At 39.7% G+C, this 67,864-nt stretch overlaps 1 protein-coding gene and 1 pseudogene across 2 annotated transcripts; one reads left to right on the top strand and one right to left on the bottom strand.

The window, feature by feature from the left end:
- The first annotated feature begins 29,984 nt into the window (after nt 1–29,984).
- On the top strand, nt 29,985–30,646 carry LOC308489953 (B-cell receptor-associated protein 29-like; annotated as a pseudogene). The gene is made up of 2 exons: nt 29,985–30,065; nt 30,110–30,646. The product of its transcript is annotated as a B-cell receptor-associated protein 29-like (transcript).
- A 2,822-nt stretch (nt 30,647–33,468) lies between these two features.
- On the bottom strand, nt 33,469–52,899 carry NLRP8 (NLR family pyrin domain containing 8; the record flags this gene model as incomplete). Its single annotated transcript, XM_081031564.1, is given in 8 exon segments — nt 33,469–33,643; nt 35,204–35,374; nt 37,278–37,451; nt 44,293–44,463; nt 47,208–47,651; nt 47,653–47,750; nt 47,754–48,790; nt 52,626–52,899. Coding segments are annotated over 8 exon segments (2,544 nt in total), but the record flags the coding sequence as incomplete, so codon positions are not given.
- Nucleotides 52,900–67,864: the final 14,965 nt, after the last annotated feature.

The raw sequence follows: 67,864 nt of genomic DNA, 5'->3' as shown, positions 1-67,864 counted from the left end.
GGCGTCCTGCAGACATGCAAGTGTTTGTTCAGTGAATAATTACTCCAATGCTGGTATGAGGTCTGTGAAAGACAGAGGAGCATGGGGGAACTGAGGACATGTATGCCATGGCCTAGATCTGTAGGACCAGCATGCATCTCCAGGCCCATCCAGTAGGTCCAGGCTACAATGGAGAAACACCTCCATGGGATGGACACAGAAAGGCAAGCATAGCCCTAGAAGTTAGATCCTACTGGGGGTCCCAAGCTCTACCCTGTAGTGTCTTTGTAATTTGGAACATGTTGCCTCACTCTCTGGGCCTCAGCTTTCCCACTTCTGAAATGACATTAACGTCCTCTTAAAAGTGTTGTGATAAATACTTAAGAAAGGACGTCTAAGTATTACCTTGTCTTGTACACCTGAAACTAATAAATTAAAAAAAAAAGAAAAAAAAATAGAACTACCTTTAAAAAAAAAAGAAAAAAGATGTGCATTATTTTAGCACAGGACTTGGCAAAAATGGTCAATGGCCACTATTGTCATTACAAACCATAATTCTTTTCAAAAATTAAAAAAAATTTCAATTACTTGATATTCAGTATTATATTAGTTTCAGGTGTACAATGTAGTGGTTACACATTTATATACTTTACAAAATGATCTCCCTGATAAGTCTAGTACCCACCTGGCACCATACATAGTTATCACAATACTATTGACTATATTCCCTGTGCTGTACTTTACATCCCATGAATATTTTGTAACTGCCAATTTGTACTTCTTATTCCCTCCCCCTTTTCCACCCAGACCCCAAATACCCTCCATCTGGCCACCATCAAAATGTTCTCTGTATCTTCGCGTTTGTTTCTGCTTTGTTTGTTCATTTATTTGGATTTTTAGATTCCACATATAAGTGAGATCATATGGTATTTGTCTTTTTATGTCTAATTTCACTCAGCATAATGTCCTCTAGATCTATCCATGTTGTCACAAATGGTAAGATTTCATTCTGCTTTATGGTCAAGCAATATTCCATTGTGTAAATGTACCACATCTTCTTTACCCAGTCTTCTATTGATGGACACTTAGGTTGCCTCCATACTTTGGCTACTGTAAATAATACTTCAATAAACATAGGGGTGTGTCTATCTTTTCAAACCATAATTCTTTCACATTACCTTGTTTTATTTTTATCCCAGTGTTTGTCATAAACTGTAATTCTTTAATTATCATCTGTCTAGCCACTAACTTACAATGCAAGTTCCATAAGAAAAGTAGCTTATCTAATCTCAACAACTCCAGCCTTTTCAACAGTGTCTGACATCCGATAGTTACTCAGTAACACGGGAAAAAAAAAAAACCCTCTAATTCTGGGTCCTTACATTTGTTGGTATTACCACGATCTTTTTTAAAAAAGACAGGAGTCTTATATGCTGTATAAGACAATTACTAGCTCTACATAAAATCTCTCCTAATAGTTTTAAACCTTATACTTCCTTACTCTGTATCATGTCTGTGCCAAGAGCTCCAAACGTCTCTCTCTGGTGCTGACCTCTTTCCTAAAATTCCAGGCTCTGATGTCTAACTCACCACCTGAAAGTGTCACAGGGACCTCACATTCAATGTATCAAAAACTTATTTCATCTTTGACCTCCAACCAAAAACCTACTCCTCACAAGTTTTCTATAAGTGATTAATTAGAAAAAGTCTTCTATTTGTGAACTTAATTTTGAACAGCTGTTTGACTGTTTTATACATAAATCTAATTTTATTCTCACAACAACCATCTGTGGTAGTCTGGTCACCTATAAAATGGGGATATTCATTCCTTCTTTATGAGATTGGTGTAGGATGGCATCGCCTAGTCATAAAATGCAAGAACAGCACCTGGTTCATAGTAAGTACTCTAGAAATGTCCTCAATATTGGTACTCAGTACAACTCATCCCAACTGAAAATGGACAATACTGGCAGCCATTAGGTTTTCAAGTATTTGTCCAATGAATGATTAAGTAATGCACTCCGTGCCATCATGTTATGTTGTACATAACATGGTGGGAAAAAAGGTGGGGAAAAAAGCCCAGCTTGAAGTGATTCCAGAGTTTGAAATTTAAATCATTCACTCCTGGTATAACCATCCATCAGTTGTCCAAGCAGAAGGTGGAAGCCATTCATGAAGCTTTTTCTTCTGAAAATCCAAACCCCAAATTCTATTAAATATCTCACAAGTCAAATTACTTCTTTCCATCACTACTTCTTTCTATATGAATGTTAATAGCAGCATTATTCACAATAGCCAAAACATGGCGCGCACCAAAATGCCTATTGTCTGATGAATGGATAAAGAAAAGGTGATCTCTCCATATGATGGAATACTATTCAGCAGTAAAAATGAACTAAGTGTCGATACGTGCTACAACAGGGATGAACTTGGAAAACATTGTACTAAATGAAAGAAGCCAATCATATATTGCATGAAGGGCCACATATTGCATGATTCCATTTATAGGAAATGTCCAGAACAGGCACATTCATAGAGACAGAAAATAGATCAGTAGTTTCCTAGGGCTGGTGGAAGGAAGTGGGGAGTGGCTGCTTGTGGGTATGGGGCTTCTTTTCCGGAGAGGAAATCCTCCTGGAATTAGATAGTGGTGACAATTGTACAATCTTCTGAATGTACTGAAAACCACTGAATTCTACACTTTAAAAGGATGAGCTTTTGGTATATAAATTACATCTCAATAAAAAAGGCTCAAGTGACATTTCCTCAGAGAAGCCCGCTGGCTGGTCAACAGGCATGACTGGTCAACTCTCATTTCACACAATTGTAACACCTGGGATCTTGTCTTCATTTTATATTTTGTTTGTTTTAATTAATGTATAACTGGACTGTCAACAGTATGAAGGCAAGAAATTGTGTGTGTGTGTGTGTGTGTGTGTGTGTGTGTGTATTTTACTACTACCATGTTTCCCCGAAAATAATACCTAGTGGGACAATCAGCTCTAATGTGTCTTTTGGAGCAAAAATTAATATAAGACCCGGTCTTCTTTTCCTATAACATATGACTGGGTCTTTATAATACAATACAATACAATACAATACAATACAATACAATACAATACAATACAATACAATACAATACAATACTAGGTCTTATATTAATTTTTGCTCCAAAAGACACATTAGAGTTGATTGTCCGGCTAGGTCTTAGTTTTGGGAAAACACGGTATAGTCCTGTCACAGTTCTTCAAATGGTAGGTATTCACTAAATAAAGGTTGAAAGGAATTATGAAAAATCAAAATAAAAGGAAATTTAAAAAAAGAAATCAGCACTAGTTAAGTAATTTTGAACAAAGTACTTGACTTTTTGTTGACATATTTAGCAGCTGTCAAACAAGCTTGTCCCGGGTACCCACATTCTGTAGAATGAACTTTGGAATTTATCTTCATAAATCTGACAGCTGATAATCACAGTGAACATACGGGACTTGTCCGTGGTGATCCCGGGATCTCTTAAGGGAAGCGACTGTGCACCAGAGACAAATGAGGACGAAGAAAGTGAAAGGGAACTCCCCCTCTACCTACCCTCCACACACCGCTCTTCTCCCAACTTCATTCCAAGATGGAAAAAAAATATCAGGTTGGTGCAAAAGTAATTGCGGTTTAACAGGTTAATTGCAAAAACCGTAATTACTTTTGCACCAACCTAATACATATATGAATAAATAAGATTTCCTTACCTTGATCTTTTGTTTCTGCTGCTGTGGCACCATCTTGTTCCACAGCTTGTGACCTTTCTGGGGAAAAAAAAAGAAAAGAATTATAAACTCCCATGCATTTAGGTGAATTATCCAAGTCAGCGAAGGCACAGACCCACTAAGTCCCTGAGATAAGCTTTGCAATACCAGAACTCATCTTCTGACCCATCTGGAATGTGGCAACCATGGGCTCAGCTAGAGAGGAAAAGCATACATAAAATGAGCACTAGGTTCAAAATCAGAAGGTACAGGTTCTGGTCTCATTTTGGCTTTTTATTCTGGCAGAACTTTGGGCAAGTCACTAAAATGAGGGGTTAAATCTAGTGGTTAAGAACTAAGAGCCTGGAGTCAGACACAGTTTAAAGGTAAATTCTGTCACTTACTACCTATGAGGTCATAAACAAGTTAATGGGCTTACGTGCTTCTCTTTGTTCATCTACAAAGCAAGGATAATAGTCCCTGTGTCGGGAAGTTGCTCTGAAGATTGCTGAGGTGATTTGGTAGAGGAATGGCATAGTCTCCAACATATAACAGCTAGCAGTTATTAAAAATAGCCACTATGTGTGCTTATTAGGAAACAGTTTCTAGGTTTTCAAGTATTTGTACATATTTGTCTTAGAATATGTGAGAATGACCTTGACATATTTAAGGAACAGTTACAAGGGTGGAGTTAGTCTTGCCAGTCACAGAAAAATCATATCACAAATGAATTGCATGTAACCAGACTGGAGATAGATTAGAGATTCAAATGGAATGATTGTGATATACAGGCTCTGGGAAGAAATGCATAGAAATGAATTGTATTTTAGAGATAGGTCTCATATGAGTTCCTGATTCATTAGGTAGAGGGTAAAGAAAGAAAAGATTCAATCAATAAATAAACAGACTAAAAAATAACCAGGATTTTGTTGTGAGTAGTCCCTTGGTCCCGTGACCAACACAGAAAACAGTAGAGGCAGATATATAGAAAAATAATCAATAACAGAAAACATGTTTTTCTGAAGCACACATGTTATCCTGTAAAACACATTCCCAATTTAAAAGGATTGAAATCATACAGTATATGCTCTCTTGGTTCAAAAGGGTAAAATTATAAATCAGTAGCAAAAAGAAATTTGAAAAACACAAATATGTGGAAATTAAACAAGGTAATTATAAATAATCAAAGGGTCAGAGAAGAAATCATGAAGGAAATTAGAAATTTTGTTAAGACAAGTGGAAATGAAACACAATATACCCAAACTTATGGCATAGAGCTAAAGCAGCCCTTACAGGGAAATCGAAGGCTGTCAATGTCGATACACATAGAGTTTTGGCCACTTAGCCTCTGGGTCTCAGTGCTGTTATTGGACAAGTGGGATTACGGTTACTACTACACAAGCAGTATGAGAATTTTGAGAATGCTGAGGAAGGCACTTGACATGGTGCTGACATAGGTCTCGGAGAGTGGTGATTCTTGTGTACAATAATAATTTAGAGGGATTTCCTAAAGTGGCCTATGATAAGACTCCAGCTTCTGTCACACTGTCTCTGTGTCATACCATTGCTAAACCACCACTTTGTAATCTAGTAAAATACAACTTCATCACTGGGGAGAGAATAACCCACAGGACTTACCCCGTTAAGCCTAGATTTACATTAAACTCAGAACAACTGATAACCTCTAGGATTCTGGGACTGGCTCATCAACTCCTGTGCCTTGATCATGCCAAGTGCTTTCCTGCCCACAGCCTGAACAAAGCTGCACCAAAGTGAGGTTGGTGCTAGAGTTCATGGACAGCACCGGCGGCTGAAGAGTCACAAGATACAGGCAGTAGTGAAGGTAATACTGAGGAGCACCCGCTGTGTACACGAGCCCACCCCTCTCCCTTGGGTTGTGGTCTCACTGGGTTACACCCTTTCTGCCGGTTCATCTCCCTTCTGCACTTGAACTGTAAGCTTCATGAACTGTGTCCGTGGGTGCATCACAAGTACACAGAGCAGTGCCTGGCGTGTCGTCGGTGCTCAAGTGTTTGGGGAATTGTATTGAGTCTGTTTTCAGGCTACGTGGTTCTCTCCACCAAAGTCTCCAAAACAGATTATTAGGAGGGGCTTGTTTTAGTAGGGTCATGAAGTTGCCCAAACTGAAGATGGGAACTCAATGAGTTCTAAGAAAGCCTTAAGACCACAGCACTCCCTTGGACTTAGACAAAGAAAGACAATGATTACCAGATCCTCAGAACCTATCCAGTCAGCTAATTATAGGCCATTGAACTCGAAGGAACACCATACTTTCAGAAGTCATGCTTCCAGTCCTAGACGTGCCACTAACTAATCACCATGTGGCTTTAGGCACGTACATTTCTCCACCACCCTCACACTGACCTGGCTCTTCTTCCATGCTTGTTCCTTGGTCAGTCTTCATCGGTGTAGAATCTTCTGGTACTTCAACCAGTGAACATTCTGCAACAGAGTAGATGAAGAGAATGGCCTCATAGCAATTACCCAGACCAGGGATGAGAGCATGCCCTGCCCAAATTACCAAGGAGAACCAAGAAGAAACCCAGGATCTCAGTTTATTCCATGACTATCCTGTAATGGAGACAGTGGAGTCAGAGAGAAACAACAAAGATTTATAGTAAAGAGTGCTCTGATTTTGAACTTGGAAACACACATTTCAATCCCTGTTTTGCTGTATGGTCTTGGGTATGTCATATAATGAGGAAGTATGTTATGGTTATTGTGAATTTATCTTCAAGAGTCATCCTAAATACCTCTCTTGAACTTCAGACTAGTTAACTAGTCATTAGATGCCTGTGGCTTATCCGAACAGAGGCATCTTCAACTCACAAGGTCTCCTACTGACTACTGTCCCGGGGCCATGTGCTGCAAACATCTCTCCTGGGCTAAGGCCACGGAAACCCATCCACCCAGCTTCTTGTGCCAGAAACTTGGGTATCATCCTTGATACCATATTCTCCCTCTGCATGTAGTCCTCAAAAACTGCTGTGGCTTGTTCTGAAACATATTCCAATTCCATTTCTACTTCTTTCATTAACTGCCACTGTCACCCCAGTCCATGCTGCCTTCATTTCTCCCGTGGGAGATGAGCATGGACTCCTAACTAGTCTCTCCACATCAACTCATGACTCTTTCTGGAACACTCAACCCTTCCACAACAATGCTGAAACACTAGTTTGATTATTTTTACCCCCACTCCTTTAAAACCATTCCATTGCTCATGCTTTGTTATTAAAATTATATTCAAGACACTACGTTATCTGACTTCTAGTCTATCTCTCCATGGTCATTTCCTGCCATAATCCCTCCAATTCCCCATGGTCTGTCCAGGCTATTTCTTGGTTAAATGCTGCTGTCCTTTGATCAGACTGTTCTTTGCTACTGTGCCAAATTAGCTTGGCTAACTCCTTTTCTTCATTTTTGTCTGAGCCTGAACCTTGTTTCTTCTAGGAAGTGATTCTAGTTTGTACTTCCCTCTAAACGGAAATAGGAACATCTCATGTTTTTCTATACTGTTTATTTAAAAAACTGCCCATTTATTCCTCTTCCTTACTTCACTGAAAGTTATAGCTCTCTGGTGCATGACACATGATAATTTAAAGATATATTAAATGAATGTTAAATAATGAGTCTCTTCTTTGCCATGCATTAGCTCACAAACTTGGTCAGGTTGTGTAACTTGGAGAAACTATTTGAGCTTCTGCCATCGGAAGGCTGTTTTGTTGGGTAGGTTTCAGACTCAATGGCAGGGCACATAACATAGAGCCTACTTGGAGTACTGACCCAGCAAAGATCACTATCATTTTAATTTTCTAACCCTCATTTCCTGTGAATAATATCAACATGATTTCCACACAGGCCTTTTTGAAGTTCAGAAGGTATAGCTTCTTTTAAAGTCCTTTGGATAACGTCACAGAAATGGTGGCGTGAGGTGAGGCCCTTGAAATCTCCCCTGGAATTTACAACAAATTGAACAGCAATAAGTCCACAAAGGACACCCTGCACAGCACACAGGCAAGCCTAAGAGACAGGCAATTGAAATCATCTAAAGGTGGGCAAATTGGGTGGGGGGGCGAGAGAAAGGGAGGACGAAGTGCGGAGACGTGGGCCACAGGATGCAGACTGGAGCTCGGAGCTTCCTGCATTCCAGAGCCACTGCAGTCATGGGAGAGGGAAGAATTCAGACTGCTAGAGCTCCCCTTATGGCCCACAGTCCCACCTGACGGATCAGCATATAACATGGCTGAACCCAAAGCTCACGGCAGAGACCTTGGAACAAAGACTGAGGGAAGAAGGGTAAGAACGGTGGTTCAAGCCCTCACTGCCAAGCAGAGGATGGAAGACAGAGGCACGTGCCTAGCCGACCACTCCCCCACTCCCAGAGATCACCCCATCCCCCTACTCCCAGTGCTAGAAGAAGAATGGTAGCAATGTGAGATCAAAAGAACAGAATATTTACAGCTCTGGGAACTGCAGCCCAGCAGCCACAGACTCATGGCCCAACTAACTTTGGCAAAAGGGGCAAGACAACTCTGCTGGTAGTTGCTGCCATTACTCACAGCCACCTCTCACAACTCACCCTTCCCCTGACCCCACCTATCTGGGCAAATCCCTGCAGGGGCAACCAGAGCCACTGAGACACACAGGCTCTGAATCTTGTTTCAGCAAGAGCATTGAGACTTCAGAAACTCTCCACATCCCCCCACAGAGGTGGTGCCTTGAGACCCAGGTGACCTACTCACAGAGAAGAAGCCTACCTTCCATGGAGCCCCTCCCATTGTGTGAGAAGCTGGAACAGTGTAAGAGAAAATGTAACACTACAGTGTGAGAGAGAATAAAAGGCTGCAGTGGGAGAGAAAATAAAACATTCCACCAACACCTACTGGAAAGCAAAAGAAAGACCTCTTCCTATCAACCTGTTGCAGAAACCACTCCTGTAGATGTCTAGGAAGAGAAATAATAAATCAGTAATTGCCATGAACAACCAAGGCAACAAGGCAGCTCAGAAAGAAAATGAAAAGTCTCCAGAAAATGAACTTAAAAATATAGAAATATGGGACTTAAATGACAGAGATTGAAGACTGCAGTTCTGAAAAAACTCAACAAGATACAAGAAAACAGACAAGCAGTTTAATGAACTCAGAAACACAATCAGAGAACAAAATGAACATTTTACCAAAGAGACTGAAATTTTTAAAAGAACCAACTAGAATTTCTGGAGATTAAGAACTCCATAAAAGAAATGAGGAATGAAATAACCAGCTTAGGTAGTAGAGCTGATCAGATGGAGGAAAGAAATGACATCGAAGATAGAAATCTGGAAATGACACAGATTGAAGAAGAGATAGAGTTGAGAGTTAAAAGAAATGAAAGAATTCTACCAGAACTTTCTGAATCCATCCGAAAGAAAAACATTAAGAATAACAGGCATACCATAAAGTGAAGAAAGGGAGAAGGGAACAGAGATATATTCAAACAGTTAACGAGAACTGCCCAAACGTGTGGAAAGAACTGGATGCTTGAATCCAAGAAGCAAATAGAACACCTAATTACCTCAATCCCAACAGGCCTTCTCCAAGGCACATTGTACTGAAGCTGTCAAAAATCAATGACAAAGACATTGTGTAGCACGGGACGGAGTATCAAGAGACTGGGTTTCTAATTCCGCCTCTGTCACTAACAAGCTGTGTGATTTTTGGTGTCATATAACTCTATGTCCTTGGCTTTGATTTTTATACCTGAAGATAGATAATATCTTTCTTCTCGGAATTTAAAAATATATATGAAAATGCACTGAAAGTTACCATACAGATAGGGTTTTTTTTATAACTTAACTGTGCAGTCACAGGTATTTTTGTAGTGTGACAATCTTAACCATTTTATCATTGTCATAGGAATCACCTATTGATATGATAAATAACTATCTTTTGAGCATGGTATAGTTTTATAAACAATCACCTAATGTATATGAAACTGCTTTTGAGTACTAATAAAATCTTCTTTCACTTAAAAAACATAATGATAAAGAAAGAATCCTTAAGGCAACCAGGGAAAAGAAGACAGTAACCTACAAAGGAAAACCCATTAGATTACCATCAGATTTTTCAGCAGAAACTCTACAAGCCAGGAGGGAGTGGAATCAAATATTTACACTATTGAAAGAAAAAAATTATGAGCCAAGAAAAATATATCCAACAAAGACACCCTTTAGATACGAAGGAGGAATACTGAAGCTGAGGGAATTTTCTAACACACGACCTGCACTACAAGAAATACAGAAGGAGGCCATTGGACCTGAAACAAAATAGCAAGAGTACAAAAATATGAGTAGTATTATGAACAGACAGATGGAAGCAGGAAATGGCAATCCCTACACCAAATAGGACACTGTACACTTAAACATAACATACAGGGTAAAGAATAGAGAAAAAAAAAAGAGGAGAAAGACAACTTGTTACTGCAATACAGAAATCAACTCACAGCATAAATACGGATAATTTGTGACAACAAAAATATAAAAGGGGAGTTTTTACCAAAAAAAAAATGGCAGCGTGAGGTGAGCCTCTGTAGCGCTCCCCTGGAATTTACAACGAATCGGACAACAATAACTCCACAAAGGACTCCTTGCACAGCAGACAGGCAAGACGAAGAGGCCGACTACTGAATTCACCTCCAGGTGGGTGAATTGCGCGAGCGCGGGAGGAGGGAGAGGAGAAGTGCGGAGACGGAGCCGCGCGGGCGCAGGACACAGACCTAGCTCAGTGCTCGGAGCCCGCTGCGCCCGGATCTTCCGCAGCTGCGGGAGAGGGAAGGACTCGGACTGCTAAGGCTCCGCTTACGGCCCACAGGGCTGAGGGGGCAGCATACAAAACCGCTGAACCCAAAGCTCGCTCACGGCAGACCTCGGAGCAAAGACTGAGGGAAGAGGGCTGAAATCGGTGGTTTAAGCCCTCACTGCCGAGCGGAGAACAGAAGCCCTAGGCACGGAGACTAGCCGCCCCCTCCCTACCCTCCCAGAGCTCGCCCCGCCCCCACCTGCCCGGTGCTAGAAGCCATAAAGTAGCAGTGTCGGATCAAAGGACAGAACATTTGATGCTCTGAGAACTGTGGACCGCAGACACAGATCCGCAGCTCAACTAGTTCCGGCAAAGGGGAGAAAGCTGTGGAAGCAGGACTGGCTGTGGTGGTGGTCGCCACCATTGCTCTGGGCCACCTCTCACAACTCACCCCGCCCCTGGCCCCACCTATCTGGGCGGATCCCTGCAGGAGTAAACAGAACTGCTGAAACAAACGGGCTCTGAATCTGGTGCAGAAAGAGCTTTGGAACTCCAAAAGCTCTTCGCATACCTATCAACCTGTTGCAGAAGACACTCCTGTAGATGTCTAGGAAGAGAAATAGTAAATCAGTGATTGCCATGAATAACCAAGGCAACAAGATAGCTCAGAAAGAAAGTGAAAAGTCTCCAGAAAAGGAACTTAGAGATATGGACCTTTGTGATTTAAATGACAGAGAATTCAAGATCGCAATTCTGAAAAAACTGAACGAGATGCAAGAAAACACAGAAAGGCAGTTTAATGAACTCAGAAACACAATCAAAGAACACCATGAGCATTTTACAAAAGAGATTGAAATCTTGAAAAAGAACCAAATAGAATTTCTGGAGATTAAGAACTCAATAGAAGAAATTAACAATAAAATATCCAGCTTAGGTAGTAGAGTTGACCAGATGGAGGAAAGAATCAGTGACATCGAAGATAGGAACCTGGAATTTACACAGAGGGAAGAAGAAAGAGACTTGAGACTTAAAAGAAATGAAACAACTCTACAAGAACTTTCTGACTCCATCAGAAAGAGCAATATAAGAATAATGGGCATACCAGAAGTAGAAGAAAGAGGGAAGGGAACAGAGAATATATTCAAACAAATCGTCGATGAGAACTTCCCAAACTTGTGGACAGAACTGGATCCTCGAATCCAAGAAGCAAATAGAACACCTAATTACCTCAATCCCAACAGGCCTTCACCAAGGCACAATGTATTGAAGCTGTCTAAAATCAATGACAAAGAAAGAATCCTCAAGGCAGCCAGGGAAAAGAAGACGGTAACTTACAAAGGAAAGCCCATTAGATTATCATCAGATTTTTCAGCAGAAACTCTACAAGCTAGGAGGGAATGGAACCAAATATTCAAACTATTGAAAGAGAGAAATCATGAGCCAAGAATAATATATCCAGCAAAGATCTCCTTTAGATATGAAGAAGGAATAAAGACCTTTCCAGACATCCAGAAGCTGAGGGAATTTTCTAATACACGACCTGCACTACAAGAAATACTAAAGGAGGCTATTAGACCACCATCAACAGGGACAACTTGTGGCAACCGAAACATAAAAAGGGGGAGCGTAAAGGCCTGAACTGGAATATGGGAATAGAGAAAGTAAGCGTACTGAAGAAACTGGAATACTCTAAATATCAAACTTTCTTTTACATAAACTCAAGGGTAACCACTCAAAAAACATCCAAATCTGAAATATATACTGTAATAAAAGAAGAAACAGAGGGAAACATCATAGAATACTACCACACAGAAATAACAGACAACAACAAAAAGGCAAAGAAACAATGGAGACACAGCCTTACCAGAAAACTAAAGACAGAATGACAGGAAATCCTCACATATCAATAATCACCCTAAATGTAAATGGACTGAACTCACCAATAAAGAGACACAGAGTAGCAGATTGGATCAAAAAACTAAACCCAACCATATGCTGCCTACAAGAGACACATCTCAGCTACAAGGACAAGCATAGACTCAAAGTGAAAGGGTGGAAATTGACACTTCAAGCAAATGGTACCCAGAAAAAATCAGGTGTAGCCATAATGATTTCCGATGAAACAGACTTCAGGGTGAAAAAGATAACAAGAGACAAAGATGGACATTTCATAATGGTAAAGGGGACTATACAACAAGAAGACATAACAGTCATCAATATTTATGCCCCCAATCAGGGAGCACCGAAATATACCAAGCAACTACTAACAGAACTAAAGGGAGAAATTGACCAAAACACAATTATACTAGGGGACTTAAATACATCATTGACAGCTATGGATAGATCATCTAAACAGAAGATAAATAACGAAATCGCAGCCCTAAATGACACATTAGATGAATTGGACATAATTGACATATATAGAGCACTTCATCCTAAAACATCAGACTATACATTCTTTTCTAGTGTACATGGAACATTCTCAAGGATAGACCATATATTGGGACACAAAATCAGCCTCAGCAAATTTAAGAAGATTGAAATCATACCAAGCATATTCTCTGATCACAAAGCTTTGAAATTGGATATCAACTGCAAAAAGAAAGCAGGAAAAAACACAAATACATGGAGATTAAACAACATACTTTTAAAGAACGACTGGGTCAAAGAAGAAATTAGAGGAGAGCTCAAAAGATACATAGAAACAAATGACAATGAAAATACATCCTACCAAAATTTTTGGGATGCCGCGAAAGCAGTTTTAAGAGGGAAATTTATATCATTACAGGCCTATCTCAAGAAACAAGAAAAATCCCAAATAAATAACCTCATGTTACACCTTAAAAAACTAGAAAAAGAAGAACAAGCGAAACCCAAGGTCAGCAGAAGAAAGGAAATAACAAAAATCAGAGCAGAACTAAATGAAATAGAGAACAAAAAGACAATAGAAAAAATTAATGTGACAAAGAGCTGGTTCTTTGAAAAGGTTAACAAAATTGACAAACCCTTGGCTAGACTCACTAAGATAAAAAGAGAGAAGACACTAATTAACAAAATCAGAAATGAAAAAGGGGAAGTTATCACGGACACCACAGAAATACAAAGGATTATCCAAGAATACTATGAAGGACTATATACCACCAAATTTAATAACTTAGAAGAAATGGACAAGTTCTTAGAAACATATAGCCTTCCAAGGCTGAATCATGAAAATCTTAACAGGCCGATCACCAGTAAGGAAATTGAATCAGTCATCAAAAACCTTCCTAAAATCAAAAGTCCTGGACCAGATGGCTTCACCAGTGAATTCTACCAAACCTTCAAAGAGGATCTAATACCAATCCTGCTCAAACTCTTCCAAAAAATTGAAGAAGAGTCAGTACTCCCTAACTCATTTTATGAGGCCAACATTACCCTGATACCAAAACCTGGTAAGGACAACACAAAAAAAGAAAACTACAGACCTATATCTCTGATGAATACAGATGCTAAAATCCTAAACAAAATTCTAGCAAATCGAATACAACAATGTATTAAAAAGATTATTCATCACGACCAAGTGGGGTTCATCCCCGGGGCACAAGGATGGTTCAACATTCGCAAATCCATCAATGTGATACATCACATAAACAAAATAAAGGACAAAAATCATATGATTCTATCAATTGATGCAGAAAAAGCATTTGATAAGATACAACATCCATTTATGATTAAAACACTTACTAAAATTGGTATAGAAGGAAAATACCTCAACATAATAAAGGCCATATACGACAAGCCCTCAGCTAATCTCATAATTAATGGTGAAAAGCTGAAGCCCTTTGCTCTACGTTCAGGAACACGACAAGGTTGTCCCCTATCACCTCTGCTTTTCAACATAGTGTTGGAAGTCCTCGCCAGAGCTATCAGGCAAGAGAAAGAAATAAAAGGCATCCAAATTGGGAATGAAGAAGTTAAATTGTCACTCTTTGCAGATGACATGATGCTATATATAGAAAACCCTAAAGACTCCACCAAAAAGCTATTAGAAACAATCAATGAATATAGTAAAGTTGCTGGCTACAAAATCAATGTACAAAAGTCCATTGCTTTCCTATATACCAACAATGAAATCTCAGAAAAAGAGATAGAAAAAACAATTCCTTTTGCAATTGCAGCAAAAAGAATAAAATACCTAGGAATAAACTTAACCAAGGATGTGAAGGATTTATATGCTGAAAACTATAAGACATTTTTGAAAGAAATTGAAGAAGACACAAAGAAATGGAAAGACATTCCGTGCTCATGGATTGGAAGAATCAACATAGTTAAAATGGCCATATTACCCAAAGCCATGCACAGATTTAATGCAATCCCCATTAAAATCCCAATGGCATTTTTTAAAGAAATAGAACAAAAAATCATCAGATTTGTTTGGAACCACAAAAGACCCCGAATAGCCAAAGCAATATTTAAAAAAAAGAACAATACTGGAGGTATCACACTCCCTGATTTTTGCTTGTACTACAGGGCTACAATAATCAAAACAGCTTGGTATTGGCGGAAAAACAGACACATAGACCAATGGAATAGAATTGAGAACCCAGAAATAAAACCACATAAATATGGACAGATAATTTTTGACAAAGAAGCTATAAACATACAATGGAGGAAAGACAGCCTCTTCAATAAATGGTGCTGGCAGAATTGGATAGCTACGTGCCAAAGAATGAAACTGGACTGCTATCTGTCACCATGTACCAAAATTAATTCAAAATGGATCAAAGACTTAAGCATAAGACCTGACACAATAAACTGCATTGAAGAAAACATAGGTACTAAACTTATGGACCTTGGGTTCAAAGAGCATTTTATAAATTTGACTCCAAAGGCAATGGAAGTAAAAACTAAAATAAACAAATGGGATTATATGAAACTGAAAAGCTTCTGCACAGCAAAAGAAACTATTGACAAAATAATGAGACAACCAACTGAATGGGAGAAGATTTTCGCAAACAGTTCCTCTGATAAGGGGCTAATATCCAAAATATACAAGGAACTCATGAAACTCAACAACAAAAAAACAAACAACCCAATTGAAAAATGGACAGAGGACCTGAAGAGACATTTCTCCAAAGAGGATATACAAATGGCAAATAGACATATGAAAAAATGCTCAACATCGCTAATCATCAGAGAAATGCAAATGAAAACCACAATGAGATATCACCTCACCCCAGTCAGAATGGCTTTCATCAACAAAACAAATAGTAACAAGTGTTGGAGAGGCTGTGGAGAAAAAGGAACCCTCATACACTGTTGGTGGGAATGCAGACTGGTGCAGCCGCTATGGAAGGCAGTGTGGAGGTTCCTCAAGAAATTACGAATAGAATTACCATATGACCCAGCAATCGCTCTCCTGGGTATCTACCCCAAAAATATAAAAGCATTTCTCTATAGAGACACGTGTACGCCAATGTTCATTGCAGCTTTGTTTACGGTGGCCAAGACATGGAAACAACCAAAATGTCCTTCGATAGATGAATGGATAAAGATGTTGTGGTATATATACACAATGGAATACTATTCGGCATTAAGGAAAGATGATATAGGAACATTTGTGACAACATGGATGGATCTCGAGAGAATAATGCTAAGTGAAACAAGTCAGACAGAAAAAGCAGAGAACCCTATGATTTCACTGATATGTGGTATATAAACCAAAAAGAACAAGACAAACAAATGAGAAACAAAAACTCATAGACACAGACAATAATTTAGTGGTTACCAGAGGGTAAGGGGGTGGGGGGTGGGTGATGAGGGTAAGGGGGATCAAATATATGGTGATGGAAGGAGAACTGACTCTGGGTGGTGAACACACAATGGGATTTATAGACGATGTAATACAGAATTGTACACCTGAAATCTATGTAAATTTACTAACAATTGTCACCCCAATAAAATTAATTAAAAAAAAATATATAAAAGGGGAGCGAGTAAAGGTCTGAACTGGCAAAGAGGAAAAGGAGAAAAGAAGCACGATGAAGAAAATGGAATACTCTCTTTTACATAAACTTAATGGTAACCACTCAAAAAAACAAAACAAAACAAAAAAAAACTCCAAGGCCGACCCGGTGGCTCAGGTGGTTAGAGCTCTAAACTTCTAATTCTGAAGGCTGCCTGTTCGATTCCCACATGGGCCAGTGCGCTCTCAACCACAAGGTTGCCAGTTCAATTCCTCTAGTCCCGCAAGGGATGGTGGGCTCCGGCCCCTGCAACTAGCAACTGGACCTGGAGCTGAGCTGCACCCTCCGCAACTAAGACTGAAAGGACAACAACTTGACTTGGGGAAAAAAAAGTCCTGGAAGTACACATGGTTCCCAAAAAAAGTTTTGTTCCCCTCCCCCAATAAAAAAATCTTTTAAAAAAATTTTTTAAAATCCAGAACTGAAATATATCACATATAAAAAGAAACAGAGGGAAAAATCATAGAATACCACCACACAGAAATAATAGACAACAACAAAAAGGCAAAGAAACAATGGAGACCCAGTCTTACCACAAAACTAAAGATAGAATGACAGGAAATCCTCACATATCAATAATCACCCTAAATGCAAATGGACTGAACTCACCAATAAAAAAGCACAGAGTAGCGTTTGGGTCAAAAAACTAAACCCAACCATATGCTGTCTCCAAGAAACACATCTCAGCTACCAGGACAAGCATAGACTCAAAGTGAAGGGGTGGAAATTGACACTCCAAGCAAATGGTACCCAGAGAAAGTCAGGTGTAGCCATACTGATATCTGATGAAACTGACTTCACGGTAAAAAAGGTAACAAGAGACAAAGATGGACATTTCATAATGGTAAAGGGGACTATACAACAAGAAGACATAACAGTCATCAATATTTATGCCCCCAATCAGGGAGCACCGAAATATACCAAGCAACTACTAACAGAACTAAAGGGAGAAATTGACCAAAACACAATTATACTAGGGGACTTAAATACATCATTGACAGCTATGGATAGATCATCCAAACAGAAAATAAATAACAAAAAGAGCAGCCCTAAATGACACGTTAGATGAAATGGACATAATTGACATATATAGAGCACTTCATTCTAAAATATCAGACTATACATTTTTTTCTAGTGTACATGGAACAGTCTCAAGGATAGACCATATGTTGGGACATAAAACTAGCCTCAGCAAATTTAAGAAGATTGAAATCATACCAAGCATATTCTCCAATCACAAAGCTTTGAAATTGGGTATCAACTGCAAAAAGAAAGCAAGGGAAACCATGACTATGTGGAGATTAAACAACATACTTTTAAAAGAACAATTGGTTTAAAGAAGAAACAAGAGATTAAAAGATAATGGAAGCAAATGAGAATGAAAGTACATCCTATCAAGATTATTGGGATGCAGCGAAAGCAGTTTTAAGAGGGAAATCTATATGATTACAGGCCTATCTCAAGAAAGAAGAAAAATCCCAGATAAACACCTCACATTACACCTTAAAGAACTAGAAAAAAAAGAGCAAATGAAACCCAAAGTCAGCAGAAGGAAGAAAATAATAAAAATCAGAGCAGAACTAAATAAAACAGAGAGCAAAAGACAATAGAAAAAATTAATGCAATAAAGAGCTGGTTCTTTGAAAAGGTTAACAAAATTGACAAGCCCTTAGCTAGACTCACTAAGATAAAAAAAGAAAAGGCACAAATAAACAAAATAAGAAATGAAAGAAGAAAAGTTCTCATGGATGCCACAGAAATACAAAGGATCGTCCAAGAATACTATGAAGGACTATATGCCACCAAATTCAATAACCTGGAAGAAACAGACAAGTTCTTAGAAACTTGTCTTCCTAGGCTGAATCACAAAGAACTGGAAAATCTAAATAGACTGATCAATAGTAAGAAAATTGAATCAGTCATCCAAAACCTTCCCAAAAGCAAAAGTCCGGGACCAGATGGCTTCACTAGTGAATTCTACCAAACCTTCAAAGAGGATCTAATACCAATCCTGCTCAAACTCTTCAAAAAAATTGAAGAAGAGACAGTACTCCCGAACTCATTTTATGAGGCCAACATTACCCTGATACCAACACCTGGTAAGGATAACACAAAAAGTGAAAATTACAGACTGATATGTAAGCAAAATCCTAAACAAAATTCTAGCAAATCAAATGCAACAATGCATTAAAAAGATTATTCATCAAGACCAAATGGGGTTCATTCCAGGGGGCACAAGGATGGTTCAACATATGCAAATTGATCAATGTGATACACCACATAAACAAAATAAAGGACATAAATCATATGATTATATCAAAAGCATTCGACAACATACAACATTCATTTATAATTAAAACACTCAATAAAATGGTTATAGAAGGAAAATATCTAAACATAATAAAGGCCATATATGACAAACCCTCAGCTAATATCATAATTAACAGTGAAAAACTGAAGCCCTTCACTCTATGTTCAGGAAAAGACAGGGATGTCCTCAGTGGTGATACACTGCTTTTCAACACAGTATTGGAAGTCTTAGCCAGAGCAAACAAGCAAGAGAAAGAAATGAAACACATCCCAGATGGGAATCAAGAAGTCAAATTGTCACTTTTTGCAGATGACATGATGCTATATATAGAAAACCCTAAAGAGTCCACTAAAAAGCTTCTAGAAACAATAAACGAATACAGTAAAGTTTCTGGCTACAAAATCAATTTACAAAAATCCACTGCATTCCTATATACTAACAATGAAATCTCAGAAAAAGGAATAAAAAAAATTCCTTTTGCAATTGCAACAAAAAGAATAAAATACCTAGGAATAAATTTAACTAAGGATGTGAAAGACCTATACATTGAAAACTATAAGACATTTTTAAAAGAAATTGAAGAAGACACAAAGAAATGGAAAGACATTGCGTGCTCATGGATTGGAAGAATCAACATTGTTAAAATGGCCTAAAGCAATATACAGATTTAATGCAATCCTCATCAAAATCCCAATGGCATTTTTTAAAGAAATAGAACCAAAAAAAAATCATCAGATTTTTATGGCATGAGAAAAGACCCTGAATAGCCAAAGCAATCCTACAAAAAAAGAACAATGCTGGAGGTATCACACTCCCTGACTTTAGCTTGTACTACAGGGCTACAATAACCAAAACAGCATGGTATTGGCAGAAAAACAGACACTCAGACCAATAGAATAGAATTGAGAACCCAGAAATAAATCCACATAAATATGGATAGATAATTTTCGACAAAGGAGTCAAAAACATACAATAGAGGAAAGACAGCCTCTTCAATAAATGGCGCTGGGAGAATTGGAAAGCTATCAGGAAAAAAATTGAAACTAGATTGTTATCTGTCACCGTGTACCAAAATTAACTCAAAATGGATTAAAGATCTAAATGTAAGACCTGGAACAATAAACTGCATAAAAGAAAACATAGGTACTAAACATATGGATCTTGGGTTTAAAGAGGATTTTATGAATTTGACCTCAAAGACAAGGGAAGTAAAAGCTAAATGAATGGGACTCCATCAAACTAAAATGCTTCTGCACAGCAAAAGAAACCATCAACAAAATAAAGAGGCAACCAACTGAATGGGAGAAGATTTTTGCAAACAGTGTCTCAAATAGGGGCTAATACCCAAAATATACAAGGAACTCATACAACTCAACAACAAGAAAAAAAACAAACAATCCAATTAAAAAATGGACAGAGGACCTGAATAGACATTTCTCCAAAGAGAACATACATATGGCCAATAGATACATGAAAAAATGCTCAACATCACTAATCATCAGAGAAATGCAAATGAAAACCACAATGAGATATCACCCCAGTCAGAATGTCTATCATCAACAAGACAACTAATAACAAGTGTTGGAGAGGCTGTGGAGAATAAAGGACCCTCATACACTGTTGTTGGGAATGCAGTCTGGTGCAGCCGTTATGGAAGGCAGTGTGGAGGTTCCTCAAAAACTTAAGGATAAAATTACCATGCGACCCAGTAATCCTCTCCTGGGTATATACCCAAAAAATCTGAAAACATTTATCTGTATAGGTATATATACTCCACTGTTCATTGCAGCTTTATTTACAGTGGCCAATACATGGAAACAACTAAAGTGTCCTTTGTTAGATGATTGGATAAAGAAGATGTGGTATATATACACAATGCAATACTATTCTGCCATAAGAAAAGATGAAATAGTGCCACTTGCGACAACCTGGATGGATCTTAAGATTATGGCAAGCGAAATAAGTCAGAAAGAGTTGAGAACCGTATGACTTCACTAATATGTGGGAAAGCAACAAAGGAACAAAATAATCAAAGAAACAAAAACTGATAGACACAGACAATAGTTTAGTGGTTACCAGAGAGTAAGGTGGGAAGAGGCTGGTAGATGACGATAAACGGGATCAAATATATGGTGATGGAAGGAGAACTGACTCTGGGTGGTGAACACACAATGTGATATATAGATGATGTGTTACAGAATTGTACACCTGAAACCTATGTAACTTTACTAACCATTGTCACCCCAATAAACTTTACTTAAAAAAAAAAAAGTCCTTTGTAGCTGCAGATGCCAGGTCACATCTAGGCATGTGCTACCTATGGTCTTTGAGGCCAGTCTGACTGCTCACACGTGGGACTCTTCTAAGTTTTCTGTCCACAGATGAAGGAGTAAAGGAGAGCTATTATTTTTTATTTCTTACTACCTTCCTCTTAAACCCCCTAAGATAATCCACCCTTTGATCTAAGTACATCCCTATAATACAGCACCAACAGTCTGAGTAAGGTCAGTCCCTGGAAGAGTTCCTTGAATTTGGTCCCTCAGCCTGGGGCAAGATGCCTGTTATACAACAACTGTATGTTCTCAAAAGACGGATTCAGCTTCATTAACCACTTTCTATACATTATCCAATCAAACCCTTGCAATGGCTTGAATGAACATCACAGCTACTGTCGCAAGATATGGAATACAAGGGTCAGAGGAGGAGGGGGCTTGCTGAAAGTCACACATATAACAGATGGCAGCTCCAGAACTCAGGTTTAGTGTTCACAACTCTGAATCCTTTCTATTAACATCCACTAAATTCTGACTGGCTAGAGGGTCTTCTACCCATCTCTCCTCCTTTGTTGTTTCATAGGCTAGAGACTACAGTAGTTTCCAGTCAGGGAGGGTGACCAATGAGTTACTTCTCAGGATTTAGACTCAAGTTGTAGAGGTGGACCCAATGAGAGGACAATGGTACCCTCCCTGTTCCCATGTGACCTGGAGGTCCCCCTCGCTTGTCTCCTACCCCTAGGTAGGCCCATGTCTTACTCACTTTCCATGTGATCCCTTGCCTTCTGAGAGAGTGCTGGCAGGTCCATCTCGTCAAAGATGCTTATGGATATCTTCCAGACAAGAGGTCCCCTACAATGCTCATGCAAGAGGTAGGCTAAATGTTCCACACTGGCATTATCCACTTCAATCCACGGAAAAGAGCACGCTGCCAGTTCTGAAGCTTTTTCCTTTATTAAGTCCTTGAATGTCTGAAACCCTTCTTCTCCCAGCTGCTTGAAACACCACTGTAGTCCGTACTTGGAAAGGGAGGGTAAGTCGGCTTCTCCCATCTTAACTCAAGGCTAAGGGCTCAAGTGTTGATGGAAAAGTAGACTCTTTGATAGTAGGGAGCAAATGGGACCTGTTGGAAGAGTGACAAGATTGAGAATCTTGCATTAAATGATCACGTTCATACAACCAACCTCAATCAACTCAGTAGATGGATCAACATTTTTCTATGCCTTTGGTGAAACATATCAAGAGAAGCCCAACTCCCAGGTAACAATTCTTTATACACTAAAAATTCCTTGACATTTCATCTGTCTATCTTGTTACTGGACTATAAGTTGTGGGCTATTTTCCTACCCATATCCCTGGTTCCTGGAACAGTACGGGGCATGGAGTAGGAGTCAAAGCCCTTGTCAGTGAGTGCCCTTGGCTAAGACGCTGTACTCAACATAGCTCAGAGGTAGCGCTCCATCGACAGTTGTCACAGACTGACCAACTTCCTGGAGAAGCGAGTAGTTTCCTCCCTTGCGTTCTTCCACCTTCTCTTTCTAGCCCAGAGAGTGTTCTACTACAATGAATCGCTGTGATAGTATTGTGGCAGACGGCATCTGTGCCCTCATGGTGCCAAGTCTGAAGGTTTAGATTCCACAAAGGTGGATTATAAGAAAATCAAACTCATGGAAACAGAGTAGTTTGGTAGCTGCCAGGGGTGGCAGTTATAAGATGGATAAGTGCTGGGGACCTAATGCACAGTGAGGTGACAATAACTAACATTACTATACTGTGTACCTGACATTTGCTGAGAGGAGCTTAAATGTTCTCACCACACACACAAAATGGCAACTATGTGAGGTGATGGAGGTGTGAGTTTCACATCACAAGGTATATGTGTATCAAAACATCACACTGTACACCTTAAATATATACAATTTTTATTTGTCAATACAATTAAAACTGGGGAAAATCATCCCACACAGGTAATTTGATTTTAAGAGGGTGTCTACTTCTGTGATTACAAGGGCTCTGAAATCAGAGTTAACAGCCCTAAACTCAACTCCTGCTCCGCTAACTTTTATGATACATCACCTTGGGCAAGTGACTGAACCTCTGAGGTTGGGCGCTTTCTCCTCTGACAGGTGGGAGTCACAGTACCTGTACTTGCAAGGGCTTTGTGAGTAGCATGGAGTAGGAGTCAAAGGTTTCAGGGAAGGAACACAAATGAATGAAATCCTGAATAACATCTGCTCTAATGGTTACACAGTGGGAACAAGGTCACATTTAGATTTAGGATTTAATTGTTTGATTTATGGGTGTGTAGGTGAAGCTTAGATAACCTTATATTTTGGTAACTCTGGAATGTCTGCAGATTAGGAAATAAGGCATTTGAAGTCAATCTAATCCAGTCTTTGGAGTTCCTAATTAATTTTGTCAAAAGAGGCAAGATTTCTGTGAACCTACTGACCTTCTGAGGGGAAAAATGTCTTTTTATGTTACTGTTTGCTATTCACATGATTAAAACTTTTATAAGAGTGGTTAATACTTTTTCCCCTCTCCATGTGGAACAGAAACCTCAACTGGTCCTTAAGCGCAGAATATGAGCCTATGGTTTTTACTAAAAGCAGTTTGTTTCTCTTTGTAAGTCTTTTCGTAGGCACAGATGACCTCAAGTTTGAAGCATTAGCAGCATCTCTTTACACTGTAGCCAGTTTTTACCAGTATTTTGTCACAAGAAAGAAGAGCTTTGTCTAAGGAAACAGACTATAACCCTCGTACAAAAGCCGCATTAAATAAATAGACTGGCGCCAGTGCTGAGAATTAGGACTCAGAAGAGAAATAGCTAAAAAGCAAAACCAAAAAAAAAACCCAAAACACACACACAGGAGGACAGCTTCTATTTAGGGCAGAAAGTCGTGGCCATACACAGTCCCGCGAAAAAAGTAGGTTTAAAACAGAACAAAGTAAGTAGAGTCTTCCACATTTCACAGAAAAATAAAGAAAATCATATGATCTCAAGGAATGTATAAACAGTACGAGAGAAACACTTTGCAAACTCAAACTAGACATCCTTCAACAAATTCAAACTTTCTACTAATGAAAGCAAATATACTTAGCGGTGAAACATTGATTTTTTTTTTTTTTAAGCACAGACCAGAGGTCGGCAAACATTCTGAAAAGGGCCAGCTATTTTCAGTTTTGTGGGTTATTCAGTCTCTATTGTAACTAATGATGACCATTGACAATATATAACCAATGGGGAAGATGTGTTCCAATAAAACGTTTACCAAAACAGAAGGAATTAAGAGTACAAATTGGTGGTTACAGAATAATCACAAATGTAAAGTACAGCACAGGGAATATAGTCAATAATGTTCTAATAACTATGTATGGTACCAGGTGGGGACTAGACTTATCAGGGTGATCACTTCACAAGTTATATAAATGTCTAACCACTATGTTGTACACCTGAAACTAATATAAAATATTGAATGTCAACTGTAACTGAAACAAACAAACAAAAACATTTACAAAAACAGCCAGTGTGCTGAGTTTGGCCCTGAGGCCAGAGTTGGCTGACCCCACATGGAGAGATGAGGATGTCAGCTATTAGCATTCCTACTCAGTTTTGTATTCTCTACACTATTATGTAATGAATTCTGTAGCAAAGTAATTGAATAAAGAAATGAGAGGTATAAAAGTGGCAGAGTAAGGTAAAACATTAAAACTTGCAGGTGGGTCTCTGCCTGATAAAACCAAGGAAATCACTTGAAAAACTATTATAAATCACAAGTCATCATTAAAATGGGTTAGTAACAAATTTGACATTGAAAATACCACCTTAACAAAATAAAACAAAATCCCACCCTAATTCTAATAACCAGTCAGAAAACCTAAGAGATCAGATTAACTGCCGCAAATACAGAGATAAAAATGTGTCTAATTTAGGAAAGTGAAGTGTCCATTTTGAAAGCTTTAAAATGCCTGTGAGAGATTAAAAAAAAAAAACTTGATGGGAAAAGATGGAGTGTATATTTTCAAAATATCAATTCTCCTTAAAGTAATCAGTATGATATCATCCCAGAAGTCCTGCTGATATTTTTATTGGGACTAGACGCTCATTAAAGATCTTATAAAATGCCAAAAACAGACAAGAAAATTCTGGATAAAAGTTTATTTACTTTGTTAATGTTTAAGTTAGACCATAACTTCTATGAGAGAATGTCACTGTTCTACGGTCTAAGATAGGAGAGATGTTACATTTTAAAAACATTTATGTTTGTGAATTCCTATTTCACATGTAACCCCACATAATTTACAGCTGGAACAGAATGCCTTAATCTATAGTAGAAATGAGACAAATAAGACAACAAAAATTCATTCAACTCAAAACCCTCCCCAAAAAACTTTGAAGCTCTAAAAATGAATTGGTATAAATACATTTGAATCACTGGACAAAGGATACATTACAGAAGGAGCTCTTCCAGTCGATGAAAGTTACCAATAGTTCAATTTATTAAAATGAGCAAAGGACTGGAACAGCTCAGAAAACCTGAACATGGCTTTTAAACGTACTTGAAATCAACATAGTCATGGAAGGTAATAATAATCAATAAGAACTACAAGGACATACCATGTTGGACATATCAAGCTGGCCATGTCCATGATGTTTGATCACCTACTGCTTTGTTGTGGGTGAGAAAAAAATGTGCCATCTCTTTGGAGGGTAATTTGGCAAGACGTATGCATTTTAAATGTAAATATTAGACAGTCTTGTTTGCAACAGCAAGACTGAAGTTCATTTGGGTTTGATCAATAACAGGTGCGTTAATTCAAGCACTGATATACTCTGCATCCTTAAAAACGCCTGACTGACAATTGGCAGAGAATGGTCAGCCTGTAAGATATTAACACCCCCACCCCATACACACACACTATTTTGGTGGGATAGCAGGAAACGGATTGACTGGTGGGGGGGAGGGTGAACTAAACATACCAAGGAAAGGACACATTTCACTTTCTACCTTCTCATATTGTTGGCTTTTTCAAAACTAATAAAAGGTGTCTCCCATGTAAATATCATTTTAGTAGTGGAAGCTAATAGAAATAAATGCATTTTACTAAAATAATTGAAAAAAAAAAATAATAAAATAAAATAATTGAGATATTACCATTACTGGTCTATGAATAAGAGGGAGAGAATGAGGACGACCGGGGTCACTGATGATGGAGGAGGTTTTTGTGCTGAATTACTCAAAACAGAACCTAACACGAGAATAATCGTTTGTGCACATTCCCATATATTATCTAAGAAAAATATTGACCCTATTTGTGGTTAAAAGGAAAAAAGTACTTATTTCTAAGAACAAGTTTAAAAGATTGCATCCTAACCACGGAGCAATGAAAACTTCCTAGGTTAATAGTAAATTAAGATTTCCTCATTCTTCACCTCTAACATAAAACAACCTGGATACATGGAGACTGGAAACAGAGCACAAACCCCCCCCACCCACCCCCAAAATCTCTCAACTATTTGGCTAAGCGATTGAATTAATAAGGGAAGTTTACTTAAAAGAAAATGAATTTCAGATGGCTACCCCTGAACACATTTGTCTATACATGGTTTGAATAAAACCTTTGAATTAAACATATTGCACCGAGATTCACAAGCCAGATTAGGAGAAAGAGAACCTTGACTGTAAAAAGCTACAAAACGCTGAGTGGTAGGGGAAAAAAATCAGTACGGTGCAGGGTGAGTTATTTTTAGGACATGATTGAGACAGTCTATATGCCAAACCCCCCACTAAGAATGAGCAAAGGAAGAGCAGCAAAGAAGGAAAAGGAGTGGGTATTCTTTTCTAAATCCTGTCTTAGGTGACTGACAGCATCTCATTTATACTTTCCATAAATAATCTCAGTGTAGGAAGATTACTGTCCTCGCTTTACAGAGTTGAAAGCTGAGGTTGTAACAAGTTGAAAGGTTCGCTCTCTTTTAGGGAAAAGCATTTTAACGCACATCTGACATAAGGCTCCACTTTTCCCAATACACCCCAGAGTGCACACTGAGGAATGGAACCGAAGGATGGACAAGTGAACGGCGTTAGAGCCCAGGTGCAAAGGGTGATTTGGGGTAGGCACACGGACACTTGTTCTGTAAAACTGGGGCGGGACTGGGGAGACAGGAAGGACACTATTCCAGTCCAGGCAGGATTATAGGTTGGAGGCTGTGAATTAAGACTGGTGGTTAAGACTACTTTCTGAGGATAAAGACTTGTCAGAATTTCATTTTGTCCCATCCTTTCGCTACACTCTCTGCCGCTCCTGTGACACCACAGATGTCTTCAATGAGCCCACAGAAGCAGTCAAGATTATAGGGTCTGGTTTTATCTTGGTACCCAGGTAAAGCTGGTTACTCACCAGTGACTCAGTTTCCTCACTTGACAAAGAACACCTCAGGATGGATATCGGTAAACCATAGTTAATGTAGTTACAATGAACACAGTAAGACACCCATATTTGCACAAAATGTGGACCAGACATCAACTGATCCTGACCTGGAGCTACAACACCTCACTTATGTCCTCTGTTTTGGACCTAGAGACTGGAAAGGGTAAGGCACGTACCTAAATACCCCAAACATAAATGAGACCCTTCATCCTTTCAAAGGGTATATTTGGGCCCTGGGCTTTCACTAGTCTAAGTGGAGATGGTGGGAACACAGACCAGGGCTCAGTGAATAAGTTCTAATCAGTCGTGGAAGAAGAAAGGGGGGAGAAAGGAGCTGGGAACAAGATGGGAGAGTACACTCACAGACTAGACTCCTCACCTCCAGGGTCGGATCCCAACTGGTAACCACGTGATGCCGTGCTTTGGGGAATCCTGGGCGGTGACGTTGTCACTAACCATTGGCGGCCACGGCTCAGAGTGGCCGGGCCCAGGGTCAATGTGCTGCAGCTGCTTTCTGCCCCTGTGCCCCATCCCCTTCCCATCTGTCCTGATACTGCAGGTGAAGACAGTGCATGCCCCTTGGCACACCTGTGCCTCTGCATGAGCACAGTCTTCACCTGGTCTTCCCAGAGCAATAATTGTGCATGTGTGTGTCCTTCTTTTCCATGACCTGGAAGTTTCATCTGGCAGCTACGGACCACTTTCTAATGATGCTGTTTGTTCAATCGACTTTCTCCATAAGACTCTATTATGTGGGTTTCCCATGACCTCACAGTAGGCATTTCTGTTTGTTAACAAATGCATGTTCTCCAACATTCTAAAGTGTCCACCTTGGGTAACAAATACCAGTTCCCATGTGCCTTGAGTCTCTACCTACATTAATGATTATCTCCCATTTCTTTCTCCCTCACAGGTTTATTGATACACAATTGGCAATACCATGTGGGTTTAAGGTGGACAATGAGTTGATTCGCTACACTTATATATTGCGAAGTGGTTACGATAGTAACGACATCTCCTATTCAGTTCCCAAACTTCACCACAGGTTTGACTCCGCTGGGGAACTTTTAAAATCCCCATGACTGTGCCCCATACCATTCCAATTAAGTCAGGACGTCTGGGGCTGGAAGCCAGGTTTCTGTATGTACTTTTAAAGATTTGCATATAACAATGTGCACAGAGATCAGGAACCACCGTCCTTCTTCCAGCCCTGTTCTTCTCAAGGAATGTTCCCTTATTGCTTTAGGAAAGGGGGTATCCTTAGGCTCTTTGGGGGAGTACATCCCTCGGTGAGATCTCCGGCTTTGCACTGCCCACCTCTGAGCCTATTGATAACAGGCAAGGCCATTGGGGCAGCCCCACCTCATTCCAGGTGTCATCTTAGTGCTGCTTGATCAGCTCTAGCTGTTAAATTCTGGGCTCTGGAGAACAAATGAAAGCTAATCTGTAACAGAGTTTGACTTTGGATGGGTCTTTCTTTCTGTCTGCTCCTTAAGAATGGGGTGTGGTTCAATACAGCAATACACTGTAGGTGGCACTTGAAATGCTGTCAAGTTAAAAAAAAAAAAAAAGAATGGGGTGTGGTTGAGGATCTCAGCTGCTCTGACTTTTGCAACAAAAACCCCTTTAGAGAATTGAGAAATCAGCAGGGGGTAATACCTGATCATTACTTTATGTAGAGAAAGGTGACTGTTTCAAAATAAAAAAAAAGCCCTACGATTGTTTTCTAGATCTTTGAGTTCCAAATGCTACCCTAACTCTTTTCGTTCTGTACTGAATAGGTCAGACCTGACATAATTCAGGGTCTGCCCCATGATGTAAAGTCCCTCCCCAAGGTGTCGGAAGGGAGGGCACCCATGTACTCTTTCCGGCACCTCCTCAGAGTCCTGCGGACACAAAGAATAAATGACACCACTCTCTACATCCGATCTGGAGCTAGGTCAGCCCACTACACGTCCAAGAAAAATTTGCTTTGATTTACTCTATGAATGGATTAAACTCATTTTTACAAAGTTATGAATCATGCTTTTTTTTTTTCAGAGTTCCTTAAACATGAGGTGATTTCTCTTTCCCATCACTTGCTAGTATCAGGGCTCAGGACAGGCAGGCCCAAGAGATCTCACAATGCATATTGATTATTTTGAATTAACGTTATTTAAGCAGCAGCCCATGCAAGAAGGAAATCCTGACCTCTCTGTCCTCCTAAAAGCGGGAGATAAGTGCCCTCCCCACTCCTGCAGGAGATAAGGGCTGCCAGACAACTTATCACAAGAGTTAAAAGAATTGAGTCGAGAGCATGTATATATAAGCCTGGTGACAGCTTTACTAATTTACCACCCAAGCCCAAACTTTGTTTCAAGTCCTCACTAACCAACACCCAAACCTTGTGTAGGTGCCTTCCGGATGAGCACTAACTTTCTTTGTTAAAAGATATTAAATTTCTAGGAAAGATGGCGCCTGCCTACCGGCTGCGTAGTAGAAAGGCCCTGCGCAGGGAAAATGGGGACTATCCCTCCAGTCTTCGCCCTAAAGTTAAACAACTCGGTCACTCCCCATATATCTCCGACACCCCCAGACTCACCATCCCTCTGCTGGAGCCCAAGATGCTGTGAGAGAAGTAATGACATATTCTACTACTCCTGCCACTGAAAAGAGCTCACCCAGCAGGCCTGCTGCCCATGAACATACACAGATGAAACTTTTTAGGTCTCAAAGAAATCTTTATTTTTCTGGATTTTCATTATTTTTTTGGCTAATATTGACACGTCTGGTTACCCTTATTACTCAGCTGGCAAAGAACTGACAAACAAAGGAGTACTTAAAACTCAAGCAGAAATACTAACGAGGCTGCCAAAAATTCCTGAAAGAGAATGAAAAATTAACACAATTCCTGAAAAGCTATAACAAGGAAGAGGAACACATTTTGGAAGCAGAAAATAAAAAACTTGGTAGAAGACCAGGAAAAACTGCAAACTGAATTAAAGAAGACTTCAGGTGCTCTGTCTAAGGCACAAAATGACATGATGGCTTGAAGATGCAATCACAGAGACTTTCAAAAGATCACTCAGAACTTCAGGATCGTTCATAGAAAGGCAATGAGAAAGGCCTGTGAACTGTATGAAAGAAATTGTGATATAGCATATCAAGATGGTAAATTTTTTATCATGTTAGCCTCTAGAAAATTTAAAATTCAGTTCAGAAAAATGTACTACGAGCAGCCAATTTTTTCTCAGTGCCAACCATAAGCTATTATCATAATGGCATTATCACAATATTTGACAATGTTTCACATATATTACAAAGTCTGTAATCCAGCTCTTAAGTAAAATACAAGTATTTAAACACCTTATTCAGATACTGATAGTAACACTTGTGTATGATGGCTGTTTACCAATAGAAGGAAACATTTGTTAGCTAGTTACTTCCAAAATTAGAGATTTAAGTTTCATGAAACCTTAAAAGCTTTGATGAGTTTCCACTAATAATAATCTATTTAATTAGAAGATGATAATGATTATGTATTTGAATATAGTGTCCAGTATCAGCAAATTTATTTGTAGGGAGATTAAAAAAGGATAAATGATCGGAATTTGCCACTGTATTTATAGGAAAGAGTCAGAAAGAGCAAAAAATAAAAACAATCACCTTAGTTTAATTTAAACCTAATGATATATGGTTTATTCCCATAAGACAACTGTATTGATAATTATATTTTTGTTACTGTACTTCTGCACCTGTTAGACTGCTTTCACTGACATTTGTGTTAATAACACATAATTAGTAAGCATTCCACCTTTTCAAATTTCACCTAGTAATGGAGTTTACATTTATTCACATAACTGTCAGCACTGAGCTGAAATTATTTTGCAACAATGTGGAGTACTTAACTTATAACATTAATGTACAACATATCCAAAAAGCAAGTGTTTCCCATTGCTGTGACAATTACTAATTATACAAATATGATCTCAAATATAAAAGATATTAAATTTCTCATGAATTTATTGTTTCTTTGTCTAAAAAGTACAAATAGGTATCTGGTTTGATCACTTCTTCGACATTCATTTCATGATATGAGCACCAGATTGTAATTTTCCCATGAGCACATATTATATTGGTTTTTCTACTGTTAATGTAGTCTGGTGTCAATTTTATTATTATATTATTAGTCCAGCTGTTAGAACTAAAAAAGGGTGATGGGGGAAGGAATTCTCCCTCTCCCTGACACTGTTATTATCTTTCTTGGCAATGTCCTCTGGATACTTTATCCGGACAAGCTAAGGAATAGATTTCTTCCTTCTTAACAGTCGATGTACCAGTCTACAGGTAAATAAATAATACTTGGAAAACAAAAATGCATTCATGTACATTTTTAATTACATTCTCCCAATACTCTAGTAGGTGAGACAGACAATTCCCAGAGACAACATGACACATCTAAAGGCATCTAGAAGCCAGGAGTGGAAGTGGGCTGAGCTCTCCATGGTGCCCCCAGTTCAGTGACTAGTCTCCATCTAACAATGACCCTCACTACCTCCAAGGAAGCTGTTTGAGGGTCATGCTTGAAACCATTTTCCAGAACTCACTGAGCCAGCCATCCCAGACTCAGAATGACCCACAGAACAGGCAACTGTTTCCCAAGTTTTCATTAGGAAAAAACTCTCCAAGGGGTCACCAGATCAATTCATCCATACTACCCTCAGCATTCTAGTCCTTTATTATACTCAGGATTTCATTTTTCACTTGTGGGCCCTCCAGCCTTGTCATCATATCCACTCTACAACTCTGTTTCTTCTCCCTGTGAAGGAGAAGAATCAGGTTGGTTTCTCATACTCTGGTTTTCGTTTGGAGTCCTAGAAAAGTATGCAAAGCCTCTAGCACAGATATGTAGCCCCCAGGACAACCCTCTGGTCCCACGGAGCAGATTGAGTCCGATGGTGATGCTCTCAAGAGCTCAGGGGTGGAGTCAAAGTGCCTTGGTTCCACCACATACTAGGCAGGTGTGGTAGGCCCCCAGTGATTTTCCCCATCACACACACTCTTGTGTTGTCCCCTCTTCCACTGACCAATAGAATAAGGCAGAAGTGATGGGATTTTGGCATGTCACCTTCAAGATGAAGTAATAAAAGACTGTCGCTCTGTTTAGGCTCTCGTTTTCTCTCTCTCTCTCTCTCTCTCTCTCTCTCTCTCATTTTGGAGGAAGCCAGCTACAACGTCATGAGCAGCTCTATAGAGAGCAAACAGAGACCTCCTGCCAACAGCCACATGGGTAAGCTTGAAAATTGATCCTTCAGTCCCCATTAAGGTCCTGTCAAAAGCTTAACTTAGACCTCATGAGACACTGTGAGCTAAAACCACCCAATTACACCCGTATTTTGGACCTTCAGAAATTATATAAGAAAATAAATGTATGTTGTCTTAAGTTACTAAGTGTCAAGTCAATTTGTTACAGAGCAACAGGTAATGAATACACCAGGTGTAGTTATAACCTTCACCCAGAACCCACCACTGACTAAAAATGTCATGGTGTCAGGTACTGTGCTAAGTGCCTTATAGGTGCACTTTCTTTCAATATTTATAACATCTCCATGGAGGGAGATGCCATCCAACTTTACAGGTGGGGAAACTGAGACTCAGAAGGTAAACTACCTGTTACCAGTCATAGAACTGGTAAGTGGTGATAACAAACTCAGTTCAAGGAGAGAAGATTGGCAAAAAGAATTTAAAATCAGACACGTGAATCCGGTCATTTTTCCCATTACACTCAATCAGGAGTTGAGGTTTGAACAGCCACAGAAAGGGAAGTATAAATCCCCGGGAAATGAGAGAAGAATGTCAGCAACACCTGCAATAGTATTTTCATTCAGAATCTCACTCTTCAGGAGGAGCTTTTCTTGAGCTGTTGTTTCTGCAGAGGGAACCTAGTAGACAGACTTACAGAACGACCTTTGCTCTCAATTTCCGCTTCTGAAAGGTCTCACGCAAGAGCACCATGCCACTGGGCCCAATATCATTCTTGCTCAAGTCGAGATACCTCAGGTATTGGTGGTTGAGGAGCATGGAAGCTATGGCCTGGCAGCAGATGGAGGTGAACAGGCACCTGTCCAGCCTGTGGGACGGAAACAGAACAGTCGCCTCATCCCATATCCCAACAAAGGTTGACAGCCTAGAAACCACACTTAGATGGGAACAAGTCCTTTCATTCCAAATATGTGAGTACCTACCAGGCATAGGTTTCTTTGTGTGTTTTGGATGATTATTCAGAGTCGGCTATGCAGTTCCTAACTCTGAGATGGAGCCATATCTTGTTAAAAATGGATTGTGACCACTCATTGCCTTTGCTCATTCAGAACATATCTGTTTGGCACCACCTGTGTGCTGAGCACTGCACTGGGTGTTGTTGACGCAACAGTGAAGAAAAACAGTGCAAAGGTCACAACATCCCTGGCTTCCTGGAACTCAGAGTTGATTGGGGGGTGGGGGAGAAGGAGGAAGGAAATCAAGTAAGTATACTCTGTTGACTTTAAACAAATAGCCAGATGTTTCTCCAGCAAAACTGATATATTTGGGAACAATAAAGAATTGCCATTCGGTAGATAAAGAAGAGATGGTGCATATATACAACAGAACATTCCTCAGCCATAAAAAAGAAGGAAATCCTGCCACTGGTGACGACATGGATGGATCTAGAAGGTATTGTGCTGAGTGGAGTGTCAGACAGAGAAAGACAAATATAATGTGATCTCACTTACATGTGGAATCTACAAAACAAATGAACAAACAAAACAGAAACAAATTCATAGATACAGAGAGCCAATTGGTGGTTGCCAGATTGGAGGGGGTTTAGGGGACTGGGTGTAAAAGGTGAAGGGATTAAGAAGTACAAATTGGCAGTTACAAAACAGTAAAGAGGATGTAAAATACAGCATAGGGAATATAGTCAGCTATACTGTAATAATTATGTGTGGTGTCAGGTGGGTACTAGACTTATCAGGGCGATCACTTCATAAAGTATATAAATGTCTAGTCACTATGTTGTACACCTGAAGCTAATATAATATTGGATATCAACTGTAATTGAAAAAAATTTTTAATTACACAAAAATACCTGCCAATATTATGACAGAAAAAAAAAAAAAGAATTGCCATTCAGGACAAGTGGTCTAACAGCAAATCCCACAGGCATGCTGAGAACAAAGGAGGGGAATGCTCATTTATGGACTTGGGAGGGGCTGTTGTAAACAGAGTCCATTGGAGAAACCTTCAGGGCAGCATTACTCACAGTAGCTAGGATACGACACAGCCTAAGTGTCTGTTGAAGGATGAATGGATGAAGAAGATGTGATGTTTACATACAATGGAATGTTATTCAGCCATAAGAAAGAAGGAAATCCTGCCATTTGCAATAACTCAGGATGGACCTAGAGGACATTATACTAAGTGAGATAAGCCAAACCCAAAAAGACAAATTCTGCCAGAATTTGCATTTCTAACAAAGTCCTAGATGACATTCCTAGGCTGAGGACCACACTTTGAGAACCACTGTTTTGAAGCTCCCCAGTCCTCTAATCAAATGGAGGGGGAAAAACAGAAATGCAAAGACTTTCCCATATTCTATCCTGAGAGAATTCTATACACCATTGTCCTGATCTCAAAGAAGGAAACTTACTCAAAAATCTGTAGTCCAGAGTCAGGGTTCATCAGGCCCTTACAGAGCAGGATAACCCCTTCGTCCTTCAGGCTGTTAAAACCAAGTTCCAGACTTCTCAGGTTTTTGTTTTTATCAAGAACAGACGCCATATCCTGACAGCAGTCAGAGGTCAGGGCACAATTTCTCAGCCTGCAAAGAAACACACATAAGGGGAAAACCAAACCAACCAAAACACCCTTAAATTTGACGTCTTTCCTGCTTTTTTTTTTTTTTTGAATAACAGCTTTATCAAGATATAATTAACATGCCATACATTTCACCCATTTAAAGGGTACTAGCGTTGCTTTTTAGTATGTTCACAGATTTGTGTGACATTTACCACAATTTTAGAATATTTTTGTTACCCCCCCAAAGGAAGACTCTGTACCCCGGAGCAGTCATTCCCAATTTCTCCCCCCACCCCACCCTTAACAACCACTAATCTGTTTTCTGGATATTTAAACAAATATCTGTGCCCCATGTTCATTGCAGCAGGACAGGTTTGCCTGTTCTGGACACTGAAGATAAATGTGATCACACATGATGTGGTCTTTTGTGTCTGGCTTTTCACTGAACATAACATTTTCAAGATTCATCCACATTGTAAAACATATTAGTGCTTTGCTCCATTTCACTGAATAATATTCCACAGTAAGGATAGACCACACTTTCTTTATCCATTTATCAGCTGATGGACACTTGGGTTGTTTCCACGTTTTGGCATTATGAATAATGCTGCTGAACACCGTGTACAAGTTTTTGTATAGATGTAAGTTTTTATTTTGCTTGTGTCTATGCCCAGGAAGTGGGGTTGCTGACTCATATGTGTGTCTACGGTTAGCCTTACAGGTGCTGCTACACCATTTTCCGAAGCAGCTACACTATTTCTTGCTTCTTTTTGGGGACACTGAAAATGTCAGTGGGTTCAGGGGATATTTTGCACCACTTCTGCATTTCTGGTTTTATGAGCCAGCAAATTTCTTTACGATTTAACTCAGTTTGAGTTTATTTTCTGATGATAATAATAATGTGATAGAATTGTATTATTAATAATAAAAGCACCCTGACACCTAAGGGAGATCATTTAAAGGATTCCTCATAGAGTGAGATAAACGTCAAGCAGGGCATCATTTAGTATGTATCCTGGCCCCTACCTTTGAGTTAGTGACATGACCCTCTTCCTAATTCCTTACCGTGCTTCCCTGAAAACAAGACCGAGCCGGACAATCAGCTCTAATGTGTCTTTTGGAGCAAAAATTAATACAAGACCCGGTATTACATTACATTACATTATATTATATTATATTATACTATACTATATTATATTATATTATATTATATTATATTATATTATATTATATTATATTATACTACATTGTATTATACCTAGTCTTATAGTAAAATAAGACTAGGTCTTATATTAATTTTTGCTCGAAAAGACACATTAGAGTTGATTGTCTGGCTAGGTCTTATTTTCGGGGAAACACGGTATGTTATTCTGATGTCAAAGGCATAACATTCACTCTGAATGTCAGGGCTCATGGGAACACCTTAGAGCAGAGGCTCCCAAACTTTGTCAGTTCATGTCACCCTTAGCATCTCAGCGGTTGTCTCACATTGTCCTGTTCCCCATTAAATTTTGTGAGCACTCACATGACAGCAGTGGCTGAAAACCTAGTTTTGCCAAGATATGACATCACCAAAAGGAATGTACACAGTCTGAGGTTGAAGTGAAACCACCTGAAGCTAATAGTTCTTGCAGTGATGAGCAGATGTCGCTGTTTCTTAAATTTAAACTATCCTTTAGTGCCTCTGTGAGGTCACTGTGGGGTGTCTTGGCACGCAGTTTGAGAAGTCTGCCTCTAGATACCTTACCTCTGAAACCGAGCTAATAACATGTTCCCTTCACTATGCTTTCCTCTAGCATTCTCACAGCACCACATACGCAGGAGATACTTAATAAATACGTTGCATATGTGCATATATAACAGGTCCTGTCAATGATGCCATTCTACTCCCGGGTGTTCCAAGAAGAGAACATTTGGGGACTTACACGAGCCTCTGCAGAGGATGCCTGGTGTGTCGTAAGGCATTCCAAAGTTGTTTTGCACCTTCGTCCGTCAAGGCATTTTCTGCCAAACTCAGGTGGGTCAGCATATTGTTGGTATTCTTGAAAGGCAAAATGAGACTGTTACAGCAGAGCAATGTGGTGTCACAGTTCTCCAGCCTGTGGGGGAGAAAAACATGGGTGGGAGGCAGCTTAACTCCTGCCTGAGACTGGGTTTTGTCTCCTACTGAGCAACGAAAGTTCAGCCTGGGCTTTCCTTCGAAATGCAAAAGCCTCAGCATTACTTCTGGAACCGTCTCTTACGGCCTCCAAGTTTTAAAGGAGAGGACAGCAAGTTTGATGTGAGAACAGTAGACTCAAGGGACTATGGGTCAAGGAACTCATTACATCGTGGGACTAAGAGGGACGAGAAAGAGATCATCAATGATTGAAGAATAAATAACAGATATGGAGATGGCTTAGGAAGAGACATCATTTCATAAATTGAAAAAATAGAAAGATGCATTAAAGACATGAGCAAGCATTCATGTTAGAGAAACTAAAATGAGTAGTAAGGTTATGAAAATATTTTCATTAGTAATGAGGGACATGCAAATTTAAAACATGATATCCTTTCTTGCTCAACAGATTGGCAAAAACAGTAATGGGAATACTGACAGTAACAAGTGTTGGATGAGATATGTGGAGTGTGTGTGTGTGTGTGTGTGTGTGTGTGTGTGTGTGTGTGTGCTGTCTGAACCTGGGCAGCAGGTAACATAGGTACCTACATTAATGCATGTTCATATAACTGTTATCATTCAGCAGTGAAGACCAATGGGCTACAGAAGCAATCGAGCACAGATGAACACTAAAATGTCAGCTGATCAGAAAAAGGACACATAGTAGATGAAGCCACTTATGTGACCTTCAAGCAGTGCAAGGCTTTGTGATGCTCTGTTGAAAGACACATGGATAGTAGCACTAAGTGTGCATAAAAATAAGGAGCCTGGTCATCCCAATGCAAGATGGCTATTGAGGGGGTTGGGGCAGGGTTCAAGACAACCAATGAAGAAGGAAAACAGTACTGGTGAGGAGGTTCTAGTTCATAAACTAATGATGGGTACATCTGGCTCATTATAATTATATATTCTAGGATATTGGGTATAAATATGTACTTTTATGAAGATTCCCCCCTCTATGTAATTGACCACCTATGTAATTATATCAATCACAAGACTCAAGTTTGTTCCATTATACACGCATTCCTCTATTACTGCTTTACCACCCAGAAGCACTGAACCTACCAAACAAATAAACAACAGTCACAACAACAATAAAAAGACTTACGATAGTCTCTCTAGTTGGGCCAATGATAGGTAATATATCCCAGAGTTCATCAGGGAGCTACTTCTTAGCATTAGAGTCTTCAGGTGTGGGTTACTTTTGAGATTCCTGGCAAGATCAAGCAAACTTTTGGGGGTAATTGAGCAGTCTTCCAACCTGTAAGAGTCACACAAAAATGCCAAGCCTCAGCTCCTGGGGAAAATGGTGCCCATTTAGTTACGTAGATCTCCACTACTGTGTCGCATTCTTGTTCCTCACACCAGAGTGACTCTAGCGGTTATCTGCCTCTTCCATGGCTGGTTCAGCACAGTCATGTTATCAGTAGAAAAGGATACACACTGGGGGCTATTATCAAATGCCCAACCATCACTGGCTCGAACTACCGTGTTTCCCTGAAAATAAGACCTAACGGGAAAATAAGCCCTAGCATGATTTTTCAGGATGACATCCCTTGAACATAAGCCCTAATGCATCTTTTGGAGCAAAAATTAATGTAAGACCTGGTTTTATTTTCGGGGAAACACGGTATGAGCCAGGGACGCAATTCAGCCCTTGAAATACAGCTTCTTTTTACACTTCTTTGCCAAACAACCTTTATGAGGAAGAAATGACACTCAGTCACATGAGACAGCTCTTCCGAAGTCACACCGTTGCCACCTTGTCAAGCGAAGTGTCCATCTCAAGTCGACCTGTTCAGACAGACTTTTAAGCAAACTATTATCCTTTATTTACCACCCCCTAAGACCGTTCTGTAATGTAAAAGAAAGGCAGGAGAATGTAGTGAAGATCCAGGCTCCATTCAGCTCTGACATGTCAGGGAGTGCAGCTGGCAGATGGAAACAAATCAAGAGGCAACGTAACATAGCAAAAGGCTGTGGGGGAGCTAAGTAAGCCTCCATGTACTGGTGTGGGGGCTTCAAAAATACTTTTCCTCACAACTTCTAAGTTCTTCTGGATAGACAAATAAGCAAACTGAACAGAGACAGATTAACAGAAGAAAATGCCCCAAGTTCATTACAGATGTACATGTGGGGGTGCCATTAAATAGGTGACTTAAAGAGGCATTGGGCAGTTGAGGTTTACAAGCCATTCTGGAGCTAAGGAGAAATGGGGGTTGTGGTTTGGGGCTTCAAAGGAGAGGAAGGCAAGTCACCTGGAGATGGAAACTCAATGTTTGGTAAATAAATGTTTGTTGGGCCATCTGTAAGAATGGGACATGGAGAGAACTTTGAACAATGGGCCTTGCTAGGCTCCTCCTTCTCTCACTCTAGTTCATATTAAACATACTTATTTCTGATGATGGCCAACTTCCCCAAGCAGGTCAGCTGTCTACATTCCTGTTAGGTAGTTGGGGGTTGGGAGGTCAAAGGTTTTTCTGAGTCTTTTGTTCCTTAATTACCAGCTTAAAAGCAATATCCCAAAAGGTATATTTCTGGGGTGGTAAGCTCTGCTTCCCCTGAAATGTTGATTTGCTGACTCTGGAGAAAAAGGCTTTGATATACCGTATCTGCCCATGTCTGCTGTGTAAACACCGCCACCACGGCTGGTTTCAAGCGACTGTTGTGAAGTCACTGAATGCAGAGATGGGAAGAGATATGCAGCTGCACACAAAACTGGTAACCATTCGAGGTGGTGGTGGATGTGTTCATGAGCTTGACTGTGATGGTCATGTCACAACATCTATGTCCATTACACCATTATGTGGTTTGCCTCAGAAAAAAAAAGCTGAGTGATCTGGATCAAAGATGGCCTGCAGCTGACCATGTGACCCCCACCTCTGAAAAGACTACTGGGTGTCGGGATGCTCTCTCAATCCCAGCCTCGAGTCTCACCTCAGACACTGCAGACAACACTGCCAGCATTTCAAGGCCATGCATAGAGTTTCCATGGCCTCATGCCCCACTTCTGTGCCTTGTATTTCCAAGTATCTCAGATACTGGTTTTTCATCAAAACTTGCATTAAGTCTTCAGTCAATAGGGAAGATTTCACATGCCTAAAGCTGGAGAGGTAAGCAGTGCCCAAGTTATGGATCCCATCATTTGTTCTTTTTAAATAGCATTATTGAGGTATAATTGATGTATCAAAAATGTATCTGTCCTATATTTAATGCTTCTAATTTGATGAGTTTGGACATATGCATACACCGAGAAACCTTCACCACACTCGAGGTGGCTAATTAGTTCTTTTATTTCTCCAGCTTTATTAAGATGTAATTGACATATAACAATGTGTATGTTTACTCAAAGAGGGTTTTAGGAATTTGACCTCAAAGGCAAGAGAAGTAAAAGCTAAAATAAATGAATGGGACTATATCGAATTAAAAAGCTTCTGAACAGCAAAAGAAACCATTGATAAAATAAAGAGGCAACCAACCGAATGGGAGAAGATATTTGCAAACAATGCCTCTGATAAGGGGCTAATATCCAAAATATATAAGGAACTCTTACAACTCAACAACAAAAAGACAAACAATACAATTAAAAAATGGGCAGAGGACCTGAACAGAAACTTCTCCCAACAAAACATAGAAATGGCCAACAGATGTATGAAAAAATGCTCAACTTCACTAGCTATTAGGGAAATGCAAATAAAAACTACAATGAGATATCACCTTATACCAGTCAGAATGGCTATCATCAACAAGACAAATAACAAGTGTTGGAGAGGCTGTGGAGAAAAAGGAACCCTCATACATTGTTGGTGGAAATGTAGATTGGTGCCACCACTATGGAAAACAGTATGGAGGTTCCTCAAAAAATTAAAAATAGAATTATCATATGACCCAGCAATCCCTCTCCTGGGTATCTACCCAAAGAATCTGAAAACATTTATACATAAAGACACGTGTGCTCCAATGTTCATTACAGCTTTATTTACGGTGGCCAAGACATGGAAACAACCAAAGTGTCCTTCGATAGATGATTGGATAAAGAAGTTGTGGTATATACACACAATGGAATACTTCTCTGCCATAAGATGAAATAGTGCCATTTGTGACAACATGGACAGATCTTGAGATTATTATGCTAAGTGAAATTAAGTCAGAAAAAGTCAAGAACCATATGACTTCACTGATATGTGGGTATAAAACTGAAAGCAACAAAAGAATAAGACAAACAAATAAACAAAAACTCATAGACAGAAACAACAGTTCAGGGTAAGGAGGAAGGGGAGTGATAGAAGAGAGTAAAGGGGGATCAAATATATGGTGATGGAAGGAGAACTGATTCTGGGTGGTGAACACACAACGATGTAATACAGAATTATGGACCTGAAATCTATGTAACTTTACTAAACATTGTTACCCCAATAAACTTTAAAGAAAAGAAATAAATAAAATTTAAAAAACCAATGTGTACGTTTAAAGTGTGTAACATGTTGAATTGTTAACTTTATATACTGTAATATGATCACCATGTAGTGTTAGCTGACACCTCCATCAAGAAATCACAAAATTTCCACTTCTGTTTTGTGGTGAGAACATTGACAATCTATTCTTCGGGACTCTCAAGCATACAAAACAGTGTTGTTAACTATAGTCACCACACTGTGCATTAGATCCTGAGAACTATTCATCTTCTGACAGGAAGTTTGTACCTTTCATCAATGTCTCCCCATTTGCTAATAAGTTATACATTCAGTCCATCAATCTGTGGGCCCTTTCTGTGCAGTCCAGGGCTGCAGACCTACTTCTTAGGATGGTTATAAGTTTTAATTAAGAGCACTGAAATGTAACGCACCTAAGACAGCCCAGAAGGGCGTAAATGTTTGCTGTTACATTTTTTTGCTATTGGAAATAATGTTGCCATGATGTTCTCATCCATTCCTCTGGGTACCTGGGTGTGGATTTATCTTGGGTGGGTTTTAAAAGTGGACGTTGGGGTCAAGGCGCACATGCACTTTCCTTTTCGTATAGCCTGCCACACTGCATTGAATCTGTGTCACCTCTTCCCCCCACCATAGAAATCTTATCCCTTCCAATGCAGCTCCTACTTACCCTCTTTGAGAAGCTTAGCACATGCAGGGACCTGCTAATGGTGACATCTCACTGTTGTGTGCTGTCGTGATGGAGAAGATGGGCTTCAGACTGAGATGGAGAATCACAAAGCTTACCCGCTGCGTGATCTTAGACAAGTCACTTAAACGCTCATGTTCTCATTTTCTTAAAATATTGGGATAACACTACCTACCTCAAAGGAATGCTGGTGGAAAACCACACCGAGTGCCTCCTCAGCACAGGTGCCTGTCAGGCAGAGAGTAAAAACCACTGAGATTTAAAATTGTAAAGGAACCTCCACTCTGCCTTTCACAGCGGCTGCACCAGTCTGCATTCCCACCAAGAGTGGATGAGGGTTCCTTTTTCTCCACAGCCTCTCCAACACTTGTTACTATTTGTCTTGTTGATGAAAGCCATTCTGACTGGGGTGAGGTGATATCTCATTGTGGGTTTATTTTTGTTTTTTTTGTTTGTTGGTTTGTTTTTTGCATTTCTCTGATGATTAGTGACATTGAGGATCTTTTCATATGTTCGTTTACCATTTATATGTCTTATTTGGAAAAATGATCTCACTTATATGTGGAATCTTAAAAAAAACCCAAACTCATAAGAAAACAAATCAGATTTGTGGTTGTCAGAGGTGGGGGTTAAGGGAGTTGGGTGAAGGTGGTCAAAAGGTACAAACTTTCAATTGTAAGAGAAATAAGTACTGGGGTGCGATGTACAGCACTGTGACTGTAGTTCACACTGCTCTGTGGTATATTTGAAAGTTGCTATGAGAGTAGACCCTTCTCATCACAAGGAAACATTTTTCAGTAACTACATGCAGTGATGGATGCCAACTAAACTTACTGTGTGCGACAACATGGATGGACCTAGAGGGTATTATGTGAAGTAAAATAAGTCAGATAGAAAAAGTTGAGAACCATAAGATTCCACTGATATGTGGGATATAAAAATGAAAGCAACAAAGAAACAAGACAAACAAAGAAACAAAAACTCATAAACATAGATAATAGTTTAGTGGTTACCAGAGGGTAAGGGGGTAGGGGAGTGGTAAATGAGGGTAAATGGGATCAAATATATGGTGATGGAAGGAGAACTGACTCTGGGTGGTGAACACATTGTGTAATGTGATATATAGATGATGTATTACAGAATTGTACACTTGAAACCTATGTATTAGGTTGGTGCAAACATAACTGCCATTTTTGCAATTATTTTTAACCTTTTAAACCACAATTACATTTGCACCAACCTAATAACTTTACTAACCATTGTCATCCCAATAAACTTTAATTTAAAAAAAAGAAATACTGTGCGATCTCACTTATATGTGGCATCTAAAACTAAAATAAATTAATAAACAAAACAAAAATAGACCAACAGGTATGGAGAACAAGCTGATGATTGCTAACAGGGAGGAGGTGGGGAGATGGGAAAAAACTAAACTTACAATGGTAATCATTTTGCAACATGTATGTCAAGTCAAAAGACTATACACCCTAAACTTACACAGTGTTGTATGTCGATTACTTCTCAATAAGACTAGAAGGAATAAAATGACGGACATGGAGTCCTCCTGCAAATCTAGTGAGCAGAGAGGGAGTAAACAAACTGGGTGGGAAACAGACTGTCTCCACGGAATTCCTTCCAGCCGGGGTTTGTTTCATACTCACATCAGTTTTCGTAGCTTACATGCAGGGTGTTTCAGGGCTTTGGAAAGAACGTTCACCGCATCAGGCTCCATAAAGCTGTTTGGCACAGCCAGAACTTCCAAATTCCTATGTGTCCTAAACACAGAGCACAGGTCTTGCCACCAGAGGAAACATCGATTGCTGCCTTCTGGTCTGAGTGGAAAGAAGAAAACAGAATATGACTCGTGTTTAGAGATCATACTGGAGAAAACAGGAGTAAACCCAAGGCGGGTGGTCCCTACCCTGGTTATGATCAGACCCCTTGATGATTCTAACAAGAGTCCCTTATTTTAAAAAATACCCAGAAGAACCAGTACAAGATTTCTCACTTCATTCCAGGAAGATTCATGGCTTCAGGTAAAGATACCTGTATTTCCCCATGATGTACAAAGAAAGGAAGTTGTTTTTTAATCACTTAGGATTTCTATGGGGTCAGAGACTAAATTCTATCTTGCATCCTATATTCTTATTCTGTGTTTATAAAATTGTTATTAAAAAGAAAAAATGCTACATAGGAGAATAAGGAAAAACTTAATCTGGAAGGACCTGCTGACTTTCTCTTCATTCTTCTCCATGAACCCTTTCAGAGAAGCTGACCAAGAGATGCAGGAGGAAACGGGTGAAGGTGGTCAAAGGGTACAAACTTCCAGTGATAAGATTAATACATTCTGGGGATGTAATGTCCAGTAGGATGATTAATAATATTGTATTGTACGTTTGAAAGTTGCTAAGAGAGGGGATTCTAATAGTTTTCATCACACACACACACAGAAATTGTAACTATGTGAGGTGATGGATATTAACTCACCTTCTTGTGGTCATCATTTTTCAATATATACACACATAAAATCACTATGTTGTGTACCTTAAACTTACATAATGTTACAGGTCAATTACATCTTAGTAAAACTGGGGAGAATAGACCAACCAACAACCTTCAAGAACTTCCACAAGAGTTAGCAATGGACTAATTCACGTGAAAGAAATCTGTCATCTTTTAAGAGTTCTACTAATGTTAGGTTTTAAGATTAATCAGTCTTTTTAAAAAAACTTTGTTTTGAGGTTATTTTATTTTCTAATGTGATGTGTGACTTAGTAAATTTTAAAAAGTTTTAATTTTTCAATTACAGTTGACATACAATATATCAATTTCAGGGGTAAATTTTATTTTTAATTATAGTTGACACACAACATTTTATTAGTTTCAGGTGTACAATATGGTGATTCAACATTTATATACCTTATGAAATGATCACCACAATGTTTAGTCACCATCTGTCACCACTGTTATTATATTTTTGGCTCTATTCCCTATGCAAAGATAATTCAGTCTTATAGCAAGACATTATGATTAGACTTTTGACCAATATGCAACACCAAGTTGAGTATCAAGCGCTTGGCCTTCATTCCTCTTCCAGACAGAAGGTACTTGGGGCTGGAAGGTCAATCAGATATGATGTGGAACCAACTGGGTTTATCCATATAAGCTGGGAGTAGACATAGAAGAACCTGTCCTGTGAAGTCACTTAATACCAGTGAATAAAATTCATTCCACCCACGAAATACTAACACTCCTTGGAGAGCAACTGGTGATAACTGTGATGATAAAGTTAAAGATGTGATATGTGGACTCTGATCCAGCAATTCTAAAAATATACCTAGGACAGGGGCTGGCTAACTTTTTCTGTGATTGGCCAGACATACGTTTTGTGGCAACTACTCAATTCTGCCGTAGCTGTTTGGTAGCAGTCATGGGCAATACATCACAAGCAACCATGGTTGAGCTGCAATTAACTTTTATTAAAATAAGCAGCAAAGTCAGTCTACTTGTCCAGCTCCTCATCATAGCTATTGGAGGTCCAATGTTAGTTCAAGGCATAGCTTCAGTCAGTTGTGTGACCTTGCATAAGACACGACATCTATCTGATCTCCAGGGCTTTGTGGTGTCAAGTGGTGACAATAAGAGAAATAATTCACATAAAAGTACCTGGCACTGTGTCTGGTGTATGGCAAAGGCTATACAAATATCAACCAGTATGAAAACAGTATGGGGGAAAATGGGTAGTCAGTGCTATTGCCATGTCTTAAGAAAAACAAATCCATTGTATTTGTTAAAATATAAATTTGTTTGTTTCCTGAGAGAGTCTTAGCTGAGTGGTGGGGATAAGAATTATACTGGAACAGCTGGAGAACTCAAGCCCTTGACCACGGCACTAGACACCCACTTCAGACTTCAGTGGGGAATAAGATATAGGCAGGAGACATGATGATTTCAAGTGGTTTAGTAGGAAAGCAAAGAGGGAGATGGAATGGTCCCTTGATGAGGAGTTGCAGTTTTCATTTATTTTCTTCCTTATTCAAAGATGGAAGAGATGTGTTTACACTGAAAGAAGGATGCCCAGAGCTGTGCAGTCCAATATGGTGGCCACTAGCTCCATGTGGCTACTTAAATTTAAAAAATAAATAAAATTTAAAAATCCAGTGTCACAGTCACACTAGCCATATTCCAAGGGCTCAACAGTTCCACGTAACTAGTGGTTCCCATATTGGATGGCAAAGATAGAAAATGTTTCCATCATCATAGAAAGTCCCACTGGATAGCACTTCCCCAGAGACTAAAAGATTGATGACACACAGAAGTAAGGGTGACAAAGAAAGTAAGTTCCCCACATATATAGGAGGGGAACGCATGCAGAATAGAAATAAGGAAGGTGATCAACTCATCTTGTTTTTCCAGGACTTCCCCAGTTTTAACATGGAAACCTGCATCCCAGAAACACCTTCTGTCCTGGTTTTCAAACTGAAAGTCCTATGTGTCAGGGATCCCATTGAGACAGATGGTCACCCTAGATGCCCTGGACAAAGCAGACTGACAAGGGAGCAGTTAGAGCACTCACTCAGGGCAAGAAAGGGGATCTGAGTCGAGACTGCACGCTTTGGTGATGGTCAGGGTAACAGTCAGTTCCATTTCCCGCAAATGTTGACAGTGCTTGAGGCAGAAAGCAGACACTTGCATGTCTTTCTTCTTGCTAATGACCAAAGTTACTTTATGACAATCACGTAGGGTGTGACTCACAAATGCCTCCTCCTGGATTTCATGCAGATAGTAGAATAACTGTGGGACCCGGTGGTGCACGGTAAGTGACAGGGCTGCGACTTTCAGCAGTTTCTTTTTATTCTCCAAGGATACCCTGCATCCAAAGAACAGCTCCACAGCGCGAGCACACCTCTCATTTAAAAGGCCAAACAGGAAAAGCCCCATGTAAGTGAGGTGATTTCTCTTTCTTCCAGTATGTGATATTAGGCGTATGGCCTGAGCACAGTCCAACACCTGGAAATTGCAGTCTTTGTGGGAAGTGAAGGACGTACAACAAGGCTGCAAAAAATTCCTGGAAGCTCAAGAGGGTGAAGGCATAGTGGTCTTCTCCCCCTGCCACCCTTCAAAAAATATTTGCATTGAGGAGAGTAGCCATGGCCGCCTCATCCAGCTTGGCCCGCTTGAGGTCTTTCTTATCAAACACCCATCGTATGTTCCACATACCTTCTGCCGCCACTTGACACAGGCCTTTCAGTTGTTCTTGGTGAGTCTCATTGGCAATGCTTCCAACCTTGGTTGGAAACACACTAGACAGATACTGGGCAAAGACAGCTGTGGCATTCGGATACAAGTGGGTGAGACTGGCTCCTCTCTCTATCTGATGTTTCAGACATGAACACACCATCCAACAGACCACAGGAACCTGGCACATGGAGAAGAGGATCGTGTTCCCTGCAACAAAATCCAAGGCTTCGTCAGCCTGCCTCTTGTTTCTGAAATACGTCCTGAAATACTGAGCTCTTTCAGCCACACTGAACCCTGTAAGGGTGATAAAAGAGGGACATTTCAGAAAGGGCTTGAGGGTCCTGTAGGAGGAGATCCTCAGGAGGACCAGGAGTGTGGCCTCAGGAAGCATCCTTTTGCTCAGCACACTGGCCAGGAGGACAGACGCAGGCAACTTCTGGCTCCAGTCTTCACTCAGGTCCTCTGGTCTGTCCATGAGGGTTAATGTCACTTCCTCGAAGCCATCAAGGAGGAGCAGCAGTTGTTCTGGCTTGGACATCACCTTGGACACTAGAGCTTGAGACCCGGGCCACTTGCGTGCCATCAGCTCAGACAAGCTCTGCCGGTCCACCTGAGCCACTTCCTGGCAATGGACATAGAAAGCGTACCAGAACTTGTGGGGGTAGAACTTGTTTTCTGCCCACTCCAACATCATCTTCTGGGCCAGGGTTGTTTTCCCAACCCCAGCGACTCCCTGGAGGATGACAGTCTTGGGCTGTCGACCTTGAGGTCTCCTGGGAAGAAACAGACATGGTAAAAGTCCTTTGTGCCTGTGAATGTCTTGGTAAAAGAAGTTCACGTGGTTCCTGGGCCACGACGTCTTGTCCCACAGGGTGGAAGACTGGTCCATCACATGCAGTCTGTATTCACAGAGTCCATCTAGATTAGCGAGATGGGAGAAACACAGGGCACATCATCAGAGTTATTTGTGAGAACCAATTTACCCACAAGAAAACTAGCCTTGAGGTCTGTACATCAAGTCCTATGAAACACTTGCATAAATCACACACTTTTCAGGAGAGTGGGGCTTTACTTGCAGTTAAGACCTGCAAGTCACAGAAAAATCCACTTCACAAAGCGTAAACAAAGCAAGGCCTGCTTTTTACAGAAAAGGGTGTGGGTGCGTGGGTGGAAGTAAAGCTGTTGAAGTTGGATGATTGGCTCCAAAGCTTCAGTGCCAAGTAGAACCACAGTTCTATTAGCCCATTTGTCCTGTTTCTTGCCTCACAAATAGAAGATTGTTCCTATAGCTTTATCTATGTCATCTGCATTCAAAGCAGGAATAACAGGGAGAAGGGACCTGCTAACAGCTCCTGTCTACTTTTGTGAGGACAAACTGAAGCCCCCAGAAGACATCTACTTATATCCCATGACCTAGAGCTGTCACCCCAACTTCAAGAAAACCTAGGGAAATGGTATTTACCACAAGGCTGGGCACATTTTATCTGTTAGTACATGAGAAGGTAGAGTTAGATATGGGGACGGGAGTTAACAAAATTGGTCACACAACTTCTTCTCAATTTGTGATTTTCTTTCTCTCCTGTCCACTGGACATTTCACAAATTAGAAAAGTGTTTGGTTTCAACTGTGTCCCCTGCTGATGGGTAGGACGGAACTTACTAGAAATCTGACAGCTATTAACTTATTAGCTTTATGACCTTAGGCAAGTCACAGATTCTCCAAGCCTCAGACCTGCCATCTCTAAAATTAAAGTGGGATTTATGACTCTGGCTCACTTCATAGTGTTAAAACTTTATCAGCTTGCAAGGATTTGTTGAGGGAATGAAATCTAAGTAGGCTAAGGCAAGAACTGACCATCCCACATTCCAGGTACTATGTGTTTTCATGATATTAAAATGTTTTCCTTTGGCCCTTGATTCCTTCTGACCTCATCTCTTTATGAAACCCAATTGAGAAGGCTGTTTTCACACTAACACAATTTGGGTTCTTTCTAGAATCCTCCTTTTGATGATCTAGGTAAGTGGCAGTGGGGGAATGAGGGAGGAACTAAGAAATCTGCTGTACCAGCCACTTCTATTCTGGTCCCAATTTTTCTTTGGAGAACTATACCTTCCCGCTTTCATCCCATTACATTGTACTGTGGCTGGACTTACCATCCAACTAGGTCATACGCATAAGAGCCAGTGTCAAACAACCAGACATTTCATCATCTCCTCCATGGATGAGCTCAAGACTCCAGCTCACTCAATGGAGTCAATTTCAGGACACTTTTTTCTGCTGGTGTTACTAAGATGGTACAACATATACTTAGAACGTCTGTTGGCAAAGGTGACCACTGTGTGGAAGAGAGACCACCCGAGACTGAACCCACCAGAAAAGAGAAAGTTAGGAGGAGAGAAAGGATGTCACAGCGATGTAATCTGAGCCCCTGGGTCGGTAGCTGGTCTTCCTAACTAGGCGTGTCCTCAGCTACTCTTTGTGGAAGAGACACCAGGCCAACTTGTTTACAATCCACCATGCCTTAGGAACCAAGCTTCTCTTCCCAAGCCACAGCCCATTCTCTTCCAGGGTTTCTCACAATCCTGACACATACCAGAGTCTTCTTCCTCCAGATTCATTTGTGTTCCTCTTCGGTTCAAGTCCTCTGGCTCCAAGTGAGGTAGAAGTTCTGGAACAGGCAACAAAAGAGGTTGTCCCATTGGAACAACCTTGGTAACATTGGTAAGACTGACAGAACAGGAAGGCAACATATGCCCTTTCTGGATCATAGTGGCTATACCATTCAAGAGTCCCCACCTTAGTCTCCACTTTCTCTCACGATCTTAGTTTATGGAAAAGAAAGTTACCTAGACTCTGTCATGATGTCAGGAAGTGAGGAAATGGTGCTATTTTACGATGTACTAAGGAAGATGTTCAAAGACATACGAATTTATAGCCCAGCCAAACATTAAGAAATACACACAAGCACAGGCACTCACACACGTACGTATATGTAAAATACATACACACTTCAGTGTCTACGTGTATGTGCATGTATGTGTATGCGTGTATGTGAGTATATCTGTGTATGTATATATTTATAGGTACATAAAATTATATAGTCATTGATTCTTATTACTCACAGTAGTTACGCTCCATAAAATCACTATAAACACTAATTAGCCAAAACTGAACCACTGCTCCCAGGAAAATACAGGGCTCGGTTCCTGCAGCCTCTGATTACAACATCATCAACAACTCTTCAATGCATAACCTTGGTCTATGAGTGTTTTTGTTTAAAGACATCTTATTCAATATATATATTGCTGATTCAATCACCTTGCACTCACAGCCAACAGTGCTAAAACTCATGGCTGAATGAAACTTACTTAAAACAACTATTTTCTCAACACAGTACATTACAGCCTACTTGAGATTAGAACACTAGACAACACTTCAGCACTACACTTGGAGGGTCATATGAAACAGGGACATCACCAACAAAAAGCACAAAAGCACAAAAAAATATGGTAATAAATAGACCATCAGAAGGACACTTTTTTACAGGATGAAAGCTGAGGCAAGAAGGCAGAGAGTCGTGTCAACTTGTTCAGCTGGGAATGTGAACGTTCACATTTTTCACCACTCTGTGCATGTCTGTGAATGACTGTGATAGCACGTCACACATTGATTTTGGGGTTACAAATAAATTTTTAGTGAGTAGGAAGAATCCACAAATAATGAAGACACATATACTCGTAAGTGCATATGCGTCCATACACACATACACATACGTATACGCACACTCGGTCTTATCTGATCAGGGTCTAGTCAGTACTGACCTCTCCTGTTCCTCAAGGCTTCAAGGTTCTTTCCACCTCTGAGCTCTTTTGCATAAGGTTTTCCTGGCCTCTGATTCTGTTTTCTATTCACTCTCCCTCCTCATCTTATGGCTGTTTCCTCATTTGTTAGACCCCAACCTAGTGTCACTTCACCAAAAAGAACTACCTGGGAATTCTTATCATAAACAGGCCCCTCTTCATAATAAATCATTCTCTATTCCTTCAATCTTTGTGCACCTATGATACACCAGGTGCCGCGCAAAGTGCTGGCTGATAGAAAAGGGACCTGGTCACCTTCTGTGTAGGTTTATGAATTGTGTTGTTCACACCTGCTCTGTTCTTACCAACATTTGACAACTTGTTACATCAGCTATTGGGAGAGCTGTGTTAACGTCTCACATCCTATTTGTAAGTTTGTCTAGTCCTCCTTCTAGTTGTCAGATTTGGCTCTCTGTACTTTGAAGATGTACAGAAGATGTGCTTTGTACACAAAGTACATCTTTTTTGAAGATGTACTTTGAATATGTGTTATTGACAGAGAAGTTTAGGATTGTAATGTCCTTGGGATTGACCCTCTTGGTCATTATGAAATGGCCCTTTTTAGTCCTCAGTCTGCTTACCTTAAATATTATGCTGGTGACATCACTGTAGCTATACCATCTTTCTTCTGTTTAGTGGCATGTTTCCCCACCATCTTACTTCCTATTTCTCTGTCTTTATTTATCTCTCTGTGTTCAGGTCTTATAAGCAGTATCTGGTTAAGCTTTTTTTTAAAAAAATATGCTTAACAGAATAGTCTTTGCCTTTGGAGTCAGAGCCATCATCTTACTCTATTTGCTTTCTTGTTCAGTGTCCCATATGGGTGGCCAGCAAAATATGTAGTTTTCATCACCTAAGCCCAATCCCATTTCATATATTGGATTATTACTCGCCATTTAGCTCCATTTGTACCCGAAGACACAGTTCTGTCTGGTTCATCTTGGCAAAGATGTCATGAGTCACATCCCAAGCTAGTCGTCCAGGGAAGGACTCTATCAAAAGACGAACTACCTCCCCCCATCTGGCTGTCTTCACCTGGTCCCAGGTGATCTGGATGGAACCAGGTCTGGGGTTCTCCTCCACTAAAAGCTGCTTGAACCTCTGTAGCTCCTCATTGCTTAAATAAAGCATGTACAACATGACCCCATTTTCGAAAGGGTAGTTGGAAAAGGGTGAGAATGGCAAGGATGAGATGAAAGAAGGAGAGGAAGAGGAGAACAAAGAAGAGGAGAAGAAAGAGGAGGAGGAGGAGGAGGAGGAACCAGAATTCAGATTCACATCACTCATCTTCTCTCAACACCGAGAACCTCAGCAGCAGTGATAAAAGCGACTCATCAAAAGAGAGAATGGGGCCGGCCCGGTGGCGCAGGCGGTTAGAGCTCCGTGCTCCTAACTCCGAAGGCTGCGGGTTCGATTCCCACATGGGCCAGTAGGCTCTCAACAAAAAACAAAAAAAATAAATAAAATAAATAAAATAAAAAAAAATAAAAAAATTTTAAAAAAAGAGAGAATGGACGAGACCTATGGAGACATAAAATTATAAGAAAATGAAAGCACTACCCAAGAAGACTGATTTATTTAATCCATTTGGGGGATCCTACCATGTGCCAGTTACTCTATTTACCTCCTTCTCTCAAAGACTCTCTCTCCTGTGGAAAAACCTGCTGGCCCACCAGGCATTTGGGTTCAGTGCTTAGACTCAAATCCACTTTGTAGTTTTTATTCTCTATTCCACTTATTAGCAACATAACATCCCTCCATTATTAAATCACCAAACTTCCCTGTGCCTTTTTTCTCATCTTTGATCATGTCACATCCACTGGTGGGATTGTGAAGTTTCTCAGAAATAAATCCACAAATACATTTAAGATAGTTCTTGGCCTGCTGTAGCTAAAAATCATTCAGGGTTTACTTTTATTCTGTGGTTATTTTAAAGACTCAACAGGAATTTATAAAACATGCCTGGAGTCAAAGGTATATTATTTCTCCTCTATCCATCCCCTCCAATGTCCCACCTTCCTTTTGTCTTTTACTATGTTGATTGTGGACAAGAAGTGGTAGATGGAGAAGTGACAAAAGAATGAAGTCACTAGCAGGAGACAGACTTTCTTCTTGGTTTACTTGCTACTCGTATACTATTGTTTCTCTGAGTTATCTTTTATGATTATCTTTTAATTCTTCTCCCCATCATCTGAGAACTTCCTGGATACTCCCCTTATGTCATCACGTATTGGGCACTGGCTCAAAGTTTTATCTCCTTCAGTTGACTGCAATAGTTTGGGATAATTGCAAGCGCCCTGTGGATGAGGACCACTTTTTAAGTAAGCACTCAACCTTCATGTCCTCTCTTGAATTCTGTCATTTCTGACATGTGAGGGGAAAAAAAAAAGTAAAAGGCCTACATGAAGAAAAAAGAAAGATATCAAATAAACAACGTAACTTTATGCCTGAAGGAACTAAAATGAGAAGAATAAACTAAGTCCAAAGTTAGCAGAAGGAAGGAAATAATACAGATTAGAGCAAAAATAAATAAAACAAAGACCAGAAAGACAATAGTAAAGTTCAATGAAACTAAGAGCTGATTTTTTTAAAAGATAAGCAAAACTGACAAAACTTTAACTAGACTAACCATGAAAGAGAGGACTCAAATAAAATCAGAAATAAAAGAGACATTATAACTAATACCACAGAAATACAACCTTCAAAGAGGATCTAATACCAATCCTTCTCAAACTCTTCCAAAAAATTGAAGAAGAGACAGTATTCCCTAACTCATTTTATGAGGCCAACATTACCCTGATACCAAAACCTGGTAAGGACAACACAAAAAAAGAGAACTACAGACCAATATCTCTGATGAATACAGATGCTAAAATCCTAAACAAAATTCTAGCAAATTGAATACAACAATGCATTAAAATGGTTATTCATCACGACCAACTGGGGTTCATCCCCAGGGCAGAAGGATGGTTCAACATCCACAAATCCATCAATGTAATACATCACATAAACAAAATAAAGGACAACAATCATATGATTCTACCAATTGATGCAGAAAAAGCATTTGACAAGATACAACATCCATTTATGATTAAAACACTTAATAAAATAGGTATAGAAGGAAAATACCTTAACATAATAAAGGCCATCTATGACAAGCCCTCAGTTAATCTCATAATTAACGGTGAAAAATTGAAGACTTTTGCTCTACGTTCAGAAACATGACAGGGCTCTCCCCTATCACCTCTGCTTTTCAACATAGTGTTGGAAGTCCTTGCCAGAGCAATCAGGCAAGAGAAAGAAATAAAAGGCATCCAAATTGGGAATGAAGAAGTTAAATTATCACTCTTTGCAGATGACGTGATGCTACATATAGAAAACCCTAAAGACTCCACAATAAAGCTATTAGAAACAATCAACGAATAAGGTAAAGTTGCCGGCTACAAAATCAACGTACAAAAGTCCATTGCATTCCTATATACTAACAATGAAATCTCAGAAAAAGAAATACAAAAAACAATTCCTTTTGTAATTTCAGCAATAAGAATAAAATACCTAGGAATAAACTTAACCAAGGATATGAAGGACCTATATGCTGAAAACTACAAGACATTTTTTAAAGAAATTGAAGAAGACACAAAGAAATGGAAAGACATTCCATGCTCATAGATTGGAAGAATCAACATAGTTAAAATGGCCATATTACCCAAAGCCATATACAGATTTAATGCAATCCCCATCAAAATCCCAATGGCATTTTTTAAAGAAATAGAACAAAAAATCATCAGATTTGTTTGGAACCACAAAAGACCCCGAATAGCCAAAGCAATGTTAAGAAAAAAGAAACCCTCTCCTGGCTATCCCCCCCAAAAATCTAAAAACATTTATACATAAAGATACATGTGCTCCAATGTTCACTGCAGCTTTGTTTATGGTGGGCAAGACATGGAAACAACCAAAATGTCCTTCGATAGATAAATGGATAAAGAAGTTGTGGTATATATACACAATGGAATACTATTCGGTAGTAAGAAAAGATGATATAGGATCATTTATGACATGGATTGATCTTGAGATTATAATGCTAAGCGAAATAAGTCAGACAGAAAAAGCAGGGAACCATATGATTTCACTGATATGTGGTATATAAACCAAAAACAACAAAAGAACAAGACAAACAAATGAGAAACAAAAACTCATAGACACAGACAATAGTTTAGTGGTTACCAGAGGGCATGGGGGGTGGGGGGAGAAAGATAAGGGTAAGGGGGATCAAATATATGGTGATGGAAGGAGAACTGACTCTGGGTGGTGAACACACAATGGGATTTATAAATGATGTAATACAGAATTGTACACCTGAAATCTATGTAACTTTACTAACAATTATCACCCCAATAAAAAAAAATCTTATCTGATAATGGCTGCTGTATACCTCTGAATACCTGGAGACCCTATGACATGTTTCAGGTCTTAAGATTTCGCTAGTTCTGACAGTGTTTTGGCCCTCATACTCTGAGATTTGGAAGAAAAAAGTTGGAATTTAGAGCTTCACTTCCAGGAAAATGATTGGTAAGGATTTTATCAATGGAACAGAGCTGTTCCTTCTCAAAGGGGAATTTCTAGCCTTTGCTTTGTATTTTTGATATGGGCAATTGAACTCAGTGAATTCAAATATCTGTTATTCTAACTGTAAAGAAAGTGAAATGATAAGGAAAATAGGAGGTAGAAAATAGAAAAAAACAAAAGCCAAAACACTCACCCCTGAAGGGAATTAGGCTTTCTAGCTCCTTCCTGTCAAAGACATCTGCCAAAGCAGAAAGAAAAAAAACACTTGGCCTGGCTTGCCCCCAACCCTAAAATATTGGCTCTTGGGATCCAGGCAACTAACATCCTCACTTCTCATTGGCTGTGGCTGGCACGTTGTCACTCGTCTTCTTTGCACATGTTGGAAAGCACTGAGCATTGAGGCTCAGAGGTTATGATGGGCTGCAAGGCTGTTCCCACAGGTGCTTCTTGTTGGTGAAGGGAAGCCTCCCCTGCCTCTTAGATTCAGAAGAACAGGTGATTTTAGAAAACAGTGGGTCTGGGGAGCTTTCCAGACTCCTGCTTCCCATTTAGAAACATCTGCAACAATTCATTGAATGATCTTGTTCACCTGTCCACATCCCCTCTACTCAGAGTGTAATTTTACTGAACAAAAGGAGGGCCTCAGGATTGCCAAAACTGAATTTGGGGGCCAAAGCAACAAACCCTGTGAAAGGGAGACAAGAGACAAACATGTAGGAGACACAGGCGCACACACGCACACACAGTGGTGGTAGTTTCCCACTGTTTCTTTGGGTTCCGTGACATGCAAACAAGTCATCTGCACATATAGCTTTACCTGTTCCTTCCCAATTCTTTTATTAATTAACTAATAGAAGGAACCTAATCTTGCATTTCTCAGAGAAGCAATGGTTCAGTATTCAATAATTCAGTATTCCTGGTGACTTTATAGAACATATCTACCGTGAATAATGAGCATGGACTGTACTTACAACAGCAACTTAATTAATTACAGTTGACATACAATATTATATTAATTTCAGGTGTACAACATAGTGGTTAGACTTTTATATAACTTACAAAGAGATCACCCCATAGGTCTAGTACCCACCTGACACCATCAATAGTTATTACAATATTATTGACTATATTTCCTATGCTGTACTTTACATCCCCGTGAATATTTTGTAACTACCAATTTGTACTTCTTAATCCGTTTCCCCCTTTTCACTCATTCTTTTTAATTCTTACACCTTTCTCTAATGGCTTCCTAATAGCTAATTTAAAATTGCTAATTTCATTGGCTAATACCTCCAACGCAATGTCAAATTGTGGTGTTAAGACTATCCTGTCTTGTTCATGACTTCAGTGGAAAAGCCTTCATGTTTCTTATGGAATGCTGTCACAGGTGGGTTTCCTGGAGTGGGGAGAACACATGGGCACTATATGCGGTCACCTCTGTGATTTTACAGCGTCATCAAGTCTTTCTGCTTCTCATCTTTCATTGTTCTATGAGGTCTCTCAGATGCTAAGAGAGGTACTCACATCCGTCTTGCTGGAATGGAAGATTCATTTACATCAGCACAGCGTGGTGTTTAATGAGAAACCCATTTCTGCCCCCCTTCCCAGCTAGCTGTGATTTGCACCTGAAGGGAAGGGAACCGAGGTTATATGCAACAGCTGGGTCTTGGTGGCTTCTCAACCTGTCAGGAGGGGGTGGGAAGAGAGCCATAAACCAGGACGCCCAGAGACAAACCTGAGAGGAGGTTGAGATCGACCTGAGGGCCAGTCACAGGCTAAGGAGGGCATGGAGTTGATTACTTTTCCGAGGTCCCCTTAATTAATACATCTGGACACTTGTACCACTTGTATGAGATTAGCAGTCTGACTGGTAAGTGATGTCTCCTTTGTTTTATGCTCTAAACCTTATCCAAACCTGGCGTTCCCCCCCTTCTTGGACCCTGCTGGTGTCTTTTCTTTCTTTTTAAAAAACAGCTTTATAGATGTACAAAAACGGTACATATTTAATGTATACAATTTGGTGAGTTTGAACCCAGGCACACACCTGTGAAACCATCACTACAATCAAGATAATAGACATATATATCACCTCCAAAAGTTTGTATCTTGTGTGTGTTAAGAACACATAATGTGAGAGCTACTCTCTGAACACAATTTTAAGAGACAATATAGTTTTTTGACTGTGAGCACTATACTACACACACAGCAGGTCTCTAGAATTAATTAATGTTCCGTAACCTAAACTTTATACTGTAAAATATGCATTCAGTGGAATTTAATCCAGCCTTAAAAACAAAAAAATTCTGTCACTTGAACCTGCAGGACATTATGCTAAGTGAAGTCAGCCAGTCCCAGAAGGACAAACACTGCATAATGCCACCTCTGGGAGTCACCTAAAATAGTCAAACTTACAGAAGCAGAGAAATGAAGGGTGGTTTCAAGGAGCTGGAGCCAAGGGGGACGTGGGAAGCTGTGCCTGCTGGCGTTTTCTTCATCTGCCCGAGGACTTTGTTGTATGTCTGTCCTCATTTTATTGGAAGCTTTCGGCTTTCTCCACCCAGGGGATTCCACAGTTTTTAAAAAACTTCCAGCTGAATTTCACCATTCTTGTATTTTCACGCTTAGGGCTTTTGCACATGTTGTTTTCATTGGCCATGGCTCCCTTGCCCTCTTCCTACCATCCTTGGCTCAGCCCCATACACCTGTCAAGTCTTATGGGCATAATTCTTTCGTAGTCTCGCTTATTCTACTCGGTGTAATCTCGAGGCATCCTGTAGAATCCTGTCTCGTACTCAACACATATAAAACTAATTACAGTTGATTCTCATTATTCAGGAAGTCCATGTTGGTAAATTCACTTCGCTAAAATTTATTTGTAACCCTCAGATCAACACTTAAAGTGCTTTCTCTGGTCAATCTCGGATGCACAAAGAATGGTGAAAACTCGAAGTCACCTGACTCATGTTTCCAGCAGAGCTTGCCTAGTTTTTCAGCTCTCATCTTCTATACACACGTCCTTTTTTGTGGGTCTATTTTGTGCCATTGTTTTGCACTTTTGTGCTACTTTTTGGTGACATCACTGTTTCACGTAACCTCAAATGTGGTGCTGAAGTGCTGTGTGGTGTCCTCAGTGCAAGAAGGCTGTGATGTGGCTTATGGAGAAATGCGTGTATTAGGCAGTCTTCCTACAGGTGTGGGTTACAGCGCTGTTGGTCGTGAGTTCAGTGGTCAGTGTTAATGAAACAAAAATATATATTAAACAGATGTCTTTAAACACAGACACACATACCACAAGGTGATGTATTGATGAGTTAACAAAAATATTGTGACTAGAAGCTCACAGGAATGTAATCCTGTATTTCCTGCCATGGTTCAGTATTCACTAATTCATTCCTGGTGACTTTTAAAAAAAATTTAATTTATTTTACAGTTACAGTTGACATTCAATATTATATTAGTTTCAGGTTCCAGGTGACTTTGTAGAACGTGACTTGTGCATAGCGAGAATGGACTGTACTTACACTCATAAAGGCCTGTCACCGGTACCAAATTGCAGGAGTAGTATGCTCACTTCTAAAAGCAGCATTTTATTTGCAGTGGGTTTTATACTTCCACAGCCACCATTCCTCATATGAACTCACAGTCTGGGCAGGCTCCATCACACCATGGTACAGATGAAAATCACTCAGGAAGGAAACAGCAATGCTGAGTAAACACTCAGGGCTTCTGTCTCCTGCTGGGAAACATGCTACATGAAGGACACTGGCCAAACATCACTGAGAAGGGGTCAAAATCAATTAAGTCAAATGGGTAAAATGTTAAGGAATGGAAGAAGCTGCTTTTTTTTCACCCTTTCTCTGTTCTCCTTCTCAGTCTCCAAAAACAAGAGCAACTGAAGAAGCAAGTAAATTGAACAGGACAAAGAGGTAGGAAGATGATGGATATGGTAGCATAGTCTACATGGAAGCAAAGCATAATCACTGTAGCAAAAGACGGAGCATAGAAAAGGGTCTGCCTTCTCACTGGGAAAACCCCAGGATATGAAATTAAGATGACACTTTTCATATGACATCAGGTGTTTGGGATCTGAAATTTATCCAGGGAAAAGTTATCTCTTAGGGTAGCATTAGGTCTTCCTTGAATTATTGTGAAATAACTCCAGGATACTACAAAGGTATTTGAAGGAAAAAATTGTCTTTGTGCATATATATGTACGTCTGTCTATTTGGTCTCTCTCACACCCTCACTCTATACTCATATACACATATATATGACTATATATGAATACATATGAATATGTAGTTGAACAGTGTATGTGGTTGAATAGTTGTATATAATTGTATATATAGTTTAATGGTTGTATGTACCTGCTGTAGATTTAGTTGAATATTTGTATGTAGCTGTATATATGGCTGAATAGTTGTACATAGTTGCATATATAGTTGAATAGTTGTGTATAGCTGCACATGCTGTTGAATAGTTATAAATATCTGTACATTTGTTTAAAGAGTTTTTTTTATATATATATATATATATATATATATATTCATAGTTGTATACAGCTGCTGCATAGTAAGCTGAATAGTTGTTTGTAGCTGTATATAAGGTTGAATATTGTATATAGCTGTAATTATGGTTGAAAAGTTTTAGATAGTTTTTATACACAATTAAATGGTTATATCTAAAACTATTATATATGTAGTTTAACAATTGAATACAGCTATATATATACTTGAACAGTTGAGTGGAACTGCATGTGTAGTTGAACAGTTTATTGTATATATAATTAAATATATGGAATTGTACATAGCATTTAATATTTGTATTTAAATGTTGTACATTTAGTTTCATAGTTGTATAGCTATATATGTAGTTGAAAACTTGTATATAACTGTATATGTAGATAAGTAGTTGTATATAGCTGCCATATACTTAGTCGAATGGTTGTATATAGGTGTATATGTAGTTGAATAGTTGTATATAGTAACCATATATTTGTTTTAATAGTTGTATATATCTGTATATGTGGTTGAAGAGTTGTATTTTGTTGCATGTGGAGTTGAATAGTTGTAGGTAGTTACTATAGAGTTGAATGGTTGTACAATGTATAACCGCAAATGACACACATTTAATGAGCACCTCATGTGTGCCTCACGTTGTACCTGGGAATGGAGGATTGAACAGGACAGACAAGGACTTCCTAACCATGCACCTTCATAGCTAGTCTGTTAGCTCATGAGATCTGCTCATTCAAGACTGTGTCACCCATTCCTAGTGTAGCGCATTGCCTGGCTGCTGGTAGGCGTGTGATGATATCTTAATGCTATTTGAATCTCAAATAACCTTTCCCCCTGGTCTTCCTCTTCCCTGTTCATACCTCAAAAAACTTTTCCCCATGATCTACAAACTCTTCTCTGGTGCCCCTCCCCATCATGTTTCCAACCACTGCCAGCATTTTTTCTGAGTTTGGGCTGCTGGGATGGGTTTTAACGGATGCCTTCCAAGGATCTCACTACTGGAAAGGTAAGGCTACTAACCAGAGGCCTCAAGCACAGCTTTGTGCCCTGTCTTCCATGTTGCCTTCAATGAATGCTCCCTGAGATGACCAGCATCCTACCTGCCAAACTCCAAGGGGGACTGCCAGATCTTTCTCTCTCTCTTTTTTTTTTGTCGTAAGCATTCATTTGTATGAGCTTTGAGATCTTTTTGGCTTACTTTGTAAGACTGACAAAACTAAACTAGAGACATTTCTAAGCAGGCATTCTTTTTTTTCCTTTGCTACCTCATTTTTAAATTTTTACTGGAATTTGTGATCAATTTCTCATCCTTGCCCTTTTTGCAAGAAGCATGAAGCTGTACGTATTTAATGTGTACGACACGTGAGTTTAGGCACAAGTCATACCCGTGAAGCTATCACCACACAAGGCCATGAACATATCCATCACCTCGCAAAGCTTCCTCCTGCCCTTTATTATCATATTTTTTGTGTGTGGTAAGAACACTTAACGTAAGCTCTATCCTCTTAGCATATTTTAAGTACAGTACAGCATTTCTCGCTATAAGCAATGTGCTGTAAAGATCTCCAGAACGTATTCATCTCATAATGGGAGGCTTGTGCCCAGCGCCCATCACCTCCTCACCTTTTCCTCCCCTGGCCCTTGGCAACCACCATTCTCTCTTGTGCGAATCAGACTATTTTAGATACATAAGTGAGATCACACAGTATTTGTCTTTTGGTGTCTGACTTATTTCACTTAGCTTAATATCCTCCAGGTTCTTCCCTGTTGTCACAAATGGCAGGATTTCCTTCTTTTTAAAGGCTGAATAATATTCTTGTGTGTGCGTATATGTATCACATTTTCTTAATCCATTTGTCAACAGACATTTAGAGCGTTTCCATGTCTTGGCTATTGTGAGTTATGCAGCAGACCTTAGTTCCTGCTTAGGAACTTAGTGGACTGGTCGGTGGCCCACACCATGATGGACATAACTCAGTGCTGATTTTAAATTTCCTCTCTCCTTTACTCCTTTTTTCTGTTTATTTTCCCTCCCCTCCCCCATCTCTCAAATGTCTTTGATGTGACTAATGCACTTCAGTGTTCTTTTTTATTCACATTAACGGTAAACTCCCTGAATGTGAGTTAAGTCCAGTCTTGAATCTGTAGGTTTGCTAGGACAGGAGTCATTATTTTAATAAGGGGAACAAATCAGGTGGTGAGATGTCCTTATTTGTGGGAAAGGGTGGATGCGGTGACCTTGAGTCTACATAAGATTGCCAGATAAAATACAGGATGTCCAGTTAAATTAGAATTATTTGGTGTTTATCTGAAATTCTTTCTTATATATACCAAATATCATTCATCATTTTTTTCTGAAATTCAAATTTGACCAGAATCAGTGCCATCTGGAATTAAATTTCAGATAAATACAAATATTTTTTTTTTACTGTATGTATGTCCTAAATATTTTTTTTATATGCAGTTCGCCTGGAATTGGCATCATCTGGAATTACGTTTGAGATAAACAATTTTTTTTCCATATAAATATATCCCAAGTATCATCTGTTGTTTACCTGGAATTCAAATGCATTTGAATTCACATCCAGCCCTGGGCATCCTGTATTTTTATTTGCTGACTCTGGCAACCCTCGTCTAGTATCTACTATCACTATCTCTTTCTCATCTTTGTTTCCCCAGGGTTGTGAACAAGAAGTTGAGAGCTATGCTCAGCACAATCCTTTGGTCCTTGGCTTATCAGTAGGCAGATGACCTATTATTTTCAACATATTACTGATTTTCTTTTAGAAATAGTTGCCTGCTTCTTCAACGACAGGATATATGTATTTGTGCACCTCTTTTGCCGTTGCCTTCTTCCTAATCACTGAGAAGAGGCTCACTGGATCTTGGGACAATTACACATCTCAGGAGGTGCCCTCTAGTTGAGGGGACAGAAGGAAGACTTTGATCAGAACCAAAGTGTCTTTGGGTCTTGAAGGGCCTATGACAGGATGGAGATGGGCTCAGAATTCTCCTTGACAGTCGTCTTTTTCATCCAGGGAGTGAACCACTGATGATAAAGGTTTGGGGTAGACCCAGAGACTTCTCCATTTCTAGTGTACTATTTGCTCCTTTCTGTTGAGGGAGCAGGTATTTGAACCACAATAAAGAGCCAGTGGTCTGTCCACTCTGGCATCATATTAAAGTGACTTGGGGAATGTCTAAAAAATATATTATTACTAGGTCTCGCCCCAGGCCAATTATATCAGCACTGCTGTGGAGGTGGAAAGCACAGCCGATAAATACTGTTGCTTTAAAGCTCTTCATGTGCTTCTCATATATATCCAGGGTTGAGAACCATTGTTTTAAAAATGCAGTGTCTTTCATTTAAGTCCAAGTAGGATTTGCATGCCCTTTATGGGCATGCTCTTACTTTGGGGGTGTTTCTTTTACCTGAGAAAGAAAGAACAACCCTCACTCCTCCTTGCTCCTTTCACTCCCACTTCCTCCGCTAATGCCCCATTAATATCTTAAATATTTCACCTGAGATGCTTTTCCCCCTCTCATACTTTTTTCATAGCTGTTTAAAATTGAGGTCAAATTCATACAACATACAATTCACCCATTTCATGCATACATTTCAGTAGCATTGAGCACGTTCAGATGTACAACCATCTCCTTTACTTCTGAAACGTTTTCATCACCCCAGGAGGAAACACAGACCCACTAAGAAGTCCCTCCACATCTCAAAGAGACAATTACACTGGCAAGAGGCTTATTTAGACTTTTCAAGGATTTGCATTCATCTCCAAAGCGGCAGAGAAAGAATATGCAATTCCGGGTTTGCTAATGGAAGTGGTCTAAGAAAAGGCGATGCATTCTGGGAACTGCATCGTCAGGCAACACAGTCGTTGTGCAAACACCCTGGAGTGTCTTAACACACACCTGGATGGCACAGCCCACTGCAGTAATTGTGTGTGCTGTTTTTCTAGGAAGGGCAGCACAGTAGGCTTTTTCTTCTTGTAATGCAAGTTCCTGAAGCCTTAAGTGCAGAGGCCTCTGAAAGAAACACCTCGCCAGCCAGCGGGGGATGTGGGGGTTGGGCAGGAAGGCTAGATAAGGAGCCAGGCCAGCTCCCCACACTGAGGCACCTTTGTTTTTTATTTCTCTTCCCACTATTTAAATTCTTGCTTATAAGTTATACATTCAATTAATTAAGAATGAGCGTGAAACCCTAGACTCCACCCTTGATCCCAATAAATGCAGAACCCTAGATCCAGTGGGCTCGTGATCTTGTGGTGTGCTCCTGTAAGTAGCAAGCCTGTAAGTAGCAAGGCCTGTAAGTAGCAAGCTCTTTTTTCCTTTGAAGTTTCCTGGTGGTTATTACTGTCGGTCGGTTTGCAATCCTAGTAAGAACTACCAGGCTTGGTCTAGTTGTCAATTGTTTTAGGAAAGGGGAGATGTCCATGGAAAGCTCCCCAGGAACAGGGGAGGGCTCCCAGGTGCCTGTAGCCGATAGCATCATTATGGATGGCCTGAGAGGCACGAAATGGTAATGCTGTCAGCTGGGATGTTAGGATGGCTAAGACATCACCAGGCCATAGGAACTCAGCTCTGTCATCTCATGGGAACACCGTGTATATGGGTCTGTCATTGACCAAATTATTGTTACATAGCACATGACTGTATAAGTGACACCATGCAGCACATACTTGTCTTTCTGTGTCTGCTTATTTCACTTAATGAAATGTTGTCCATGTTTAGCCATGCTGCCAGGGGCTGAGGAGGGGACAAATAGGGACAGGTTGGTGAAAGGATATGTACTTTCAGCTATAAGATGAATAAGGTCTGAGGATCTCATGTGACTGTAGTTGATCACACCGAGCTGAATAATTGAAATTTGCTAAGAGTAGAACTGAAATGTTCTCATGCACACAAATATATACGAAGTTGGACAATTAAGTTCGCAAACTTTCCACTGTGCACTTACGTGGTAGAAAGTTTGCGAGCTTAATTGTCTGACTTTGTATTTTGTGATGTGATGGGTGGGTTAATTAACTAGATGAGGGAATTCTTTTAAAATGTATTGAAGTGTTCTGACCATTTAGTAAAATTAGGATGTTTTATTGCAGTTGTAGGGTGTAGTGTTTTAGATATATATATATATGATACATATAGTGTTTTACATATACACATCAAATGAGGTCAAGTTGGTTAATCATGTAGTTCAAATATTCTATATCCTTGTATATCCTTACATTTTTTTCTGCTGTTCCGTTAGTTATTGAAATGTGTGTTTAAATCTCCAATTAATCATCATTTTAGTTCTATTTTTGCTTTATATATTTTGAAGCTTTTCCATTAAGGCTTGCTATACCTTCCTGCTGGACTGATCCCATTATAAAAAGCCCTTTGTATTCAGTAGTAATTTTGCCTTAAAACCTACTTTGATAACAACATAGCTACATTTGTTTTCTTCTAGTTAGCATGTGCATGCTGCATTTTCCCCTCATTAATTTATATATTTTATGCTGCGAGACTTGAAGTACGCCTTTTATTTTTAATCCAATTTGATAGTCTTCCTTAGTTAGTGTTTAACCCACTTATATTAGGTTGGTGCAAAAGTAATTGCAGTTTAAAAGGTTAAAAAATAATTGCATAAACCACAATTACTTTTGCACCAACCTAATATAATTGCTGACACATTCGGCTTTTAGTATATTATCTTGCTATTTGTTTTCCAGCATTCTGTTCTTTCATTCTTCATTTCTTGTCATTTTAATTTTTTCTCTGACTTAGTTATCCGTCCTCTTATTATTATTAAAGTTTTTACACTCGAGTTCAGTATTCATCTTTGACTACGAGATGACGTCACCTGAGATCTACGTTCACTTGAGATGACGTCATGGCTGTCTAATTAACACAAGAACCATGAAACACCTGAGCATCATGTACTTCCCTCTTTTTTGTTACTGCTTCCTATTTTATGGTGTAGATTATAAATTCCAGAAGATGCTGTGTTGTCAAGGGTCAATACTCTTTCACATTTATCCATATATCAGCCATTTCTCTGCTCTTTGTTCCTTTACATAGAGCCATACATTTTTGGATCGTTTTGGTGATATATATGCCTGCTCACGATGAATTTTCTCACCTTAGAAAATTTTTTCAAAAATTTCCAGCTTTAATGAAGTAAGATTGACAAATAAAAATTGTACATATTTCAGTTGTATGACATGATTTTTAAAGATGTACAAGATGATGGTTTGATATACATATACATCATGAAATGATCAACTCAGTCATGTTAATTAACATCCCATCACCTGTCACCTCTGTGTCTGTGTGTGTGGTGAGAACATTTCATATCTACTGTCATATTTAGCAATTTTCAAATATACAGTACAGTACTGTTAACTGTAGCCACCATGCTGTACGTTAGATGTCTAGAAACATTTCATCTCCTAACTGGAAGTCTGTACCCTTTGACCAACATCTCCCCATTTCCCCCAGCCCCTGGCAACTCAGATTTTTATTGAAAACATCTTTTTTTTGCCTTAATTTTTAACGGACATTTTCACTGAACACAGAAATCCAGGTAAGCAGGGTTTTGGGGGGGGTTTCTTTGTACAACTTTTGGAGATGTCATGTCATTGTCACTTTTATAAGCTAGAGACCCTAAGTGTCCCCATGTATGACTGGTTGTTTAGAGAATGAAAGGTGAGTAAGAATTCATGGCGGGGCATAGTACCACTTATTCCTTCTCTCTGTCACCGAGGGCCTTGTGTGCACCAGCCGAGAACAGGCAATGTCTCCATTGAAAAGGAGCTGACATCCTTGTGAAAGAGAGAGAGAAATCTGCACAAACACGGGTAGCAGGAAGTGCTAAGAGGGGAAAATAAATAGCGAGGGCACAGAGCAGACAGTTTTGGAGGATGCGAAAGTCTCAGCTTATGGTTTCAACTCTCTTTTCTAAGGTCCTGTTTGTTTGTGGACGTGACGAGTCTTGGGTGAAGCTAGGAATCGTGTGTCGGCAGGATGAGCTCCTCCGCTAACCTCGTGATAGA

Source organism: Rhinolophus hipposideros (genome assembly GCF_964194185.1).
Source record: "Rhinolophus hipposideros genome assembly, chromosome: 21".
Lineage (NCBI taxonomy): Eukaryota > Metazoa > Chordata > Mammalia > Chiroptera > Rhinolophidae > Rhinolophus > Rhinolophus hipposideros.
The sequence above is the reverse complement of the archived record's forward strand: the minus strand, read 5'-3'. Positions and strand labels throughout refer to the sequence as shown.